The sequence below is a fragment of the Carassius auratus genome, chromosome 48 (genome assembly GCF_003368295.1).
Source record: "Carassius auratus strain Wakin chromosome 48, ASM336829v1, whole genome shotgun sequence".
In the NCBI taxonomy this organism is placed as follows: Eukaryota; Metazoa; Chordata; class Actinopteri; order Cypriniformes; family Cyprinidae; genus Carassius; species Carassius auratus.
This window is the reverse complement of record NC_039290.1, coordinates 11,194,637-11,266,725: the sequence shown is the minus strand read 5'-3', so window position 1 is coordinate 11,266,725 and position 72,089 is coordinate 11,194,637. Positions and strand designations below refer to the sequence as shown.

Below are 72,089 nucleotides of genomic sequence, written 5' to 3'. Positions count from 1 at the left end.
TAAATAAACAGCAGCAAAACAGCATTGAAATGCTGCGCTATTAACATAAAGCAGCACCTCGCTCAGCCTTCCAGCATTAGACTTCCCCGTAAAATTACACACTGCATTTCAGAGCGTAATGGAGCAAAACTGATCTGAGTGTGCACATGTGTTTCCCAGAGTCCTTCTGGTTGTGTAACAGGCCATTATTCGAGTCATTTTTGGGCAGAATTTGAAATGTGGCTGATGGTGGGAGATTTTCAGCGTCTCGGCTGTGTGGGAGTTAAACAGGGCGAATCTCATGTCATGACTGAACAATAACAAACATGCATCATTTAGCCACATCATCGAACATAACCAAGACTGAACTCAAATATATTGCCGGATAATCGAGGCACGGATGAATAAATGTTGTCAGAAAAGATGCAACACAAAAGAATACATCTTGCAAATATATTAATGGAGCCGACACTTTTCAGTCAGTGTAAGTGGATGGCCATTTTACTGTCAGGCTCCAGAAAACACCAAAAAACATGAAAGCAGACAAATGACTCATATCTCGAAGTCTTCTTAAAGGGACAATAAATAACTTTTTAGGTATTTTATTATCTAAAATCAATATTTTTATTCATAAATATGCCCTCAATGGTGTACAAATACCTATGCCAATGTTTAAACTAATCCTTGTAAATGAAGAATTTATTATCTTTATATACATGGGACGGGTAGGTTGACGGAGGCTTCCATGTAGTTCCGCCATCTTGCAAAACTATAATAGCAGAGAGGGACAAAAAGTACTAAGCCAACGCGTTTCCACAGCGCGTTTTCGGTCAGAGCCAGAAACGCAGGTGCAGAGCAGTGAGAGGCGCTTGAAACTGCACCGGCAAGTTTAAAAGTCTGGATTGCATTCTTATTATGGACCATACATATGCCGCGCCACAGGAGAAGAAAACATCGTCGCCAAAACAGTCAAAAATAGAACGTAAAAGGAAACGTGACCGTAGATTACAGAAAACAAGAGTTAATGTCGGGGAAGCTTTTTCTAGGTGGAAAGAGCTAATGCTTGATAAAGATTTCAAAAGAGACGCTGAAGTGGCCAGTTATCTTCTCGACAGGTAAGTCAGTGTTACAATCTATATTATAATATTTTTTTTATATCTAACAATGCATATAATTCAGAAAATATAATGAATAAATTAGACATAACTACTAATTACAATATTTCATGTTTTCCACAGTCAGTAATTCATACTGTAACATTCGTTTGTTAGTTGTCATGTTGCAGTTTGTTTGAAATAACATACCTGTTCACCTGAAGGAAAACTCGACGAAGTGCTATTAGAAGACATCCTGTCAAAGCTTTTTGGTACATATCGCCTACCGTAGATGCAACGCGCATTTGAAAAAGCGAGGCGCTGGAGAGCAAAATTAGTTTGAATGCAAAATACAATTTCACCACTAGATGGGAGTAATTCCTACTTAGTGTCCCTTTAAGTCATACACAGACATATATATTTTAAGAAGAAAATATATATTTTTTACAGAATGCATTTATGGCTGCCTAACTTAACGTGCACTTTATTACAATTATTAGAATATAAAATAGCGGTTTTCTATTTGAATATATTGTAAAATGCCATTTATTCCTGTGATGCGCAGCTGTATTTTCAGCATCATTCCTCCAGTCTTCAGTGTCAGTGATCTTCAGAAATCATTCTAATATGATGATTTGCTGCTCAACTATTCTGTAAACCCAAATGACAAGCCTAAGTGGGTAAAGACTCCCTCATGCAGGGGTGGATCTACCGGGGTGGCATAGGCCAAATGATTCGCGATCCCGCTCCGAACTCCCAAACTGACTCAAATGATTCGCTATCCCCATAACTGACTCAAATGATTCGCGATCCCGCTACGAACTCCCGAAATGATTAAAATGATTCGCGATCCAAAAACTGACTCAAATGATTCGCGAACCCGCTTTGAACTCCCGAAGTTAGAGATCGCTAAGACATGTGACCAACTGGGCGGCAAGGTCATCAGAACTCACTCAAATGATTCGCGAACCCGCTACGAACTCCCGAACTGATTCAAATGATTTGCGATCCTGCTACGAACTCCGACTGATCAATTGGATCCTCGAACTCCCGAACTGATTCAAATGATTTGCGATCCCGCTACGAACTCCCGAACTGATTCAAATGATTCGCGATCCCCAAACTGACTCAAATGATTATTCAATTTTTAAAATGTCTTAAAGACCTATTTTTTAAGTTTTTGTTATTAACGTTTTTTTTTACGCAACTCGGTGATGACGTCATGTTGGGGAGAAGTCGAGGAAAGGTAGCCTCAGTCTAGAATGATGCAGCGTTCCAGGCAACCAGTGTTTTTCCAACCTTAAACCCATGAAAGTGCACTGGAACGGCAATCAAATCCGTGACTTCCCACCCGTGAACTCGTGTCTCATACCAGATCGATCCGAGTTCCGAGGTCACACAGCACGCGAAACAACGATGACAGCCCATACGAATAATACTGCCTATGGATGCAGTGTTTATGCAAGTAGTACATGTTGAAAAACGATTTTAGGTCAATGCAACGTTGCAATAAAATAAATAATCTAGTTACAATTACTTGCGCTCAGAAAGTTTGGCGTAACTTGCCTGGAACGGTACAAAGTCGTTAGTAGTGGTATGAAATAGTGATTACGAGCTCAAAAACCTGCCTGGAACGCAGCATCAGAACTAATGATATATATATATATATATATATATACATACACACACACACACATATATATATATATATATATATATATATACACATATACATACACACACACACACACACACACACACATATATATATACATATATATATATATATATAATTGTATTTCTTTATTACTGTCATTGAATAGCACCGAGTGAAAAATCAATGTTTTCTTTATATCTAGTGGCAGTGATCATGACGTTAGTTCAGAGAAGTACCGGTAACCTTTGTCATAGTGTCCTAGAACTGGTAAATTTTGTCTTTGTCATCTAGAAATAAAAGGCATCATGCTAGCTATATGGACGTTTCTAAGCGTTTATCTCGTCCTCCAGTGAAAATGTTGTTGCAAATGTAGCCGTGTGTCTGTCGCTGTGTTTGACAGGAGCTTGTGTGGGTGCCGTTGTAATATTCGGTTCCCGTGAAAAACTGTTCCCGTGGGTTGAGTTTACATGAATATTCATTAGTTCCCTTATTGTGGGCGTGTCCTTGAAACAACGTGCAAACTAACGTAACTGAAAATATCAGTGCACGCTCTGAAATCACTACTTGGATTAATTTATTTTGAACAGGTAACGAAGTGTCTTTATTACGCACTGAAGTGCTTAAACCACTTCAGTGTCAAAATAATGCAGTTTGTGTAATATTAATCGTCTGTAAGCTGATTTGCTTGATTGATTGCAGGCACACAGAAAAACTATAAGCGAATAACCTATGATAACTGGGATATATCGTTTCTTAATCATATTTTTTTATGTGTTCAGCTTTTTATACATTTCATTTGTGGGGTATTAATTGCTGTTTGAATAGTATGATTAGCTAAGTTAGGCTACTGGTGACTATTACTGCAGTGTATTCACGACAATGCTTGAAACACATATATATGCCGCCTAATAAATATAGCTATAGGCTAGCTATCCTGTGTCATTTATACAAAGTTTGGTTTGTATGTACCAGTGTTTCTGTTACCCAAATAAGTCACATACATAGGCTACTGAAAACAATTTTCTTGCAGTGAAAATGTTAATATTGTAATCAATCTAATTTCTAATTGGTTATATAAAACGGTGCATAAACCTTAAAGTATTTTTCTGATGCACTCTTCTTGGACATAGGCAGGGGTGGTTCTAGGGTGAGTGAAGATCCGGGGCTTAGCCCAGAAAAGTCCATGTATGTCTTTTTATTTTAATAAATCAGAAAGATTTACCTTATTTAAAATATACAAAAACAATAAAAACGAAAACAAATTTAAAACATTTTATTTAAAGTATTGAGGAAAATACATTTGCTTTTTGCAAACAAAAATTAAGAATTGCAAAACAAATGAAACAGTGCGAAAGCAATGATTTTGCAATACATATTTTCCATGGTCATATCTATTAATTTATTTGCAACGCTGCTTTTATTTTGCGTGTCAGTTTGAGCTTGCAATACCATTTTTCCTTTGCGCTTCACTTTTCTGCGGGATCGCAAATCATTTGAGTCAATTTGGGGATCGCGAATCATTTTTAATAAGTTCGGGAGTTGGAGCGGGATCGCGAATCATTTGAGTCAGTTCGGGAGTTCGTAGCGGGTTCGCGAATCATTTGAGTCAGTTTGAGGATCGCGAATCATTTGAGTCAGTTCGGGAGTTCGTAGCGGGTTCGCGAATCATTTGAGTCAGTTTGAGGATCGCGAATCATTTTGATCAGTTCGGGAGTTCATAGCGGGATCGCGAATCATTTGAGTCAGTTTGGGTTCGTAAATCATAGCTGTATATGGATAGGCATTTGTAACTAATTTAGTAGCTAGTTATAATTACATTTTCCACGCTTGTTTAGGTGTGAAATGTGAACTCGTATTTTTGGTTTTAATGATGTGCCTTTTAACAGTATCAAGTATATTCAAAAACTAAACAAATCGTGCCTAAAAAGTGCATGCATCTAGGCTAATATAAAGTTACATGATGAAGTCATACTAGTGCGCATGTGCATTTTGAGTGCGTTCTTTCACTGCATTATTCCGTGTATTCAAATGCATTTATGAATGCATGTGAATGATCACAAAATTCAAGATATGAACCCTTTGTGCCAAAAGGGTTCTTTCTTGTCATTATAGAACCTTTTTAGCATAAAAGGTTATTTGGAGTTGAGTAAAGAACCCTATGGTTCTATATAGAACCCCAATGATCCCTTTCTTCTAACAGTTTGTTGTCATAAGCAGGGTTGGTTCTAGGGTGAGTGGAGATCCACGTATGTGACTTTTTATTTTAATAAATCAGAAAGATTTACCTAGTTTAAAATATACAAAAACAATAAAAACAAATTTAAAACATTTTATTTAAAGTTTATCCCTTGTATCCTGACACATATGCTGATGTTGTGTCTCTATCTCACTTTTTTTTTTTTTTTTTTTGTCTCTATCTCTGTTTTATTTTATTTTCCAATCAAGCCTGACTGGCTACACTCGTCCTGGTAGAACAGGGATAAGAAGCAAACATGAAGCAGTGCACTGACATACTCTTACTCTATAAAGATATACCGGTCAAAGGACTTTATCTCTGTGTTTAAAGCCAAGTATAATTATAAACGCAGGGCTCTATACACTTATATTTTTGAAAGAGGACTTACACAGCACTTACAAATTGCATAAATAATCATAAGAAGGTTAATGTATCAAATATACAATTTGGAATAGGCTACAGAAATATGAAATTATGAAAAAAAAATTGAATGGTACTTTGCCACTAGGTGGCGGCATGTCACTGCCTTAATGAGTGAGTCGGTCAGTCATTTAATCAATGGATTCGTTAGAAACGGATGATTCATTCAGAAAAAAAAGTGTGTGTGTGTGTGTGTGTGTGTGTCCCCTACAGACTGCGCAACAGTTAACTGTTCGATGTTCAAAATGTGACGTTAAATCAGACACAATTTAAAACCGAAAAATAAATATAAAAGTTACAGATACCTGAAGTAAGCTGTTGTATCTTAGCATTCAAATATTTTGGCTGGTGGTTTTTACTTCCTTTTTTTAAGAAGAAGAAGATTAATTTTGAAATATCCATTTTAATTTTCGAATAAATTGATCTAGTAAAATTCTACACGCCAACAAACCGCCTTCCTCCAAAAGATCTCATTTCATTGGCTGGATCGTACAGACGCTCATCGCTGGTTGGCCAGTTTACATGTCAGTCAGAAGCACTAGACTCAGTGGGCGGTTTTCGTCGGATGTGAATGACAACGCGTACTTACTTGGGTAAATTTACAGACACTGTGGACTTGAGTCGAGAGATATTTATTTATTTATTTAAATTCTAATTTAAATTATTTTATTGGGCATGAAAACTCATGGTGATGGCATGGTGGTAATAAAAACATTCGGGGCTTTACTGAAAACATTCGGGGCTCCAGCCCCCTTAGCCCACCCCTAACGCCGCCCCTGGACATAGGTCAGCAGCTACTCCAAGAATATTATTTTTACATTTGGATAAGAAATCATGTGTTTCATCATCACCAATGTTATGATATGGCTTTGATTTGCATTTGTGATGTTTCCACATATTTTGATCATCATGTAAAGTCACTGTCTGTTTCAGACTGGATGAGAGAGATGAAGTCACTGGTACTAGCTGATCATTGTATGAATTGGACATACATGGAGGCTGTTCTCATCCAGAGACAATAAATATCTCAGACACTCACCTCACTTTGCATTGCTTCATTCCTTGCTTACTTTCACACAACTTTCCTTGTCTTTTCAGTTTGAGTTATATTCATAAAGCAATCACTTCTGTACTTGTCATAGTAACATTTAATGAATGTAAAATTTATGTGATCTTCTATATCATTTTATAATTTTAAACTGTAAACATATTTAAAGATAAGATTTTATTTGTTAACCTGCATGCCATATGATACTATTAAAACAAATCAGAGAACTGTCAACATTAAAGAGTGTTGTTAAATGATGCAATATTAATGTATGCAATGTGCTTATTCATTATTATTATTATATTTATTAGTAGTAGTTCTTTCTCAGATTGTCTAAACCGTTAAGCTCTGTATTTGACTGTTAACGCAATGCAATAAAGAAAAATGTGTCCATTTTAAAAAGACTGTTCATTTAAATATAAAAATTAACTCACATGTTGTTTCAATGTTGCATGACTCACTCTGAAGATACTTTAAAATCTTAGTAATAAAATATGTGACCGAAGTAAATGGGCATTTATAATAATAAATACACTGATGGGGCTGCAAAGGCTGGTAAAAACGGGTTTTATATATATATATATATATAAAAAAAAAGGATGCTCAAACCGATTTTATTAAGACACGGATACATTTGTAGTGGTTTGTTTCAAGCATTGTATACAAATTGTACTAGTCTCTCTCCAATGACAACTAGTCTAATCAAAGCAAACTATTAAAAACAAAGCCCCACAAATGAAATATATAAAAAGGGAAATACACCAAACAGTAAAAACTATATTAGGTAAGATAGGTTAAATTAGCTTATTGATTGTTTTTCTGTGTGCCTGTAATCAATCAAGCAAAGCATGAAAGATGATTTATCATATTACACAAACTATCCATTGTTTTGGCATTGTTGCAGTTAATGCTAATTAACACTTAACATTGACACTTCGTTACCTGTTCAAAATAATCCATTAAATCAAATAGAGTTTTGACGAGCGTACACTGATATGGTAAATTCTCTCCCCAACGTGACGTGATGCAATGCATTGTGGGGGAAAGGAAACCGCTGTAAGATAGTACCTATTTTTTCGTATTATATTCCATTTTGTGATACCCAACAACATAAAATCGATGGATAACAGTTTAAATGTTTATCACCAACAAGCAAATTGCACATATTCGTTAAAAAATTAACCTTGCAACACGGCCTTTAACATCGTCTGGCATAGCAGGCTAGTGTTCTGGCATGAAAATAATGAAAAATTATCTTGAAAAACAGAATATTATCCTACAAAATGCAGCGGGCTAAAGAAAACATTCTCGGAGCATACCGCCTAAAACTAAATCGTAATGCAAAGATAGAGATATGACGAGAAAATAAAGAGAATCAAAAGGACTCGATCCTTACGAGCAGAGCGACTGGTCAAGGTAACACCCTCCAGCCCAGAAGAAGGGCATGTGAAAAGGCTGTGTTGTGGTGCTTTTGCAGACAGTCTGAAGAGCTTGATGACATGTTTTCTTGCGATAATCAGAACCAAACAGTGGTTCGATTTAGACTGTGAGACTCAGCAGCACCAGCCAGAGAAGAGTCATGTGTCTGACTTATCACCCACAACCTACCTCATACATTTCCAGTTTCTCATCATTTCTATGGACTCTTTATAATGTTAATGTATTCATCTAAATGTATTTACATGTTAATGTATTCATCTAAATGTATTTACATGTTAAATATGTGAAGAAACTGAAATTAAGTTGGTTGTTATTACTATTTAAGTTATGTAACACTGATTTTGCACAATTCGTCCTTAATACAGATAAAGGAGGCAGAATTTCATTCAATCTTTGTGTATTTTATTTACAGACATGGCTAAAAAAAAAACATTACATGTGAGAAGAGACATTACAATATCTTTTTTTAGAAAACAAACAAACAAAAGAATTACATATTAGATGTGAGCATGGTGTATAATTCTAACATGATGCCTACACAACAATACTTGGACACATATTGGTCAAAGCACAGCACACAACCACAATATTATCCAGCAAAGTCTTCAGCTCAGTCTCATGACCGGTGTGGACAGTGTCCGGCGATGGAGGTGTATTCACAGGACCTTCCTTCTCAGGTGCAGGTGTAGTGTCTGACAGTAACAATATAAAGAAATCGTGTCATATCACAACCTCTTTTCCTAAGGAATCCAGATTAGCTATACACTGGGGGCAATATACACTACCGTTCAAAAGTCTGGGGTCAATAAGATTTTTAAATGTTTTTAAAAGAAGCGTCTTCTGCTCACCAAGGCTGCATTTATTTGATAAAAAAAAAAACATTAATATTGTGAAATATTATGACAATTTAAAATTACTTTACTATTTTAATATATTTTAAACTAATTTATTCCTGTAATCAAAGCAGGATCACACTCCAACATTTCATAGGCAGGTTTGACTGCAAACACAGTCACCAAATAAATTGCAATGTAGCCTAGATGTACAACATTTAAAACTGATTAACGTTACGCTTTAGTACATTGGTAACTTAAGCTCATTTTCTAGCCATTTCATGCTAGTTAACATTTACAGAGAGTAACTGTAACTTACCTTTGTGAAAATGCTTTGAACACACCATCATGTGTGGTGGAGTGTTATCGAAGGTAACCTTGGCCTCCTTACCGCTGCTATCCAAGCCATTCGTCGCCTTTTTGTCACCTCTGAAACATGGCTTGTACTATTACTTTTCCACGCTGGAAAACGATAAAAGGATATTCCATTCTTAAGCTTTATGCCACTTCTATCGTGAGAACGACTATGGTAGTTTATAACACAGCAGGACAGGTAGACAGCATCTTGAACACTGCGTTCTTCCCTCATGCAAAGAAGTCTAGCACCTAATGTTTGTGCCGCGGATTCCCAAAATGCTTTGCGTTCACCACTGGGAAAACGTCATGATGACGACACATTAGCGATCCCGCTCCAAACTGATTCAAATGATTTGCGATCCCCAAACTGACTCAAATGATTCGCGATCCGGCTACGAACTCCCGAACTGATTCAAATGATTCGCAATCCCCAAACTTACTCAAATGATTCGCGAGTCCGCTTTGAACTCCCGAAACTGACTCAAATGATTCGCGATCCCGCTACGAACTCCCGAACTGATTCAAATGATTCGCAATCAACTGACTCAAATGATTCGCGAATCCGCTTTGAACTCCCGAAACTGACTCAAATGATTCGCGATCCCGCTACGAACTCCCGAACTGATTCAAATGATTCGCAATCCCCAAACTGACTCAAATGATTCGCGATCCCGCTACGAACTCCCGAACTGATTCGAATGATTCGCAATCAACTGACTCAAATGATTCGCGAATCCGCTTTGAACTCCCGAACAGACTCAAAAGATTCGCGAATCCGCTTTGAACTCACGAACTGACTCAAATGATTCGCGATACCGCTTCGAACTCCCGAACTGACTCAAATGATTCGCGATTCCGCTACGAACTCCCGAACTGACTCAAATGAGCGAACCCGCTCATAACTCTGACATATATTCAGATATGTAATTTAAAAAATAAATTAATACTTATAAATTTTCAAAAATTGCACCTGTCAAACATAGTCTATTTTGCTGTCAATACTGTTGACGATGTCCTTTAGGCTTTATATTTATGCTCAACATGAAGTATAGATATTGTTGTCATGAAGACATCCTGGGGCCCGATATTGGTATACACTTTTCTAACGTCAGAGCATTTGAGGAGAATGACTTATAGTCATAAAAACAACTGTAATTGTTCATGTAGGTGTCAGCTATAATGCACAATTGAATTAAATGTTTGATATTTATTAAAATAATCTGTAAATCATATGTAAATTATGCTACTCTTTCACATGGGCTCAAACGCAAATTTGAATCTCAATAGCATCTGAGGAGATTGTAATTGTAATGTGTTCATTTAGGTGTCAGCTACAATGCACACCTATACATTTTTAATTAGAGCCCGACCGATATATCGGCTGGTCGATATTATCGGCCGATATGAGCTTATTGCATTTAAATCGGCATCGGCCAAACATGAGAAACAGAGTCTCATGCTTCACTCATGTTATGAGTGTTGAATAGTTTGCCCACCAGAGGGAGCTCCGCAGTTGCAGAGTCTGCAACTCCACTATAGAAGAAAGCGATCAGCCAAGCCACAAGAGATGTACTGTTTATAAGGTGAGTCTGTCATTCGTCATGTGAGATGATTTAGTTCATACACTGTATATAAAAATGGTGTGGTAGTTCTAACTAATGGTCCTATCATTATCACTTCTAAATATTCTGTAACATCACTTACAGCCGCTAATGCATTGCTATATTAGATTAGCCACAAAGCTAATACCATGTTTATCAGTGGAAGAACGCTAACGTTAATAAGAGGTCAAACTATAACTTTAGCGTTTATCTTATTCCAAATATGTCTGCAGTGTTTCCCACATAATGACCGCGTAAGGGGCCGTTCACATATCGCGCCTAAAAACGCGTGTAAAACGCTAGGCGCGCCCACTGATCTATAATATATATATAGATCAGTGGGCGCGCCGCTTTTTCCTTCTCCAAAGCGCTCGGGCACAAGCGCCCCTGAAGCGTCTGCCTTTGCTAAGCAACCATGATGTGCTCTCTCCATGAAGACGTGGAAATTTCAGCAAAAGATAAATGGATTTGCAGAAAAAAATCGCTCGCAGTAGCTCTGCTACTAAATTTATTTCAAAATGGCAATTCATATACAGCTATATGAACTTGAACAGCTGTTCCTTCATCTTGGCTCAGTTTTAAACGTTGTTACGGGAAAGGACGAAGCTGATTGGTTAGTTCTTGTCACATGACCCGCGGTGCGCTTGCTGCATTCTGAAAAGTTTAGATGTTTTTAACTCGTTTTTAATGTGAGCTGAACACGCGCTTTTGTTCTTTTTTTTTTTTTTTTTACAGATTGTTTCAAAGCAGCTTTACAGACATAACAGGAACATGTTGTAATAATATGGTTAAATATAAGTAGGTATAGTCAATGCATACTGTATGCATTAGTGAGTGTGGTGGTGCTTATGGGGTATGGTCACTTATTCCTTATATGAACTGTTTCAAATGCAAGACATTGATTGCATGAGATTAAATTTGTAAATGATAGCCTGTGTCCTTTTGTAGTGTGCACATATATTTATCATCAAACTGTGATAACTGTGACTAAATTCAGTATATATACGTCTGCCATATGTTGCCGCCCCTCAAAAATTCCTGCCCCCTTCTCGCCACCCCATCAATATTTTTCTAGATCTGCCCCTGCCGTCATGGTTCGATTTATAATATACCCAGGTTATGAAAGAGCAGTTTGGGGAAGGGGATTGACACACATCACCAAACACCTTAAAAGAGTATGTGATGTACGTGAAATGGCATGAAAAGGATCATCTAGATAAAACCGAGGGATTGTGTTTAATGAAAAGACGATCCTTTCAGCACCCAGCAACTTTGTAGTCTGAATAAAACCCTTTGACAGCAGCCTGAAACCTGACAGAGGATCCCTGCTGACATGATTAAAGCTGGGAAATAACACAGATTTACATCGATCCTGCTGTAGCCTTGAGTAGGGATGTCGAGGTGTTAAGAGGCTTTAACACTGAACTCAGATGAATGAACTGAACTGAACAGGGCTTCTCATACATCATGCAGCTTTCTACTGATCTCCTGGAAGACGGAGTGAGCTTTGAAGCCCTCTAGACCCAAGGATGAGCTGGTCAACACCGCCTGGATCCATGGAGAGCTGGGAATTAAAGATATATACATACTCAGAAAACATGGTTCGAGGAATAATTCACCTAATAGTTATTTATGTGATCGCAATTATGTGATTTTACCCTTACATTTGACAAAAAATGACCATCATATGATAAACATACAGACAAATATATATATATATATATATATATATCAAGAACAATTGCACGACCTTGGATATTTTCTCATGAACAAATACATTTATAGTATTAAATAAACACTTACTTAGCTGAAACAAATAAATACCATCACTACCAGTAATAATATATTATAGATAGCATTTATATTTATTATGTTAGGTTATATATTTGTACATATATATAGTTTTTTGATAGATATAGATAGCTAGACATTTTTGTTAATGTATAGTAATACAAAATAATATTTTTAAGACATAATCAAATATAATTTATAAAATGACAGTGTATTTCGGATGCTGAATTGGTCTTATTCCTGAAATTTCAGCTCCAGTAAACCATAAACGTCCATCAACAATACTGTAACTTCAATCCATTGTCAACAATCAAAAAACTCAGAATATTTCATATTAGAGAATCAAAAGAAGAAATCCTGTAATAAATAGCACACACACATGTGCATGAGCTGCTGTCATACTCTCAGCTCTCCAAAAGCACTAAACACACACTTTGTGTTTATAAGCCCATAATGGCTGTAAACTCATGTCTGATCATCATCATCCTCACCTCGACACCTGTGGGGCTCGCATTGTTGCAGAAGATGAGCTGCAGACAGATGATCAGTGTATCTGTCTGAACACTACTTCCAGGTTCTCGAGGCAGACCTGAATAATCAAACACTGATGGAGAAGCTGAACAAGTGTGAGGTTCAGGCGAATTCTGTTTCTTCCAATGCACCACACTTTTGCCACACTACTGAAACTCCCAGAATAAAAAAACAACCGTGCACAAAAGACAGAACAATTAGCACCGCGTTTGAGAAATATAAATATTTTATTATTGTTGTCTTATTTAATTACTTATTCTTATTCTTATTCTTAATTTTTTTCTTATGAATAAACCATTTAAAATGCACAAGAACAAGTTCAACTGCATGATTAGCCTAAAAAGTATACAGAAATACATATTTTATTATAATTGCCAATGTTTCATCTCTGATTTATAAAATGAATGTATGATAAATTGACTTAGAATTTAGAAAAGGACACTGATAAAAAACTAAAAGAGATTATATAATGTCTACTGTATTATTATTATTATTATTGAGTCATAGATTTAATAGCACATTATGATCCTATGCTGCCATCTGCTGGTTAGATTGGTTAACTAGTTTCTCACTTTCAAACAATTGTTTGTTTTTCTGTGCTACAATTTCGTGAATCTTGGGTGTAGATTTGATTTTGACTTTATAATTATAGTAAACATGATCATATTTGAGATTGCATACAAACGATATTCTAAATATATTTTTCACACAAGCTCAATAATAATAAAAAAAAAAATCAACAGAATGTAAAATATAAAATGTAATTACATTAGCGTAATAAAGAAAAACTCTAAACATAATGTAACAGTAGGCCTATTTATGTTTCTATCCAGTTGTTTTTATGCATACATTGAAAATGTGCATTAAAACATCTGGAAACACTGCAAATTCACAGGTGGAGGTGTAAAAGCTAAGATATGGCTAAAACCTAAATATAAATGTGACGTAGCAGCTGCCCAGAGAGAGATGTTCCTCTATGTCCAGAAACGCCCTCTCAAAAACATCTGGATAAAACCAGACCTCTGTCTGTCTTTCTGACCCTCACTATTTTGGTGTAATATGACATAAACATTTGTCTTGAAAAAAGTATTACAGGCTCCAAAAAGATATTAAGCTGCACAGCTGTTTCCAGCAATTAATCATTAAATTAGAATGATTTCTGAAGATCATGTGACACTGAAGAATGGAGTAATGATGCTGAAAATACAGCTGTGATCACAGAAATAAAATTTTTATTATATTAAAATGGAAACCCATTATTTGAAATGCTAAAAAATATTTTATATTACTGTTTTTTCTGTATTGTTGGGCAGATAAACTAGCCATGATAAACAGAAGAGACTTAAAAAACAAATTAAACACACTGTTAAACACATTAATATCTTAATGATCCCAAACTTTTGAACAGCAGTATTCATTCATTCATTCATTCATTTTCCAAATGTTGCTTGTGTTCACTATGAAACCAACTTATTGTTATCTTTACACAGAGAAACATAGATTCATCCATAAAACAAAACAAAACGAAGACCTGAACTTACAAATAAATAATTAAAATAAAAAATATTTAGACAATCCGCCAACTCTAAACCATTTTAGCCACACCCCCGAGTGACGTCACGAGAGGGCATGCGCGGTAGAGTCTTAACTTCCTAAACACGACGGATTCAAACTCTTGGTTAAGTTTCGATTCATTCTCTTTATTATTATAGCGTGAGATAAGAATTGCGATTTTTCTTCCGCATACGCACATATTTGCCGCGACTTTTTTTGTATTTAATTCGGTCAATTTATTAATTCAATTTATTAACATTAATTTTATCTATTTATCTATCTATCTATCTATCTATATATATATATATATATACGATTATTAGATTTTATTAGGCCTATATGTTTTTTATTTCTGAATACATTTTTTCTGCAGTTGTAAACAAAAACTGATTTAATATTGCTCATTACTAGAATCTGTCAGCAGATGCTGCTCTACTCAAAAGTATAGTCCAGACCTTCGTGATGTTGGACCTGGTGAAGAAAGTCCTTGCCAGTCACAAAAGCCAGATGGACCGCTGTAGGGAGAAGTGCACACGCAGCATAGTGAGTCAGAACCTGTTTTGGGGTATATCTCCCAATCCAGCCACAGATTTTTATTTTATTCTGTGCTTTTAAATGGAAAAGTAAGTGAACTTTAACTTTTTGCATTTATAGCCCGAGAGCAACAGTGTAACGAGCATCGCAAACGTACCAAAGAGCTGAAGAGCAAATCACAGCACCTCAACACCGTCCTGATGACCTTGACCCCCGTGACCTCGCCTCCCACTCTCAAACGCCCGTCTGAACCGTGCCGTCTCGTGAGAACGGTCAGCGGTGTCAGTATTGTAAACACTGCCACTGAGGAGACTGTTGAGCCACACAGAACAGAGAGATGACCAGAAGGAGTGAAATTGATGTCAATGTGTCGTATAATTTGTTTATAGATGATGAACTCTTTTTGCATTTTTATGATTCATTTAAGAAGTTTTTGCTGAAACAGCCATGGTGTTGTTATGAGTGTCAGTTGTTGCATCGCATTTGATTTAATTGTAATCACACTAAAATTTTAGTTAAATATAGGCTGATATATTTAAAGAAATAATTCACCCAAAAGTTAATCATCATCATCTCCTCACCCTCAAGTTGTTCCAAACCTGTGTGTGTTTCTTTCGTCTGTTGTGCATCAAAGAAGATTTTTTGAAGAATATTAGTAACCAATGAGTTTTTTTAGGTAGCGTTTACTTCCATAGTATTTAATTTTTTTTCTTAATATTGTTGAAGTCAGTGGCTACTGTTAACCGTTTGTTTACCAACATTTAAAAATATATATTCTTTGTTTACCTGAAGAAAGAAATGTATTCATTTGGAACAAGTTGAGGGTGAGATTTTTCATTTTCATTTTGGGTGAACTGTCCCTTTAAGGTGTTTTTTGTTTTTGTTTGTTTGCCTGTTTATTTATTAAGGCATATTTTGTCCTTAAAATTTCATGGTTGAGCAGTGTGTGTGTGTGATTGTAGTTATACTGTTTTTTTTTTTTTTAGATATAATGCTAACTCCATTATTCATACTGTCAACATAACACATTTTCTGTATTAGTCTTTTTCCCATATTTATGTCTTTCATTGTAGTAGCTATTTCTGAAAATGCTTGTTACAAAAAATATGTAATCTGTACTTGACGTAACTGATTATTTACAACACATTCACTTGGACCATAACTGTATTGTCTTTCAAAATAAAAGCGAAATTAGACACTCTTGATGAACAATGTGATATCCAAGATCAAATTTTACGAATAGGTGGTCATTGAAAAAACTGATTCTAAATATACTCAACAGTGGACAGTTTTGCATTTTTACAACACACTTACCATAGTAAAACAAGGTGTTTCAGCTTTTTCAAAGAACAGATGTAAGGTGCTTTTTGTATTTAGCCAAGTCTGTGTTCATCACAGCACTGCTTTTTTTTTTTTTCAAGTGTTGAATTGAATTAGTTTTTATTAGACCAACAGGTGGCGCTATTTAGCTAAACATTATTCTGCACTTTGAGCTTTAACTTTAAAATTCTGAAAGGAACATCTTTTTGGAACAGAGCAAAAATGCTTTGTAAATCGTAAAGTTAAATAGCAGTAAGTCTTTAATTGGTTAGAACTCACAATAACGCGGGAAAACATGGATGTTTAAAGTTGGAAAACAAAAGTCACAAAGCATTTCCCGAACAATTTTAACAGGTGAAGTTCTTGCCCTTTATTGGTCATTCTTAAACAAGCATTATCTGCAGGAGGTATACTGATTGCTTACATGGGGGTAAAGTTAAACAACAAGTGGTCAGTCACTGAAACGTCCTGATTGACAGGTTGATGGTGTCCAGAGGTCAGCAGCCATTTGGGAAGGTAAAACAGCCTCAACACGTGTAAGATCATCACATTTAGGGAGGGACTGAAATGAGTTGGCTTTATGAGTTCTGTTTGGGTTATCTATGATACAATAGCTTATAAAGCATAGTCCTCGTACGATAAGGGCTCTTCGTCAGAGCGCACGGCGATTTTAAAGTGACGCCGTAAAAACCCACCGTATCGCTTTTGTTTGTCCCACCTCAACTTCGGGCGGATTCTTCGCATAAACCCGCCGTATCTCTTCTGCAACACCTGCGGGCTGGTGTTATCCACAAAGTTGCTTATCTTGGGCCCGAATTTGCGGAGAAACCCGCCGTAGCGTTTGGCTTCGTTTAAAGGAACGTCGGTATCATAAACTCCCGTTACGTCTTCGCCCTCGTCGTCTTCCGTGATCGACGGGACGCCTCGCTCGCCAAGTTTCGACAGCGACTCTCCGTGTTTCTTCGCAAACAGTCCTTTAAGTATGGCGTTCTCCTTCCATGGCGAGGCGAAAAACTTATTTTTATTCTTATCGATCCTCTTGATGAAGCCCCCGTATCGTTTGACCAGGTTGGACGACTTCTCTTGGAGATCCTCCGCGTTTAACGCGTTTCGCTCTCCGTTGAGCTCCGCGAATTCGTCTGAGAGCTCCCGTAAAGCCTTCTCACATCTGTCTGATGTACTTGTAGATGGCACGGCTCCTTCACATTCTAAAGTGCAAGTCTGCAGAAAGAAAAGTAGGTTTGGGTTGACTCTGCGCACTTGGAAATAAAAGTTTCAGGATTGTGGATTTCTGACTCCTGACGCGTTTTATTAGTTAGTTCTTTACTAGAGGATGGTTGTTTGAATCTTGTTTGTTTGAAGTTTGCTCTAAATAAACATTAAGAATAGAATTCAGGGTTTTATTGTCTGATGCCATACCTACCGTTTTAAAGTTCTACGAAATAGCATTTTAACAATAAAAACATCAACAAAAAAAAAATTATCTAGTAAAGTTGTATGCCGAAACGGTGATTTGTAATTATACAGCGGAAAGCCATATCTAATAGCCTATGAATATTTAGTTTTCTATGTTAATCTACCGAGCGCGCTATCGTCGCGCTCTCCAAGGTGCTGAATGCGCGCGCCTCAAAAGAGATGCGCCCAGTTTATTTCTAAATGAAAAAGGATGCGAACATTTCTCAGTGCTTCTATTACAGAGGCACCTCTCTGTTTTTCAACTATAAATGTTTGATTTGTATTCGATTTAGTTTAAAGTTTGTCTCTAATTTTTCATTCGATCATTTACATTATAGCCTACTATAGCATTCATGCTTCATTTGTTCAATTTAGTTAATGCTATATACTATTTGCACTTCTGAATACACGCCAACTTTATTGTGCATAGTAAAAGTCGTTTTTGCCGTTTCATCTCCTTCTCATTCATTACATTTATGACAGAAGCTAAGTGCATGTAAACACTGTTTCAAAATAAGGAGGACTGAGAGTAATCTTACCAAGCGGTTCACTGCAGAGTCCAGGTCGGAGATCTGTTGCGCGCATCTCATGCATTGCTCTGAACAATCTGCCTGACTCAAGCTTGGCAAGCTCAGCATCAACACCAAAACATACCACTCCATCATCTACAGCGATTCCTGTGGTACAAGAGAAGAAAGCGAGCTTTAGATCTCAGATAATCTTCTCGGTTGGGAGGTGTTTGTGGTTTTTCAACAAATCATCAATTATGTTTAAAGTATTTGTTTGTCTAGGTAGGCTATGCTTTTTGTTCTTAAGCTTTAGAATACAGTGAGGTACGTGTGCCAACACAAGATTACACAGTTGTTACCTTGAGTAGCCTACCTACAGAGCTTCTTGTTCTCCAAGCGTCAAGGCGATCACTTGGCGAAGCTGACTGAAACTTCTTTGTTCTCGTGTCCTTTGATAGAGTCACTCTTTATCCATCTACGGTTTGCTCTCACTTGGAGTCAGTCTACAGACTTTTATTCACACGGCCACCTGAATGAACCAATGAGAACGACGAGCAGCTGATTGACTTGTGCCACCCACGCGATGATGCAGCGTTTCGGGAATAATAATAAAAAACAATAATGAAATTTGCTAATATTGACGCAATTAAAAAAAGCATTAGTATGTTTAACAGCTAGGCTATACGAACAAGTTATGACTATTTACTTCACATGGGGTAGAATAGTCTTTCATAAAATTAAAAACACACCCACTTTTGAAGAGAAGGATGTGCACGGGTAACTTGTATTACTACTGAGTTGCAGCAGCTCAAGGCTGCAGGTTTGTCTCCTCTTTTCAACGACTACAGCTCCTCTTTTTAATTGCATTCCTATTCAGCAAGTACGGTTCATTTTCGGAGAAAGAAACCACAGTTCTTGAAAAAATATATATATATATATAAAGACGAGAGTAAGGCCCTCATTTCCACGAATGGAGTCTTTCTGCTCCGTTAACCTCCCGTGCTTATAATGGATGTACCGGTCGACACAGTGTTCCGTTCATCAAGCGCGTAACGCTCAGCTTCCGGAAATCCAAAATTAGGGCGATTCAAGGAAAGACAGATGCAGTGGAAATATCCTATTATGACCCATTTCTAATTAATAGATTTTTTACTCAAACGGTCTTAAACAGAACATTGAAGTGTTTTTAAAAATAACTGGACGCAATTCACCAGCTAGCGCAAATAACAAATTATTGTATGTAAAAATAGCATACTAAAACCAAAAACACAAAACTGGTTATAAGTTATAAGTGATGTCAGAATTTGACCAGTCTAATCGGACACCGCGCGATCAACTGTTGCTTTGTTTACCTCCTTCCGTTTATTTTATTTTTTATTCTATTTAATGCATTCTGCTGTAGCATAACCTTTAGTGTTGCTAAAGTGTTATTTGCAAACATGTTAGGTAGGTGTAGGTTTTAGGTATTTTTTCTGTGTTTAGAAAAAAATCAATAGGCCTACTCGAAAATTTCGTAATGTTCACGCTAAAAGTTTAAGCCGGAGAGTTTACTTTCATCTTTAATTTCATAAAAAGTTTAGACTACAAAAAAAGTATATGTTAGTTAGTTTAAACTAAAATAATTTGAATATTGTGTGTTCATACTAAGTTTTAGTTACCAGCTCAGATCTTTACACCTCTACTATGGACACCTCACTCTTGGAACTGGAGCTATGTGATGTGCTGTGCTGTGCTGTGCTGTGCTGTGGTGTGATGCGATGCGATGCGATGTGCTGTGCTGTGGTGTGGTGTGATGCGATGCGATGTGCTGTGATGTGATTTGCTGTGCTGTGATGTGCCTGGATGTGATGTGCTGTGCTGTGCTGGGATGTGCTGTGCAGTGATGCGATGTGATGTGCTGTGATGTGATGTGCTGTGCAGTGATGTGATGTGATGTGCTGTGATGTGATGTGCAGGGATGTGATGTGATGTGATGTGATGTGCTGGGATGTGATGTGCTGTAATGTGATGTGCAGTGATGCGATGTGATGTGCTGTGATGTGATGTGATGTGCTGTAATGTGCTGTGCAGTGATGCGATGTGATGTGCTGTGATGTGATGTGCTGTAATGTGATGTGCTGTGATGTGATGTGCAGGGATGTGATGTGATGTGCTGTGATGTGATGTGCTGTAATGTGATGTGCAGTGATGCGATGTGCAGCGATGTGATGTGATGTGATGTGATGTGCAGGGATGTGATGTGATGTGCTGTGATGTGATGTGCTGTAATGTGATGTGCTGTGATGTGATGTGCAGGGATGTGATGTGATGTGATGTGCTGTGATGTGATGTGCTGTAATGTGCTTTGCAGTGATGCGATGTGATGTGCTGTGATGTGATGTGATGTGCAGGGATGTGATGTGATGTGATGTGCTGTGATGTGATGTGCAGTGATGCGATGTGATGTGATGTGCAGGGATGTGATGTGATGTGCTGTGATGTGCTGTAATGTGATGTGCAGTGATGCAATGTGCAGGGATGTGATGTGATGTGCTGTGATGTGATGTGCAGGGATGTGATGTGCTGTGATGTGATGTGCTGTAATGTGATGTGCTGTGATGTGCAGGGATGTGATGTGATGTGCTGTGATGTGATATGCTTTAATGTGATGTGCAGTGATGCGATGTGATGTGCTGTGATGTGATGTGCTGTAATGTGATGTGCAGGGATGTGATGTGATGTGCGTGATGTGATGTGCTGTTATGTGATGTGCAGGGATGTGATGTGATGTGCTGTGCTGTGCTTTGCAGTGATGCGATGTAATGTGATGTGATGTGTAGTGCTGTGCTGTGCTGTGATGTGCAGGGATGTGCTGTGCTTTGCAGTGATGCGATGTAATGTGATGTGATGTGTAGTGCTGTGCTGTGCTGTGATGTGCAGGGATGTGATGTGATGTGCTGTGATGTGATGTGATGTGCTGTAATGTGCTGTGCAGTGATGCGATGTGATGTGATGTGCTGTAATGTGATGTGATGTGCTGTGATGTGATGTGCAGGGATGTGATGTGATGTGCTGTGATGTGATGTGCTGTAATGTGATGTGCAGTGATGCGATGTGCAGGGATGTGATGTGCAGGGATGTGATGTGATGTGCTGTGATGTGATGTGCTGTAATGTGATGTGCTGTGATGTGATGTGCAGGGATGTGATGTGATGTGCTGTGATGTGATGTGCTGTAATGTGCTGTGCAGTGATGCGATGTGATGTGCTGTGATGTGATGTGCAGGAATGTGATGTGATGTGCTGTGATGTGATGTGCTGTAATGTGATGTGCAGTGATGCGATGTGATGTGCTGTGATGTGATGTGCTGTAATGTGATGTGCAGGGATGTGATGTGATGTGCGTGATGTGATGTGATGTGCTGTGATGTGATGTGCAGGGATGTGATGTGATGTGATGTGCTGTGCAGGGATGTGATGTGATGTGATGTGATGTGCTGTGATGTGATGTGCTGTGCTTTGCAGTGATGCGATGTAATGTGATGTGATGTGTAGTGCTGTGCTGTGCTGTGATGTGCAGGGATGTGATGTGATGTGCGTGATGTGATGTGATGTGCTGTGATGTGATGTGCAGGGATGTGATGTGATGTGATGTGATGTGATGTGCTGTGCAGCGATGTGATGTGATGTGATGTGCTGTGATGTGATGTGCTGTGCTTTGCAGTGATGCGATGTAATGTGATGTGATGTGTAGTGCTGTGCTGTGCTGTGATGTGCAGGGATGTGATGTGATGTGATGTGTAGTGCTGTGCTGTGCTGTGATGTGCAGGGATGTGATGTAATGTGATGTGATGTGTAGTGCTGTGCTGTGCAGGGATGTAATGTGATGTGATGTGATGTGCTGTGCTGTGATGTGCTTTGTCTCGTAGTACAGTGAGAGACACGCTGTCAGTGATCTTCAATAAATAAATGGTAGTTTCTAAGCAACCTCACCTAGCAGTATAATGTTTGTTAGTTTCCTGAGCTCACTTAGACGTGTTGATCTTCCTGCTTGTTGCCAAAGAACCAAAGAAAAAAAATCGATTAATTTAGGTTGTCACGGAGGACGCACAGACTCTACTCCCAGGAGAAGTTCACTTCCGTGGATGAGCCAAAAAATGAAATGTTGGATCTATATGTGTCTTCACAAACTCCATACACATGAGGTTTTCACAGTAATAAAAGGATGACTATAAGATATTATAATTATCTTAAAAAAGATATAAGTAAACCCACACAGCAACTAATATTAATGACACAGAGGATATCAGTATAATAATTTCAGAATGATTACCAGCTGATAAACAATAATAATAAAAAAAGAAATAATAAGAATAAAAGAATAAAACAGAACATTATCGTGAGTTGGTGTAGACACTATATAATTATATAGTTATAGTTATCCATATAGACTAGTTATCGTTCTTGGGCCTTTTACAGTGAAGCAAACACAGAAGAAAATACACTGTTTACAAAGAAACGTTGACCTTTATAGACAGCATTCTTCTACAGTTGGCACATAGGCAATGATGTAAGTCACACAGGAAATGCTGTACGTGTAAACCGGAAGTTGCTGCCAGTCACCTTTATTTGTTTAGCTCTTTATACAATACTGGCCTGCGTTTCCAGGAGCTACAGCTAAATAAAACATTATTATGTGAGGCGACAATTTATAAAATGCATTGTATTCTGCCTGGATTCTGAAGTGCACATTCAAACATCCCATGAGGCCACGGGAAAGGATTTATTAATGGCAGTCAAGTGACGTACCTGATCTTTATTATAATTTACCAAGAAAATGTTTATGTTCAGTAGATTAACTTGTATGCCTTAATTGCAAGATTGCAAGCTGGAACATTCTTCTACACAATCCTGAAAGCGGTTCGGACAGAAGTGTGTCATGTACCAGCTCTGTTGTAAGTCCTGAATAAATCATTAATCTAATGCTGGGTCCTGTTCAAACACAATACTCAATTATCTAAGTGCGCACATCAGCGAACACTGTTTTTATATACTCTGCCTTTCTACTCCCTGTGTGTATCCTTTCCAGTAACCTGGAAACGAAAGCATGTCAATTCTGAGTCATTACAAATGGAAACATCCTGTTTTATATCTAAAATTGACTTATGAAAATGCTTTAAATGTTGTGCACATGAGACATGAACAGTGCTGCAAATTAGCATCAATATAAAATACACACATAAAAACAGTGTGTTCATGGCCCTGTTCCAAATCCTAATGTCATAAATAGATTAATCAATCCCTTGCAATGTTCAGTTAGCTTCATGTGCTAAAGGCAAACAATAAGGCAGCTTACTAGATCTTGGAGTAGAGCCATTATATTGCACTTATAATTATATATAATATCTATCACTATACTGTTGGATCTCAGTGCTGCCTTCGACACAGTTGATCATGATATCCTCATTGATCATCTCAAAGACCAAGTGGGTATAACCTTCCTCATAAAACCATTACAATACATCCTAGAACCATTTCAGTTAGTTTGGACACTGGACACAAACTGTTCTTCTTCTGTTGTAACATTACATTTATATTTTGATTTTTGATTATTATACATTGAGCCACAAGAACACATTAACGTCTGAGGTTCCTCAGGGCTCGATTTTGGGACCCATTTTGTTTTCCCTTTATTTGCTTTCATTAGAAAATATATTTGATAAGCATGGTATAAATTACCATCAGTATGCTCAAATTATAGTATATATATATTTAGAACTCAGCTGCTAGGCTTTTAACTGGTACCAAAAAAAAGAGACCACATTACCCCTGTATTGGTTTCATTGCATTGGTTACCGATTCGATACAGAATCCAGTATAAAGTGCTTTTATATGTTTTTAAATCTCTCTATTGGCTTGACACCAGAGTTTGTTTATGATTTGATTAGTCTACATCAACCTTTGAGCTCTCTTCGCTCCAAGGATCAACTGGGTCTATTTTCATGGACAGTACTTTAGTGCCCATTGTGGTTTGTCAGAGTGCTTTAGAAATAAAGTTGAGTTGAGTTGAGATGAATCATATCACAAATAAAATAGGATCTCCATTAGGATGAACACAGTTTGCAACAAAAAACTAAAACAAAAGCTGCCCCAAATAGCTGCAAATTGATAAACTAAGGTAAGAATATTTAATATATTAGGAGGGCAATATCTTTGAATGTATAATATTACAAAAAAATGGGGATCTCTATTAAGACAAAATCACTTTGCTACAAAACTAAAAACATTAACTGCATCAAAAAAGCACTTCAAATGAACCTTTGAAGTGTTTTTTGATGGTTCACTGAATTCAAAAGAATCTGATTCAAAATAATTCACATGAACATGATTCATTTGTATTAAGTTGAATCAGATCCAACTGAATTCGAATGAATTTGATACAAAAGCATCTGATTCCACTGAATTCAGTTGAATCATTCTCATTTGAATCCAATGAATCAGACTCAATGGAATTCAAACAAATCTGATTCAAAATAATCATAATCACAGATTAATTTGAAGTCAGTGCTTTTAAGTACTACTTCTACTTTCTACTTACCTCTTCTTTTAAGTATCTTCTTAAAGTATTTAAATATTTTCTGAAATATAACTAATAGATAATTATTATAATAATTTATTTGTCACAAAACAATTAGGGTAACAGCACTGAACTTTTAAAACAAACATTTACATACACAAAAAAAACTAATAAAAAAAGTTAGAACCAGGTGGGCATACTCTCTATTTACTGTGATTACGTGCAAACTGTTCCTACTGTCCTTCTCAACTAATTAGATAGTGAGTCTGTAATGAGTTTGGAAAGCAGTGAATCCACGATGTAAAAACAATGAGGTAGAAACATTTATCTCATTTAGATTGAATTGCACCTGAACTTTCTCCTGCATGTGGTGTGTTCGTAACCATAGCAGCTGAGATTATTTCCATAAATAATTACTGTGGGAGTTGCAACTTTTAACTTCTCATTACATCCCAGACTCACCCTCAAGAACTGACGGGCCTGGAGCAGCATTAACAGGTGAAATGAGAAGACGCAAGCTTATTTATTTCACAGCTTGATAGATCGACGAAATCATGTGATGTGCTGATGATGTTTTTCTAGCGCTCAGAGAGATGTGATGACAACGTTTGAAGTGATTCATTTTGATAAAAATACATCTCAGGAAAGGACTTGGAACAAATGAAACATGTTGTAAAGACCTAATGACGTTCTGCTTTTGAATTAGCTGATAAATGTAGCTATTTTAGTCCTTTTTTTTATACTGCATGTTGTAATGTGCGTACTATGCTTTATTTCTTTACACTCATATTAATTTACACAAATACAACAGGAATATGAAGTTATTGTTATTGCATGACTGATTGAGCCCAAAACATTAATGCAGGAAACATGTTTAACACCTGTGACAAAGATTTGATGAAGGTCCAACGTGAGAAGACCTGTTAATGGCAACTATTTGCATGACTGAAAAAAAAAGTTTTTTGCCAAATAACTCAGATATCTTAAGCATCCTGAAAATAATTAATGCATTCTTTATCAAGGACAGTTTGTGGAAAGAAAAATAGTGTTCATAAAATGTGCTTATTGGGCTGATATAAAAAAAAAAAACTGCAGGAAAAATATTCACAGATTCTTCATAGTTTTACCTTTTCTTATTCACAGTATAGCAAAATATCAAGTAATAAATTATATTTATTTTTTAATAACATAAATTATATTATCTGAAAGATGATTCACTTTAAATGTATTTCTTCTTTAAAATTAGTACATACACCAATGTTTATTTTATCACTAACTTGTGATAAAATAAAAGTAGTTTTTCTCGTATATGTTTTTACACATTTTCACACATGGAATTTGGTAAAATCTACTTTAAAACCTACTTTTTGATTTTACATTTACAAAGGCAAATATTTACACAAAATTAATTTGTCTTAATTAAATATACATGTTGGCCAGTCACTTCACTGACAATAGTATATCTCGATCATAAAATGAAGAAACATATATATAACCATCCCACAACCTAACCACAACCATTAGCTTACTATTCACGTTATCTCACTTTTGTCCAACATAAATCAACATTAAACCATAAAAGTTCCTTTCTGTCAGTAAAATCATTAAATGTCTGTTCACACCAGAAAGCATGTAAATCTACCTTTAACACATGGACAGTGATGTTTTGTTATTATGCGTGTGCTGCAGTTCAGTCATCTGTCGCTTTACATGCTCGCGCTCTTTAAAGCAGAGTGAATTCTGATTGCTGTCAATGTTTTTATCTTCAGCTGAAAAAAAAAAAATCATAATTCTCCAAGTTATTTCAGAGATATCGTTTTTTTACGCACTCTCAGAAAAAAAGGTACAAAAGCTGTCACAGTGCCGGTACATTTTCAAAAGGTACACTTTTGGACCTTTTAGATAATATGTTCCTTTAAGGTACCAAGGTGTACCTTTTGAAAATGTACCGGCACTGTGACAGCTTTTGTACCTTTTTTTCTGAGAGTGTGTCATTATCGCTATAGCTGTGGCAAGCACTTCCTTCATTCTCACAGAATTAGGACAATTATTAAAACTTTAGGTCTCCTCTCTGATTCAATTTCAGTGCATCCTACTTTCTCGATTCAGTCCTGTGCAAATCATTCATCCAATGCCGTTTCAGTGAATACAACAAGAAGGATTCATATGGTCTGAAAACAAGTGAACTAAACTTCAATTTGACATATAGAGCTGCGATAAAATGTTCAATAACTGTGTCCCTTTAGCTCGTTTTAGTTAAGTAGGCTACATTAAATAATCAGCAAAAGTTTCATCATCAGCTAGTTTTTAAGTGTTTTCTCCAGCACAAAATGATATTTAGTGAGATCAATCTGAAGATCAGTCTCTGTATTAAGTTCTGATTAGATGACTCGGAAGTCAATCTGTCACAGCGCTTCATTTCTTCTGCTTTGGAGACCAAGGTCATTTCTACTGTGATAATTCTAGAGTGAAAACAAGAGCTATTCACACACAGAAACACGTCATACATCTTTATATTTGTGTTTTTTTCTTCTAGTGTTAGGACAAACTCACTGAAGGATAAGTTTAAGGACGAAAGGACAGCTGTCAGCACGTCAAAGACGCCACATGACAGGATAAAGAGTGGGCTTTGCTTCTTTTACTTTGCTAACATGCAACATTCTTCTAACTAAAGTATTGCAATGAGCTGTAATAACGGCTGCATGTTTTATTTGGCTGTAAGCAGCATAATTGTGTTGCCTCTCTTCATATTTATTTAAACATAAACAGCAGGTCTTTCCTTTCAGTTTGTTTGACTGCTCAGAAATCATTTACATCGGAGTGCGCCGCCTCTCCTCCCACAAGACTGAGCTCAAATCAGATACTGAGACCATGCCGTTGACATGCTAGACATAGGTCTGATCTCAGATCAGCGTTTATAATGGCAAGAGCTCTGTGTGTCTCCTTAGCAGCATGGAGCCGTTTTGTGAGCGTGGAGGCTGAGAGCTTTCCGGTGTTTCCGGAAGGAGGACAAAAGCGTTCCGCTCTGACGCAGCAGGACTGGGCTTCTGCGGTAGAAAGGAGAACATGACGTGGGACAATAACATACACACATCCTTTGGTTCCCAGAAAATTATTCAGGTGTAAAGCCAATCCTAAGGCATATTCTTTATAAAAGTAAAGACTCACTATCACTATGTCACTATTTGGGAAGATTTGCATAACGCCGCCCAAAATGTCCACGCAAAGAATAAAAGGAGTAACTTTGATTCTCTCTGTTGCCGCCGGCTCCATGTCGTGGAGATGCTGTGTGTTTCGTTGTGAAATCAAAACTACTTTGTTTGGTCTTTCAAAAGAGAACTAGAAATCGGTGATTAAGTTGTATTTACAACACTGTTCCAGAACAGAAGCCAAATATTCAGATGTGTGCAGCAAATGCCTCGTTTGTAATGGGTTTTATTGGTTTTGTCTCGTCGCACCTGGATCACAGAATGTTAAGGGGTGTAACATTTCCGTCACACGCTTGAGGTATTCGACCAATCACAATGCACTGGATAGCTGGCCAATCAGAGCACACCTTGTTTTTCAGAACAATGAGCTTTGTAAAAATCGACGCGTTTCAGAAAGGCAGGGCATGGAGGAGAAACAATAACGCACAGTAACCTTAAACCGTATAAACACATTTCATTACACCAAATACACAAAATAATGTTCTTTTTAAACACATCATATAACCCCTTTAAAGGAGAAAATTATATGTAGCCTATATATAATTGTATAATTTACCTGCATTTGTTGTTCATATCTCAAACCTTAGTTGGTAAATAATGTGTTTATCATTTATCCTTTAAAGCTGCCATTTTTGACAAATAATGTTTATATTTAAAATGAACAAAACAAGCACGTCCACAATGCAACAGGCACCGCCCCCATCAGAAGTAGACACGCCCCTTCCTGCTGATTGGCTAAATGTGTTTCAGTGATTGACGAGGTTTCTCAGAAATCACTTTCTGCATTTTTTAAGGTTTTTAGATATAGATATTACAAATTCTGACTTCATGTCACACAATCATGTCCAAAACACAAACTGCGTTTCTCATTGGCTAATAACGCCACTTTATCTTTTGTTGTTGTTTACAGGAGCCTAAGGCTGTCACAGAAACAGCTTTGAGCTCTCAAAATGTCTGATGTCTGTAAGGCATTAGAGACACTCTATGTGTATATTGAAGAATCCTGCGCAAATCTGTCTTTTAATTCAGAGTTGCACAACCATTATTGCCTTTCCCCACCAGAAAGCGAAGCACTGGACACTCCTGTGATGTGGAAAAAAGACTGACGTCATGTGTCTTTTGTTGGGTGAAATGGTCAGCAGTAGCATAGACCTCTTCAATAGATTGCACATCAATCACATCACATCTCTCCGTGGAAGCTCATGTTCGTGTCAGACTCTTAAAGTGCAGTTCTGTGTTCAGACACCGGAGGGCAACAAACAATACCCAAGACGAGACCGAGAAGCCCCACCCACACTCAGATAATCATATTAATATGCAAATTAGCTTGGAATTTAATCTGACGTTTTATTAATCGAGTTATTGTGAAGTCTAGCCTGTTAAATCGATCTATTAATACACACAGTCATTGTTTTTAAGGAAACTTTCCCCCTTCTCTTTCTCTGTTTATCCATTTCTAGTGCTGTTTACAACAAGGAGGACTGTATAATAATAATAATAATAATAATAAAACTAATTTAATATTTAATTACCTTTATTTAATAAGAAAAGTTAATCTAAAACAACAGTATATGTGCATTTCTTGCAACAGCACACATTTATTTATTTATAGGGACATGCAACCCAATAATTAATATGATTTGGGCTAATTAGGTGTCAGGGGTTAATGAGAAATGACTTATGAAGTCAATTTTAGCATGTGTTTATAATGATCTCAATGCACTGACAGATGTGTATGGTAAATAAGAGAGGGATTCTGTGTTTTAAAAAGGGTAATATATATATATATATTTATTCTCTCGTTTGAATCAGCTAGAGTTCAGAGAAGAGCTGCTTGTTTATCAGTGTTCATATGAAAAGCTATGCTCTTTGCAGTGGCGGTTCTACATTGAAATACACCCTGGGCGAGACCCCTTTCGAGCGCCCCCCACCCCCCCCCCCCCCCCCCAACCACACACACACACAAAAAATAGCAAACAAAGTTCTGCACAAACAGCAATATTTTATTATAACAACTGTTTTCATATGATGTGAGATCATTGCATGCATGTTTCCAATTTGCCATTCCTGCACTTGTTAAATTGATGTTCCTCTTGGAAAACAATTTGCACCAGAAGCAAAAGAGGCTGTTGTTCTTAATTGAATAAATCAGCCAACTTCTTGCCATCTTTTCACCACTTACTAATGTTTTCTTAAAATATTAGTGGTGGCAACTTCTCCCATTACTCTCATTCCTACGGAAAACAAAGCCAGGTGGCACTTTACTTGGTCCTCTGTGAACCAGCTCAGTCCGAATCCTGTCAGTCAGATATGAGGGCCAGTGGGGCTCAGTGGGGGTTCAGCTCCAGGCATTTCTATCAGACAGCATATTGGCATATTACTCAAAACACATAGCAGTGAAAAAAACACAGTCCTACTCATAAATATTAAAATTACATTAAATTGCAGTTGTCTTGTAGCCCACACACACACACATACACACACACACACGATATGCACACCTGAAAGCTCATGCTGGGTAGAAGTAGAGGCAAAGAGGTCTTCATCCTCAATATCAGATATTTGTGGAGACATATGTGTAGCGGAGGAGGTGGTTGGCTCATCCTGACCAGTGGCAGAGGATGCTCCAAAATATTTTAGAAGTGCCCATGAAATTGCAATTTAACTGCATTTGAAATCAAAAGACCATAGGATAATGTTTTATAAAGCTAAAACAGCCTAGGGTCAAATTGAATCAAAACATAATAGAAGGGTTACATAAACATGCTCTTACACACTAAATGTCTGTCATTACACGCTATATCCTCCTAGACCCGGAAAAAAAAAAATATATATATTTATTTCATTTTTCCCCCATGTCATCACATTGTTTAGAGCATAGAAACAAATAGTAAAAAAAAAAATACAATGAAAAATCATATTTTATTCACATTATGCTATGGTCACTGGGACTTTAAATTATATAAAACAAAAACTTTTTGGGTTTCAGGATATTTTTCAACCAAAATTTGTATATCAATCTAACTTTCATGGAGGTGCCATTAGGTTACTGCCTCAAATTATACACATGACACACGTTTAGTTATGACTTGTAAAACTATATTTAGGAAACTATACTATGTGTAGCAAATAAAATGCTGTTGGTTATTTACGGGGCCTAATGTTAAACCAACTGATGGAAATGATAACTGAACTTTTAACAGTTTTATTGCAAAGCACAATATTATAAATTAGATCTCATGATTGAGTTGAAACCAAATTATTGTTGTATAAGCATAGCAAGCATCATAGCAAAAAGGCTAACAAAGAGTTATACCCACCACCAATTAACATTAGCCCTTCATTCATGAAATGGATACTGTAATGATACAGAGACAATAGTTGCATACCTTAATCTTTTGCTCGTTTCTCCTCTTCTTCTTTTCTTTTTTTTCGAAATTGGGCACCTGGCTTTGACCTTTTCTTCTCCATCTCTGTTTATTTGGCACTCGACAATCAGCAGATTTCCCACCCCCCCACCTGTCGCTCACGACCAGAAGTCAAGACTAAACCAATTCACCTTGATGACCGCATAATCGTTTTGTATTACCTAGTTTCATTTGCAGGAACTATAGGCCTGTATTATAACATTATGAATGAAATGTGCGTTATTTGGAAGAAAGTCGAGGTGTGTGACTGACTTTAGCCTATTATTAATTATATTACTAGTGTGGATCCCCCGTCCCCGTCCACCCCCGCCCTGTCCGTTCCATTTGAGAGAGACCCAGAGGTGAAATGTCGCACGCGCCTCTCGCCCCACTCCCTTACACTTCTCTCACAACACAAAGCTTCAATGGATATTTTAAGCAAGCAGGGGCGCCGGCAGCTGCAGGGAGCGCCAATTTGCCAATTCCACACACAGTGAAATGATATAAATGACGAAAAATCGCTTCGCGACACAGAGGATTTTTTTGTTTATCTGCTCGTGCTGCCGCCCCCAATGTGTCACGAAAAAATGACGCCCCGGGCGGCTGCCCGGTTCGCCCGTGCCTAAAACCGCTACTGGCTCTTTGGTTGCTCTCATGCCATCTTATAAAAGATTTCCATTGGTAAGTCCACTTTAGCGCTCTCATCCTTCCCTGCACGAAGCTCAGCTGCTATATTTATTAGTTTCAATACCCAAACATCATGTATATAACGTCTCACATTCATGAGTCTCTCCAGCTGTTGCTGAGTGGGCTGTAAAAGTTACCAATGTATAATAACTTGCCTCCCACCCTCATTTCGTCAAATGCATTATAAAATACACAAATTTTTAGCTGCTCAAACTGTACAGCTTAAAATAATGTAATTCCTAAAATCATCATTCATTCACCGTGCCTTTGTAAACAAATATTCACATCATGATTTTTCAAACTTGTGCATTAAACAAAGATTGCTGGAGTATATTTCATTTCAGTTAAAAAATGTCAGACATTTAATATTAAAACTTCAAAATGTAATATTATATTTTAATTTTCATATGATAAAATTAATTTATAATTAATTTAAAATAATGAGTGAAAAATGTTTTCTGCACCAAATTCATAGTCTTTCCAGTGCATTTTTAAACATTAAATATATATAAGGTAAATGTATTTTTATGCACACACATATAAATCTGGTATGTAAATCATTCATACATTTAATTATTAATAAACCAGTCGATAATATTATTATATCAGTGGATAATTAATATATCAGATCAGCTGTTCACCTTTTCACAAGCATGTTATTGTGAAGCTGCTTGCATGCTTTTTCATCCATGCTGGCCTTCATGTTACTGTGGCAACGCGAGACACATGATGCATTGTGCAGTGTGTAAAAGTAAGAGAATCACGGAGAAAGAGAGGCATGTGAGTCATAAATTACACTGACCCTGAAACTTGAGCAAAAACAATATCAGCCTACAGTAAGAAAGAACCGAGGCTGTGGAGGTCAAGAGAAAGTTGTAGTCCAAATGAGGTAAAATACAGACGGTGGCCATTGATCGTGTTCAGTTAACTAGCTGCTGAGTCACAGAGAAGTCTAATCAAATTACTGAAATGCCTGAAGTGTTTCAGTATAATTTCTAAATGTGAGGAGGAGAGGCAGAATTGAATGATATGAAATCAGTACATATGTGATTTGATCTTCAGCCGTCTTGTTATTGTCACGAGGGTTTTTAACCTGAAACTCTGGTGTTGAGTGGGCAGCAATTAACGCTGTAAACTCTTGAGCTGAGCCCTGTGGTGTTTCGCTTCAAACACATGTAGCTGTTTATTGAAAGACATTATATTCTTTCTGAAGGATTTGAGTCCATTCTCCAGCTTTGGAGAGATGGTGAAATCACTGAAATTGATTTATTCTTTTGTCTCACTAAAGAGTTACAATTTTACCCCAAAAAATAAATAAAATAAAATGGTGCTATTTGACTTTCACACTAAAAAGAGCCTCTTTTCCTTAATTCTAAAAACTTAAAACTTAAATCTAAAACGAATCAATATATTTGTTCAAAGGACACCCATTTTCAAAAACTCTTGCATCAGAAACCAAACTTTATTAGACTGAGTAAATCATAAAATGTGCTGTCATTTACATTTGAGACTAAATAATTATTTTTTTAAAAAATCCATTTATGAAAATTGCAATTGTATAAAGATTTTTGTTAGTGGTTTGGAAATAAAACAAAAATAATGATAATAATAATAGTAAAAACATTTAAAATAAAATTAGAGAGTAAAATAAATTAAAAGAAAATCTAATGAAATAACTTTTTTTTCAGAAATAATTACAAAAAAAATAACTTAAATCACATCATAATAAGAATCATGATGACTTAACAAAAAAAAATTATTAAACTGATATGCACAGTCAACTTATCTACGAACATGATTTAATATTAAGAAATTAATTAATTAACATTTCATTTACAAGAACATTTAAAGAACATTAAAGAAATGTTGTGACAGAAAAAAAAATCAAAATAAAACACTGTCTTAAAAATTATGAATTGTGTGAATAATATATAATCAAGTAATCGATTAAAAAAGTACAAAAATGCACATGAATGCAGACTCCCTGATGACGTCACGGTCCGTGGGGAACACGCTGTAGCTCCCGCACCAAATCACACTGATCATATCATAAACATTTCCTTTTAATTATTGTTATTAACACTTTATGTTTGCTGAAGCGCAAATATGTTACTTCATTCCCCCACTTAAAATATTAGAATGAAGCTGGGTGAGGGCTTTTATTATGTAATTAAGATACAGAGTGTACTGAAATGTGTGTGTGTGTGTGTGTGTGTGTGTGTGTGTGTGTGTGTGTGTGTGTATATATATATATATATATATATATATATATATATATATATATATATATATATATTTTTTTTTTTTTTAAGTCCCCTGGGAACTCATTAAAAAAAAAAAAAAATAAATATATTGAAAAATAAGAGACTTGTAAAATGTTTTACTAATTGCTTTTTTATTTAACTTTATATAATTTTATTTACATAATAATCATAATTATTATTAATGTATTTTGTTTATTCTATTGTACTTACTAGCTTCTATTTTTTTTCCTGAATCAATAATAAACACATAAACAACATATAGTATTAATTAGTTTTACTTTATTGTCCTTTTTTCGTCTTTGACATTGGTGACATCAATACATCCACATTAATACTTAAAACACATCACACATTAACAACACAAACATAAAATTAAACATAAAATAATTAGCACTACCCCAATTATCCCTTAATGGCTTTAAAAAGTTAGTTTTACAGCTATTGTTCTTAACACATAAATAAAAGATGACTTTTATTTATTTTTCTTTCTTCTTCTTTTATAAATAAAATTAGGGTATTTATTCCCCATATTTATAAATATATTAATGGATTTTATTGTACATCATATTTTATTTTATCCAGGGGCCTGTACCATGATGGTAGCTGAACAAATTCAGAGTTACAGGGTTAGTTTTGAGTTGACAAAACCAAACCTCTCCAATCTGGCTCTGTTGGTACCATGATGCTGTTCATCAACTTTCTTTGTCAATTCAGGCTTTGATCCTGAGTTTGTGGAGCGCGTGCACATGAATGTGTGACATCACTGGCGAACAGCCAATCACGAGCCTTGCAACACAAAGCAAGTTTGATTTACTTCTCGTGAGAGACCCAGCGAGATTCAAAACTAAAGGTTAAAGGTTTTGCTAAAGGTTAAGAGACTGAAGAATATGACAAATTTAACCAGGACAAATAAAATAAATAATCTTGCTCTATCAGTGAAGTCACAAGTGAAACTTGTTAATTTAGTTCATACATTTGAAAATATATAGTGGTAGAGACTAGAACATGTAAGGTCAGATTTTTTATTTTTTTAAATGGTGCAATCTTTTGATACTACAGCTTATATATATCATATGATCGGTATACATTTATATTTATTTAAAATACACGATTTATAATAACTGTTTAACTTAAATTGATTGTGTGTAAAAGATAAATAATAATAATATGAACCACAATAATTATATTAATCATAAAATGACTGAGTAATTATCATTAAAGCCAGACTTTTTTTTTTTTTTTTTTTTTTTTTAAGCATTAGTGACATTTAATTTGGAGCAAGATAAACTGGAGTGACTTTGTGTCAGACATGTGTCACTTTTCTCACATCTGATTGGTCCAGCTTCAGTTTGAGATCTCTAACCAAGAACATAACCTGCCCCGAGCTTGGAGTGTAAGTTACTATGGAAATGAATGCAGCTAAAAGCCAAGCCACTTACATGGTACCTAAAACCCAGGATTGGTGCAAACTAAACTGAAACTTACCTGGCTAGCCAGCTAATCCAGCTTCATGGTACAGGCCCCAGATGTCATCCCATTTACAATTATACCTGCTCCCCTTATTAAAATTCTATAAATAAAAACAAATTATTGTCAGATTTTGTTGTCAGAAAACACTTCTTGTGCATGATGGAACGATATATTAAATAATAATAAAAAAAAAACATTTAATCTTGAATATTATCCAATTTTTATAGGTATATTGAAATAAACACTGTGCGAATAAATAATGTTTAAAATAGGATTTGTGACACGCCTCCCCCGTCTTATGAATGAAATGGAACGGCCCGCTCATGCCACGCCCCCTCCGCGCTCTCCTGCTGAAGTTGTTATTGTTTATGTCAGACTCTTGATAGAAGAAGTGACAAAAAACACGAGAACGAACCTGTCTATGGAACGAACCTGTCGAGTTTCCACAAAAGCGACAACTGTCAGCCCGCAGCTTTTTTACAGGGACGTTATGAGATATAGGAGTATTGCCCCGACACATATGTTAACACGGGGGGTGCTAAACTCATGGAGCTTCGTAACGGCACACAGGGGAGAATAACGAGCCTCCGGCGGGGCTGCAAGCGAGCCAAGCCGCCCAGCGCACACATGAGGCGGGGTGAAGGGAAGGCTCTGCGGCCGCTGCCCGTGGAGACCAACGAGGATGAGGAGGAGCTCATGGAGGAAGGCAACTGTTTCTCCACGGGCTTCCTCAAGCATGACATTCTCCATCCCGCAATGTTCTTCAAGACACCCAGGTATAGCTTGATCCGGGAGGTGGGTCGCGGGAGCTACGGTGTGGTGTACGAGGCCGTCGCCCGCAGGTCCGGAGCCCGCGTGGCCGTGAAGAAGCTCCGCTGCGACGCGCCCGAGAAAGTGGAGCTAGCGCTGTCCGAGTTCTGGGCCCTGGCGAGCCTGGAGAAGAAGCACGAGAACGTGGTGCAGCTGGAGGAGTGCGTGCTGCAGAGAAACGGGATGGCACAGAAAATGAGCCACGGGAACAAACGAAACAAGCAGTATTTGAGATTAGTGGAAACCTCACTGAAAGGTAAGTCAAGTTGAACAACCACATGGCTGACAGCACAAGTTTAAAAGCATTTGCACTGAATGCATCATGTGACTGATATTGTTTTGATATCTGATTTACTTTTCTAAGTGGTTATATGCATGCTGAGATGCATAAAAGCAATGCAACTTTGTAACCATGTGAAGCTCCACACTGTATAATATGTGTTATTGTGCATCTTAAATGCATGTTATTAAACGTGCACCAAGTAGGAAGAGAAGGTGCACTGTGCGTGAGGGAACATCATGTTCCAGCACCCATCACGCATTAACCCCTTCACTCCCATTCAGGCCAGTTTGGATGTTCCCCTCTACTTTGATGATTGTGTGCAATTTCACTTTTTCCAATGGTTTTCTAGTGGATTTAATAATGTGGTTATTTTCATGTCATTTGTAGGCCTGTTGTCAAAATCATATTAGATTAAAGTCTACTGTCATTGAGCAGAATGCAAAATACTTTTGCAAACATTTACAGTTTTAGCTCATTATGTGTTTTAGACATTTTCATTAGTTGTATTACTTTTAAAGGCCTGGAAATCCTAATTGTTCCTGATATTTGCATGCACATGTGAAACCTGAATATAGTTTTGACATTAATTGCATATGCACTGTGACATGCTGTACTCGATCAACATGCTTTTGAATGGGATTTTTTAAATGGCATTTAGGCGTTTGGTGTGTTGCGTGTTTGTGGTGTCGTGTGAGTGTGTGTTTGTGGTTGTGCTCAGCTGTTGCAGGATCTATTTTGTGCTCACTGCGGTTATGTAAGTGTCACCATTTAGTGGAAATAATCCTCACATTACAGCCCTGTTTAGAAATTATTTCAGTATAAATGATTTCGCTGATGCATTTTGAGTCATCTAATGTTGTTCTACAAATGTGTATTACTACTATTATTTATATTACACAACTTGTTTGTGAATTATTGATATATTTCATGCCAGATGTTTGTGTTTGTGACCTGTGATCATCAGTAGGTCAGTTTGGCCAATAAACACATTTACAGAGTTTAATTTATGACAAGAATTCCCTTTATTTTTCTTCAGAGCCCTTTGACCTAAAATATTTCTTCTCGATCATAGCGTGCAATTTTCAAAATTTTAGTCACTTTTCCATTATTTTTCTAATAGATGTACTATCAGAGTTGATGTACTTTTGCACACATTTACAAGATAAAGATTCATTTGTAAACATTAAATTTTAAATTGCAATCACCCCAACCCCCCCCCCGCCCCAAAAAACGCTTTAGGATGGTGCATCAACTTCCCCAATTTTTTTCCATGAATTTTTCAGATGTTATATTAATTACAGGACATTTACACATTTACGGCTCGTGCCTTGCTTTATAACAGGGATCTTTGACCTTAAATATTTACTTAAAGTAACTCCTGAAATTTTAAGTTAATATTTCAATAATTTTACAACACATTAAGATGTTCACGGTACCGGATACAGATTTATTTTTATTATGAAAAAAAAAAGGAAATAAATTAAGTCGTAAGGATCACAAAAAAACTATTTTTAGCTCATTAAATGTTTTAGAGTGGTGCATAACTTTAGAAGAAGAAAAAAAAATCAGTGTTTTTTTCCATGATTTTTTGAATCCTGGACATTTCGACATAGTTAAAGTTCCCCAATATTTCCATGGTCATGGGAACCCTGAATATAGTTTTGACATGAAGTGTTAAATGTGTTTCTTAAGTTTTTATATTTATTACAGAGCAAACAGCTCCAAGTTTTTAATCATTTTTAATTGTTTTATTTTGATAGCTTGGTTTTAATTTGACATTTATTGATTTATTAGTCATTCATCCATTTATTTCCATTTCTTCAACGTGCAAAACCATTGCAGTTCTCTGGGGCTCTATGTCAATTGCAATTACTGTAAATTAAAAAATTTTTGTTTCAAGTGTAAATGGCGGCAAATTTCAGGATGTTTTGGGAGTTTGGGAGATACAGCTTCATTTGTTTTTTAGGAGACACTCATTCCCAAGTGTTGAAGTCTTACAGTATTAGTATGGATCACAGTCCACCTGTTCTCCATGCATTTCCCAAACCCTTGTTTCCTGAAGTTAAGCTGTGTTATTTATCACAGAACGCTGGCAGATTATCAGTGTTTACTCTCATGCAGTGTTCTTTGGAAGTCCTCCAAACGTGCTGAAGCTGACGTCTGATTGGTTGGTTGTTCGCCTGTCTGAGTCCGCTAAACCAACACTTTAGTTCTAAGGCTTGGGATATAAAGAGTAAAGCCACTGTGGTTTGAACAGAACTGGGTTTAATCAAACACAACATTGTCTGTTTGTTAATGAGACCGAAAGAGTGCGGCTTATCAGTTAGAGACCAGCGACAGTTTCTCCTGACTCAGCACAGATAACTGACTGAAGCACATGAGGAGATTATGAAGAGGCTTTGATTGGCCAACAGTGGTTTACAGTTACCTCAAATGCTAGTTCTAACCAGGGTTATAAGAGTTAATTAAAACTAAAGCAATGAAAAAAACTTGAAATAATCTGCATTAAAAAAAAAAAAAAAACGTGTTTTATTAACATTTTTAAAAATTTTTTTTGGTTTAACTTGATAACTAAATCTGAAACAGAAATAAAAACTAACAAAATAACATGCAAGTACATATATAAAAATGTTAAATAATAATGTTACAAATGTGCAACAAAATTACTAAAACTTCATATATATTTTTTAATTCATTTATATATATATATATATATATATATATATATATATATATATATATATATATAATATTCAAAATATATACAAAGATATAAATAATTATCTCAGTGGTACTGTAATGGCATTGTTGTCTCCAATATGTTTTTACAAATATTTTTAAAAGTACCAAAAAATGTAAAGATTAGATGCTATATGTTACATGCTATCATTTACTTTGTTAATGACCATTTCTGATCTTCTTTTAAATGATTAATCGTTCTACATTATGTAACCACTTTTTTTTTTTTTTTTTTTTGAGCAGAAGTGTTTCTACTCCAGCTGAAGACAGGAGTTATGATGTAAAAAAAAAAATCATCTTTGCATAACAGAAATAAATTACATTTTATAATATATTCAAATAGAAAACAGCGATATACAATTGTAATAATATTTCACAATATTACTGATTTTACTGTATTTTTAAACAAATAAATGCAGTTTTTGTGAGCAGGAGAGTCTTCTCTCAAAAAAGCATGCTAACCGTATTCTCCTATCTTTCCAGGTGAGCGTATCTTGGGCTATCCAGAGGAACCGTGTTATATTTGGTTTGTTATGGAGTTCTGCGACGGCGGGGACCTCAACCAGTTTATCCTCTCCCGGCGGCCCGACCCACGGACCAACCGTATCTTCATGAAGCAGATGACCAGCGCTGTGGCCTTCCTCCATAAGAACAACATCGTCCACCGGGACCTCAAACCAGACAACATTCTCATCTCGCAGAAATCCGGCAGTCCGGTGGTCAAGGTCTCCGACTTCGGCCTCAGCAAGGTTTGCGCGGGACTCAGCTGCATGGAGAACGAAGGCGACAACCAGGTTAACAAAAACATGGTGAACATTAACAAATTCTGGCTGTCGTCAGCATGCGGGTCTGACTTCTACATGGCTCCGGAGGTGTGGGAGGGCCACTACACTGCCAAAGCGGACATTTTTGCGCTCGGGATCATCATTTGGGCCATGATCGAACGGATCACGTTTATCGACGCCGAGTCCAAGCGAGAGCTCCTCGGCACATATGTTCGCCAGGGAACCGAGATCATCCCGGTGGGCGAGGCCCTGCTAGAGAACCCAAAGATGGTCCTGAACATCCCACAGAAGACCCGGAGCATCATGTCTGAAGGCGTCAAGCGACTTCTGCTGGACATGTTGGCGGTCAATCCACAGGACCGACCCGACGCGTCTCAGTTGGAGGTTAGAATGGATCAAGTCACATGTGCGGCGTAAACCAACCCGATTGGCTGAAACAAGCATGCAACTTTTCCAGGTGGGTTGAAGTTTCTCATTGTCCTTTCAGATGTTGTATTCACCGTTTTTGTAAACCTCAGATCAAAATGATCAAGAGCAAATGCAGTTTAAATCCTATAATGCACAAAAACAAGACGACTCTTGAGTTATCAAAGAGGATTTAAGCGTATGCAACTTTCATATTTTTGTATCCCGATCACCTCGGTTCCCTCGACCAAAACCCAACAGGGTCATTCCGTGTCAAATCAACCAAATTTCAGAAACTCCCATGGCTCATAGTTTTTTATTTTATTTTGTTTATGAATATAAATTGACGAAAGCCATAATGTTCAGTGTCATGGATGTATGTTTACTAGAGTAATCCACTGTTTTGTAGAGGGGCGTCAACAATTTTCAGATGTGGAGCCAAATTATATTGGAGAAAAATCATTATTTCATTTTTACACAGAAATTGGTAGGTTTATTAGTAATATGTATTATTTTAGTAATCTTTGTTGCATTATATGCCAAGGATGACCATTCAAATATGGGAAAAAGCATGTTTTTTCCCTCCAAAGTTTGCATGGGTGTAACTCAAGAAGTGTTAAAGTATATTTTTAGATTTTGGGTTTTAATGTGCTATTTACGGTTTAACAGCCCGACATGGTTCAATTCCAGAGATATTGAGATCTCATTTTACACATTTTCAGTGGTCAGAAATCAAACGTGGGTGACTTTGCATTAGGGCTGCACGATATTGGGAAAAAATGACATTGCGATATTATATTTTTCTGCGATATATATTGATATAATTTTGCTGTCTCTCTCTCTCGCGCATGCTAACTCTCTCTCTCGCGCTCTCTCTCTCTATCACTCTCGTGCACTCTCTCTCTCTCTATCTCTCTCTCTTGCGCACGCTCTCTCTCTCGCACACATGCGCGATCTCTCTCTCTCTCTCCCGCGCTCTCTCTCTCTCTCCGCGAATCACATTCGTCAAGGGCCGGGGAGCAGCTGGCCCATACAGTTAATGAATAACGGATCAATTACGACAGCCTACATCACACATCCTGCGATGTGACTATCGTGGATTCGTACATCGCGATATCGATGCTTAAACGACACATCGTGCAGCCCTACTTTGCATATTTTGAATTTAAAGAAGAATTTCTTTATTGAAACTAGAAAGTGTATTCCGGACCCGGTTCTCTCTATCAAAACAATTGCGTAGAAAAATAGGTCTACAATAGTACAGTACGTCATCTCTTCAGCACACCACCAGCAGACTTCACAGTATACAAGTGATAGTTAGGTAAATGTACTTATTTGTTAAAGTAGGTGGCCAAATTGACTTTTATCCAAGCTATAAGCAAATCTTGAGCTTTTCAGAGTTCTTCGTCTATTCATGAATTTCTTTTTGTGTTTCTTTGATCAAACCCATGTATTTGGCCTCAGGGGTTGCATGTACCCTGCGAGACTACCGTGCCCTACCCATCACACAACTCTCAGGCCTGTTTGGTTTTCTGCCGCCCCACCCTGAGCTCCATGAGTGATCTGATTAACAAGATCTGACACCTGTTTAGCAGCAGAATGCACTCAGCCGGAGGCAATAACGTCTCAGTTCAATGCACGACGTGCTTCATGTTACATCACATTATTGCATTCTTTTACAGATTTTTCATCGGATGAAATTCAACTCAGAAGTTCACAGGAAGTTAAATGCATTTTAGAAGCACTTTAGAATTTATATTTAAATTATACTGAACACAGTTTATTCAGGTTTAATGATACTCCTTTTTTTTAAGTAAAAATATTCATACTTTTCATGCCGCAATAATGTAAATGCAATGTGAGTAATATTATGTAAATTATATATATATTAATAATGTAATATCATTGTTTATATTATTTTATTTTGATTAATAAAATTGATTTATTTTTTTGTTTTATGATGTTTATATATTTGCTATCCGTATTAGTAAAATTTACAAAATCAGTAATAAATATATTTTATTAATTATTATAGTCATATGTTTTACTCTACCTTTCTTTTTAAGAAAATTAAGGGCTGTCATATATTTTTTTATCAAATTAAATAATACTCTGATTTATCAAAATATTCAAAATATGAATATGTTCTAAAAACATATTACATGCGTATATATTTATATTTAAATAAAATAAATAAGATTTACTTGCCAAAATATATTGTGGCTTATAAATCACTGAATGCCATTAAAGGACATTAAAGTCTTTATTGACTCCCAATGCCATTATTAGCTTAAAATGCACACTTGAAAAAGTCTTTAATTACATCAAAGTCTCATATGCACAAACAGATGCTTCATGTTTTGGCTAAGAACCAATTGTTATACAAAGTCAGTGTTCGCACAGACTATATTGCATTCTTTTATGGGTTTTGCATTGGATGAGATTCAACTGAAAAGGCCAGAGGAAATTAAATGCGTTTTAGAAGCCGTTTTAATCAAAACTCGCTGGATTGGTGTCCCGAGGCAAGAACGTTCAAAAACAATAACTCTCTGAGTATAGCACGCATCTCCAGAGAAATGCAATGATGATTTGGTTGAGGGTCGTGTGCTATTGTTAGTTACGTGTACATCTTTCAGCAAGCATAAAGAGAAGTTATGTACAGTAACACACCAGGGCCCAAACCCTCCTTCCTCTCCCAGTCGACCTGAATGGAAGAGCCATTCATCAAAACAAGCATGCTGGGAGTGAGCCGCGAGTCTGGCTGGTGTTTTAAGGGGGTAAAAGGGGTATATTTGCTTATAGACACCCCGAGCGCTTTCTGTTCCTTAGACTTTTAGACTGGGACACAGAACTTATTTCAGCTGCGCTCTCCCTAGCCCCATACACCCCTGTTTGACAGATTGAGAGACACACGCTCAGAACATTTTGTTCTTTGCCTGCCAGCCTGTATGCGTCTCAGTTGCTGTGGTGTATAAAGTGCATATACTGTGTGTATTACTGGCTACGGAGGATCTCAAATGTTTTAAATATAGCTATAATGATATTGCTTCTTATTTTTTATTAAAAAATGCATGTTCTTTAGTAATTCACACACCACAAGAATGAAAAGTACAGTTTGTAAGTAAGAGTTTGTCAGTTATATTCTTTCTTAATAATAATAATAATGTTTTAGAATTTTATTTAATGTTTCACATTAATTGTGTAATATTTCATATTTTTATATTTGTTATTTATTTTTTTAAACTTTTATTTTTAGTATTTTACATGTTATTTAATAGGTCTTTTTTAATTCACACTTTCGGTAATTCACACCACAAGAATGAAAAATACAGTTTATATATATATATATATATATATAGATATAAATTATATTCTTTCTTATCAATAATAATGTTTTAGAATTGTATTTATTTTGTTTTATTCTTTTTAAACTTTTATTTTTAATAATTAATATTTTGTAAATATGTATTTATTTTTGGTATTATTTTTAATAATTTTATTTTAAAAATTTGTAAATAATATTTATTAGCTTTTATAATTCACACTTCAATAATGTAATGTGCATGTAAATGTGTAGTGATGTTTTAAATATTTTGTTTATTTATTATTTTATTTCTTTATTCTTTCCATGCGGTGTTATTATTATAGATATACTTTTTATTTTAAATATTATATTTATAATGTTTTATAATATTTCATAAATTTTAATTTACTTATTTAATATTTAATTTGTGTACTCCTGTTTAATGTTTTTATTTATTTATTGTATTTAATTTTTATTGTTGTTTTTTAATTTCATTTTATAAATACAATTTTTTTTTTAATAATTTCTAATACTGCATTTATTTGTTGGGTTTGTTATGTGTATTGTAAGATAACAGTTTAGCTGAATCAGTTATATTTGAATCATAGCTATCACGTTTTCCCCTTTCTCTTTAATTTATTAAAATGTAGGGCTTTCAATGCAATTAAACACTTTAATCTATTAAATAATATGCTGAATAATGTGTGTAATCCAAATTCATTGTCTATATATCAATAATTGCTAAGAAAAGCTTCAACTGAAGGTAATTCAAATACATTATTGTGTGGTTTTATAAATGATCTTTGTGACTTGTTATAATTATTTTCCACAGCACCGTCTCGAGCTGCTCATCTAATGTTGTCTGAGTTGTTTCTGTCATAAGTGGGTCATTGAGTTCAGAGCAGCTGGAATATGATCCTCATCTCTGTTCACGTCATCATAATCTTATATAATAACACTGCAGCTTCTGTGCTGACATACACTACAATAAATGTAAGAAATGCATTAGAATGCACCAATATTAGTCAGATTTTCACATCATTTTTAAGTTAACAGAGCATTTGTCTCTTTTCGGATCACAAAGCTTGCACAAAACTACCTTTGTTTATGTGCGCTGTGGAGAATCAGGCATGTTTTCCAGAGTTGTTGGGGAGGTTTTGCCTGAGCAAGTGTTTTATAGACTGTTATGTAAGCAGGAATAGCTGATAATTGGGCTAAAACATGCTGTTTTTCCAGCTCATGTTTCCAATCAGAGGATGCTTTTTTTATTGTTAATCTTAAACTGTTGAGAAGAGTTATTTTTAATCAGATGAAGTTTGTGTTAAAGAAAAAACCCTTTGCAGAATGCTAAATTATAAGTTAAAGCTATTTTTTCAAAGTTGTAATTAAAACAATGAACATTTTACTATATATATGTCTTAATATTTTTTTGCATAAATGTATTGATTTATTTAATTTTATTATTTTTAATACTCTTTATTTTCACAAATATCTTTCATGTATTTATCATTATTATTATTATTATTATTACTATTGATCATTTATTTATAGCCAGTTGTATTATTTTTAAAACTATTTAAAATACACGTAATGTACTGTAATGGACATGACATGTTACATTATAGAAATTATATTAAGTCATAATGATATTTCATAATTTTATACATTTAATTTATTTATTAATGTGTTATTTTTAATAGTAAAATTATACTTATTAATACTTTGTTAGTTCAGTTATTTATATTTTATTTTAATAATTTTAATATATTTTATTTTTCACATTAAACATTAAATTAAATTAAATTATACATGAGATCAGGTAGAGTAAAAGGATTTTTCTAAAGTATATATTTATGTATATTTTTTCATTGTAGTAAGTTTTGTGTGAAAGTTGTTTCAAAGTAAATCCGACAATTTTTTGTCTATTTTTTTTAAAGGTGTCTATTTATCCAATTTAGTTGATGTAGTCTTTCTGTGAGAAACATCACTGTAAAGTACATTTGATCAGAGTAGAATATCTAGAATATATCATAGAAACCCTCTGTGATCAATAACCAGCGGAGGTGTTTTTAAAGAGGTCTGATGTGCAAAGATGAGTGTGGCTCTCTCTAGTGTGTTGATTCTTCTCTATTCCTGTCACGCACTGACTCACTGAATTATTGTGTTTCCAGATAACTTATTCATGATGCTTTCTAAATATAACTATTGCACTTTCAGTCTTCTGGTCTGTCTCACGCAGTTGAGCGTGCAAGCCTGAGCGTGGATCTCATATCAAGCTGAAATTATGAGACAGAAAAGTCGTAACTATTGCATAAAAGTCCAAATTGAAATATTAAGGGAGATATGTGACCTTTTTGATCATTGTGACTTTAAAGGTAACATTATTACATAAATCTAAACTATGAGATGCTAATTTATAATTGCAACCTAAAAAAAAAATCATTATGACAGAAAGAATTCATAAACATTATAAGATATAAAAGTCATAATTAAGATAAGTAGCAATTATGGGATATAAAAGTCGATTTTGACACAAGTTAAAAGTTTAAGATCAAAACAAGAATTAATGCATAAAAAGTTACAATTATGAGACAAAAAGTCATAATTCTGACATAAAAAGTCAAGTTAATGAGATTCTAAGTGATTACAACCTTAAAAATTACTTAAAAGGTAAAATTATGAGATAAAAAAGTCTGAATTATGAGATACTAAGTAATGTAAATTATGAAAAAAATAAAAAATATTAAATGTCATTATTAAGACAAGTAGCAATTATGAGATGTTAAGTAATAATTATGTGCTTAAAAATAATTTTTTGTCATAAGTATGACTAAAAGATAAAATGTTAAGATTCTACGTAATAATTATAACGTCAAATAATTATGTCAATGAAAGAGTTTCTACTTTTACCATGATGATTTCGAGGATTTTGATTTCTCAAAGCATGATTTAGTTTGATTTCTTCATTGAAGTGTTGTAGAAGATGATCTGTTGGGAATGGCTGAGTAACTGTTTCTCTCGTGTTGCTCTCTCGACAGGTTTGCAGAGCAGGATTGAAAACTGATGGAAATGAAAAAGGGACTTTGGCTCTTGGAACTGTGAATTTCATTTCGTGACTGCTTCCAAAAAAACAGAAGTGAAATCAAATGACTTGACATCTAGATCTAAAACCCCTCACAAGGAAATGCTATGCAAGGTTTTTTATTTTATTGTTATTAATACGCTTTTTCTACTCCGGTGCGTTGGATTCCTCTTGCAAGTCTTCCAAACTGACCATGCGTTTTTCCTGCTCCGATCTCATCAGAATGATTTCCCGTGGACCAGATTTAGACACATGTCCTCAAACAAACATATCCGTTCTGCATCTCTGTGAAAACTACGTAGCGCAGTATACAGTAGGTGCGCAGTACAGTACAGTACAGATGTAAATAGGTTGATATAGACAATGCAGCACTAGGATCCATTGAAAGTTGTTGAAATCTCTAGAATATTCACAGGAAAACTGAGAAGGAAGTTATTATAAAGCTTACGACCTTAAAGACATTCTGTGAATGGTATAATGTGAATGACCGGGTACATAGGCACCTGTCTCTCCTGTAGGTCAAACAACAGAATCACCTCTGTGCCTTATTTTTACAGTTTTAGAAACTGTTACTATTTAAAAAAAAAAAAAAAAAAAGTCATTTTGGTTTAAAATTATAGTTTTCTTAACAAAACATTTGCAAAAATAATATATATATATATATATATATATATATATATATATATATATATATATATATATATATATATATATATATATATTTGTTTGACCGGATCCGTTAAATTCAGTTGCAAGTTTTGTCAAATAATTATATTTTTTTTAATCCAAAATATATATTCTTTGTCAAGATACAGGTCAGGTATAAGCAAAACGCAGACTATTCTTCGTACTAATAGCATTGAACAGGAGCTTATTTGAAGTCTATGCAGACTCCACTGTTGATGTCGTGTAACTAATTTGGTGAGGGATCAAATAACGCTTTGGTTTTCATCTGACAGACTTCACATTGTTGTAGCAAAATGTCTTATTTCCTTTTTGCTCTTCACATAAAAAAAAAAAAAAAAATGGACGTTATTTTCACGTTGTCTGGAATGTGTTGGTTCCGTTGGAATGGAACCGTTTGAATTGTAAGGAAATGTAGCGCCTCGTGTTCCGTACGGAATGTTGCATGATTCTGTTTCTGTGAGTCACTGTAGCTTGAATTCTCTTCACCTGAACACACCACCATATACTTTAGAGATGTGCCAGATTTTCGAAAAAATGTGTTCAGTATTTGGTTTTCATTATAAAGACGGATGTTAACTGGAATTCTTAACACATTCAAGGTTAAAGGAACAGGTCCCCTCAAAATGAAAATTTGCTGATAATCTCACTCACAGGACATCGTAGATGAGTTTGTTTTTTCATCAGATTTGGAGAAATGTAGCATTACACCAGCTGAGAACATTCTCAGCTAATGTCTATTTCTGTTCTATGTTATTGGTTTACACACTCCACGTTTCTACCTCACTTTTCCTTCAGTCTTTTGCTCTTTGTGTCTTTTCAGTGGCAGTACTTTTATTCGTAATGTTTTAAATGTCTCGGACAGACTTTGCATTTCACTTTTTGTTATATTGGGAGTTTTAGAACAAGATGAATCTTTAATCATTTCTTAAGTTCTTTGCATTTCTCCACATGATCTGTTTACGGATGGATATAGTTCCTGATGTTCTCCTCTACCAGTGTTTCAGAGACGTTCTTCAGGTTTCTTCACTTAAGGAACTTTTTTTAGCAAAAGAAAATCCACAAGAAGTTCATTTGAGGTCTGAAGCGGTTAGGATCGTACTTTTAATGCAACTCACCATGAAATACCCCAAAAAAGCAACTCCTAGGCTCGCAGTAAGGTCATGTTTGTTGTCCCTCAGGTGTTCACTGAAAAATGTTTGCAGGTCAAACAAACACGAGGAATATTTAACAGTCCATTTTCTCTCCGTTCTAACAGAGATGTGCACATTGACCAATCACTACAGACACAACTGTTATCTTTCTACTGATTTGTTTTCTTTCTATCGGAGTTTCACCGATTATTTTGAGATTACAGATATTATATTGTACAAATGACGTTTTATTGTTAATATCGAACTGGGTTTGGTTTATGATGCTATGAGCAATTTGATGTTTTTGCAAAGCAGTCTTTCTTAAATGTATGTAACAATGTTGTTTTGAAGAAATAAAGAAATAGAAATAAATATTTCTTGATTGTTATGTATTATTATTTTATGCTTTTTATTTTATAGCTCATAATGACTATAATAATTTGACTATTTTTACTTTAATTGGACTTTCTATTGCATAATTGTTATATCATAATTTACCATAAGTATGACTTTTTATCTACTAATTTCTGTTTATTTCGTAATTTCTATTTTTATATGTCATAAGGACATAACTTTGACTTTTTATCTGATAATTTACTTAGTATGTAGTTTCTGATTTTTATGCCATAATTATGTATTTTATCTCCTAGTTTCTACTTAATTTATAATTTAACTTCTATAATAATTTCTAGTTTTTAAATCTCATATTTATTTTTGTCATAATTCTTATTTTTTATATCATTATAAATTCATGTCCTTATTTCAACTTTTTTATCTCCTAATATTAGCTTTTTGTCATAATTTCTGACTTTAACATTGTTTACATTTTTATGTTTTTATACATTTTTATTAACATTTTAGTTTAGTATCTCATAATTTAGACTTTTTAGTGTCAAAACTATCATTTTTAACTTCTGAAATTTAATTTAGTTTAATATGTATTTTATAATAATATTTGAGCTATTACTATCATTACCAACTTGTCCACATTTGGAGCATTTTTCAGAATTTCTGTTGCATCTAAAGCTGGCTTGACTTCTTGTAAACATGTCAAATGAGATGCATGTCAAACTTCTAGCCTTTGTTTTTCACCATTGGCCTGTATCAACACATCTAACTAGCTACACAAATACTGGCACAGCATGCGTGACTGCGGTGAGCTTCTGTTGAATGCATGAGTGTGCAGTGACAGCATCCTCACGCAACCATCACAGATTGTGAGCTGAGTGAAAGGTCACTGTTGAGGTGCTAAAGGGTCTGTTAAAGAGGACAGTATAGTACACCATGGATCATAATCTGTTGTTTTCCAAACAAATGGAAACAAAGCTCTTTATGCATGCATTTTTCTTCAAATATTTTTCACACAGATATTACATTTATTCTACTCCATTTATTATATGATAAATAAATGCTTCTATTTAAATCATATTTTACAATAAAGTATGCAAACGTTTTATAGAATTGTATATTGTTGTGCATATATTAATATTATTTTTCTCTTTTGTTAATTATAATGTTTCTAATCTCTGTTTAGATCATATTTCACACACACACAATTTCATCAAATCATTTCTGTTTGGAAAATCAAGACTTGACACTGGACACAAACTTTAATAAATAAGTAATAAAATAAAATAAGTTTTATTTCTTATAGCATCTGTTCCTAGCTGGACGCTATTAAAATGTTGTGAAATGTTTAAATGGCAGAGGATCTGTAGACACTGAGCAGGTAAACACAAAACTCTTGTGCACGCTTAAGAGGAAGTGCTGTTTTTACATGTCACATGCTCCAGTCAGCAAGAACAGGAAGTGGAGTTTTTCCTCTGAGAGCTGCTGCGATTGGATGCTATTATTACCATGACGACTGCAGCACATCTGGACAGATGATGACTAGTTAGAGAGAATGTGAATGAAACGCTGTTCACTCTTGTGATGCAGCCCTGAAACTCTCAAAGTGTTATTAATGCTCTTCAGGATTTAATGTTTCTGATGTTCAGGAATTTTTGATTGAGTTACACTAGTTGTTAATGTTTTTAAGTTTACTCTTCTGCTCACCAAGGACAATTTTTTTTTTACTGCATTCAAAAATACAGTAAATTCAGTAAAATTGTGAAATATTATTACGATTCAAAATAACTATTATCTATGTGAATATTTTGTAAAATGTAATTTATTTCTGTGAACAAAACTGTATTTTCAGCATCATTCCTCCAGTCTTCAGTGTCACATGATCTTTTAGAAATCATTCTTATTTGCTGCTCAATAAACATTTCTGATTATAATGTTGAAAACAGTTGTGCATGCTTCAGATTTTTGTGTAAACTTTTTGTTTATAGGATTCTTTGATGAATAGAAAATTCAACAGAAAAGATTTTAGATTTTGATTATTGATCCTTTACAGGAAATAACATTGAAGCATTATTTGAAATGTAAATCTTTTCTAACATTATAAAAGTCTTCACTGATCAATATAGTGCATCCTTGCTGAATTAAAGTATTAATTCACTTCAAAGTTATATTCATTTTTCTCAATTACTTAAGGCAGAAACTGACTTGATGCTCGATTGTTTGATTTTGATAAAGCAGGACTTGATCTGGTGCAAAAAGTCGGTAAAACAGAAGATGAAATGAACATATTAAAGGATAAATGTGTTTCATCAGATGAGCGTGACTCTTTTGTCGTGTTATTGATTACTGAGATCCTCCACGCTCTTCATTGTCCGGCAAATGTCAATTAATTGGTGCTCTTTGAAGATGGAGAAGGTTCATGTGAATCATTATCAGCTTGCACACTTTTTACCTGCATCATAAAGTGGGAGAATCAAACCGTGAATGTAATTAAGCTCATTGAGTTTAATACATACCTCGGGAGACCCTTTGTATTCAGTCTTTTCATTGTGAGTTAAGAACCCCAGGAAGAAAGAGATGGGAAAGGTGGATGATTTGGGAGCGAGAGAGACTTTCTTCTCATGTCACCGTCACAAAAGACTCCATCTGCACATTGAGAACATACAGTTTTGTGCTTCTCTGTGATTAAAAGCTCCAGCATTGATCTCGATTATAGATGGACGTGGCTTGAACTGCACAAAAACAGCCGAGTAAACAAACATCAGACCACCTTCCCTGTTAATGATCTTTTAGCGCAGGACAGACGTCTCGGGTTGAGTCACCGGGACGATCACAAAAGAGCCGAAGCACTGAGAGGAGCGAGAACAACGGAGAGCTGAAAGGTAAAAAACTAATGGATGACACTTTATTGTCTGCAGCCTTTTCAGACTGAGAGACGCTGTGAGTCACTTATAAAGGAGACAGACTTGGGGATCCATTAAAAAGTTTAAATTTCATTTGTACATCTATGTTTGAATATTATGTGTGTGTGTATATATATATATGTGTGTGTGTGTGTGTGTGTGTGTGTGTGTGTGTGTGTTTGGATATATAAAATATGAAAATAAATGCTAATCTAACATGAATTAAAAATTAAATTAAATGCAAGTACCTAAAGATGTTCACACACACACACACACACACACACACACACATATATATATATATATATATATATATATATATATATATATATATGTTTTACAACTAAATCAGATGTGTAAAATATGTGTTTAACAAAGCACCGTGATTTTTAAAGCACCTCTTTTTCCTATTTGTAGTGGAGATGAGTGGTACCCAGTGGGGTCTTCTGCTGTTGTAGCCCATCCAACTCAAGGTTGTGTGTGTTGTGGCTTCACAAATGCTTTGCTGCATACCTCGGTTGTAACGAGTGGTTATTTCAGTCAAAGTTGCTCTTCTATCAGATTGAATCAGTCGACCCATTCTCCTCTGATCTCTAGCATCAACAAGGCATTTCCGCCCACAGGACTGCCGCATACTGGATGTTTTTCCCTTTTCACACCATTCTTTGTAAACCCTAGAAATGGTTGTGCGTGAAAGTCCCAGTAACTGAGCAGATCGTGAAATACTCAGACCGGCCCGTCTGGCTCCAACAACCATGCCACGCTCAAAATTGCTTAAATCACCTTTCTTTCCCATTCTGACATTCAGTTTGGAGTTCAGGAGATTGTCTTGACCAGGACCACACTCCTAATTAAATGCATTGAATCAACTGTCATGTGACTGGTTGATTAGACAATAGTCATGATCTGGTCACTGCCATTAATTCACCACACAGACTTTCACACTACACAGTCCACCCTGGACTACATTTCCAATGATCCATTGCACCAATCACAAGTTCACCTGATAACAATCACACCATGAACCTGAGAACAATCACACACACACACACACACACACAGCACAATCATCAGACACGCTTTATAAGCATTGGACTTCTTCTCACACACTGCTGAGTATTGTTCTGCATATATCCCTCTCCTAGCGATAGATGCGATACCAAGCCATTCCATGTTTGTTTTTATAGTCTTCTCTTAGTTTCTAGTTTTCATAGTCTTGTTTCAGTTTCTAGTTTTCATAGTTTAGTCTTTTTCTTGCCTTGCCCTGTTACTCGTGCTTTGGTCCTTTTGCTCTGGATTGCCCCTCTTGCCCTCTTGATATTGGATGCTCATTAAAGACCCACGCATGTCCCAGGATTACTCTCGTGTCTTGCCCTCTATATAAATGTTTGCCAGTGTTTGACCCATGCCTGTTATGACCACATCTCTGTCCAATTAAAGCTTGCATATGGATCCGCACGTCTCATTGTATTATATACCTAAAATGTTAATTAAATGTAAATTTAATTTATATGCACACATATATAAACTGATTAAAATAGTTTAGTATAATGATGTAAATTATACTATACATTTACACCTGAATGACATAAAAGCATATATACTCCTGGTTTAATGCGTCAGCTGATGCATCATGATGCTTTTTAAATTCAAAACATGTTGCGGAAGTCATATCAGTTGTGTACAGAAATAAAATATGAAATAAACTCAAAATTAAGACAGTATGGAACCCTACAGGAGAACGTTAAAGAAAGCTGTATTTAATAATTAATAACTATTTGATTAGTAGCTAGTAACCCTGATGTACAAGATCACGGTACATAGACCTGGGGTGAACCAACTGACTGCTGCAAACACATCTGCTGCATTAACAAGACCGTAAACGAGCAGAGAAGAGCATGAGAAGGATGCATGGAAATAAGAGATGAAGACAAGAAGAGAGGGATTCAGACAGAAGTGAGACAGTAATGGTCATTTGCAGATACAGACAGAACAGAGACGAGCGGGACACAATGTCCCAGAACAGTGTCGGCTGACAGATCTGACCCACTTCTTCAATCCCAACTCATCTGTCTCAGCTGACACGTGCCACAGCGCCTCCTGACCGCCAGACACCCACGTGACTGAAGCAGCTTCTCAGAAACACTTGATATATTCCCACACCAGACTCTTTAACCATTTCTGGTAATTAAGTCATGACTGTAGGACATTAAACCATTTTTTTTTTTTTTTTTTTTTTTGCATAAACTCTTGACTTTCATATATTATTGATTTTCAAATATTTCATCGTATTTTATATTTAATCTGTATTTTATGCTCTACTATTAGTGTTTTCTGTGTGCACCAAGGGTATGAGAGTAACGCAATTCCTGTTGGAGCATTGACAATAAAGCAGACTTTGACTTTTGGCTTTGAGATTTTCACGCAAGGCCTGAAAGTAGTCAAACAAAATCAAACAAATGAGACAAAAACATGTACTTTTTTATTAAATAATAAATATTTATTAAGGACAATTATCCAATATTACATATCTGTGGGTGGCTAAAGTATCTCTAGGATTAGCTGTTAATTTGAAGGTAATTAGCGTCCATCTGTTTACAGGTGTTTTCAGTCAGAGGCATGACTCTATTGCCCACCCGGTTTTATTTAGAGAAAAGTCTGATCATGTTTGTGGAAGTGAATCATTGCACAGACAAAGGAGACCTTTAAGGAATTTAGAAAAGAGTTGCTGTTGTTCGTCAGGCTTTTAAACCATCTCTAAAGAGTTTGGACTCCACACATCCACAGTCAGACAGACTGAGTACAAAGGGAGCAGGTTCAAGACCACTGTTACCTGCCCAGGCAGAGTCAACCAACCAGATGAGATCAAAATATACATGGTTTAAATATGAAGCGAAATGTTTTAATGAAAGGAAAACCCTGCTTTCCAGAAGGACCTTATGCCATGTGTTAATCATGGTGGTGGTATCGTGGTTTGGGTCAGTACGGCTTGCCATTATTGATGGAACAATACATTCTGAATTATACCAGCAAATATAATTTAAAGGAAAATGTCAGGACATCTGACAGTGAATTGAATCGCAGGAAAATTTGGGCCATGCAGTAAGACAATGACACCAAGCAGTCATTCTACCAAAAAATGGTTGAAGAAGAACAAAGATAATGTTTTGGATTGGCCGAGTAAATGTCCGGACCTTAATCCAATTGAAATGTTGCGGAATGACCTGAAGCAAGCCGTTCATAAGAGGAAACCCACCAACATCACAGAGCTGAAGTGATTCTGTACTGAGGAATTGTTCGGCAGGTATCCAGAGATTTCCTACCAGGGTTTATCGCGCATGCGCACATCAACATTGCATCCTTTTTCGCATTCTGAACAACGATACTCAATGTATCTGCATTCCTGTAAGGTTGGGGTAGGTGTAGACTTTAATAAAAACACAATCTAATTGGTAGGAAAAATATGTATTGTTGGTTTCCTGTAGCTGTATCCCTTCTAGCTACAACCACCAATATAACACTTAACTATTTGCATTACTGTAAGAGTAGTTTTAGGGGTTAATAAACCATGACTTTACAGTGGCATCCTTCGCTGTCTAATTGTACTACCCACTGTTTTAGTGGGAGGTAGGAAAATCTGACAGGGAAGGACAAATCAACAGAACACAGGAGTGATCAGAGGACAATAGTAAACACTTAGTCAGTTCATCATTCATTCAGTGACATCATCATCCAGCTCGGTTTAGTAGACAAATTAATCTATAATAGTGAAAAGTGCCTTTTATTATTATTATTTTATTTTATTTAATAATTTACATAATCAAACTGTATGTATGTGTATATATATATATATATATATATATATATATATATATATATATATATATATATATATATATATATATATATATATATATATATATATATATATATATATATATATATATGTATGTATGTACGTATGTGCTGGTATTGTTGTATTATGTCATAATTCATTTATTTTTATAATTTTTATTGTTTAAAAACATTTTATAATTAAATAGTAGTTTATGCATTGTATTCATGTGTGTGTGTGTGTGTAAAAAAAAAAAAGAAAAAAAAAAAAAATGTCATGTCTACTTGTCATGAGTGTTATGTTGGTTTAGTGTTCATTTAAATGCTGTTGATGGTCAACATTTAGATTTATTGTAGATCTGTGACTCTTTTGATCAGTACAGTTTACAATCCCATGCAGTAAAAGAGCAGATCACTCTCTCACTATTTGATTGCTCTAGTCTTTATCCACTGATCATCATCCTCCACCAATCAGAACACACGAGAACTCTTTGACCACAGCTGCTGTGCTTCAAAAGCTCTTGCAGCAGCTCAACACTGGTTTTCTCTGAGGTGGTCGGATTACATCAGATTGTGGTTAATCTTGCAAATCATGACTTATATCTACTCTTCCTCTCCCTGCAGTTTGGTAATATATAGATTCCTCTTATGTGGGTTTTATTGTTCTGGGTCTGAATTTGGGCTTCTGGGGTCCCAAAAAAGAAACCAAAAATCCCCAAACTGACTCAAATGATTCGCGAACCCGCTCCAAACTCCCGAACTAACTCAAATGATTTGCGATTCCCAAATTGACTCAAAAGATTCGCGAGCCCACTCCGAACTCCCAAACTGACTCAAATGATTCGCGAACCCGATTTGAACTCCCGAAATGATTCATATGAGTTGCGATCCCCAAACTGACTCAAATGATTCGCGAACCCGATTTGAACTCCCGAAATGATTCATATGAGTTGCGATCCCCAAACTGACTCAAATGATTCGCGATCCCGCTCCCAACTCCCGAAATGATTCATGATTCGCGATCCCGCTCCCAACTCCCGAAATGATTCAAATGATTCACAATCCGAAGTTCCCATCCAAATCAAATGACACTGCGCTAATATTGGCTTATTTCTTTAATTTCATAACATTTACTGAAATTAAGGTACGAAAAGTATGTTGTTAACGAATAAAATATCAATATTTCCATTCTGAACTGCTTTCCACATCGAAACATCCACGAACATAACCAGGTGAGCAGATCACTCTCTCACTATTTGATCACACCAGAACTCTTTGGCCACAGCTGCTGTGCTTCAAAAGCTCTTGCAGCAGCTCAACACTGGTTTTCCCTGAGGTGGTCAGATCACATCAGATTGTTTAATCTTGCAGATCATGATTTAAAGTAAATTTTGGATAAAATGCATAAATGTAATTGCTCAGATGTAGAAACACTGGAAGGAAATCCATGATCTATTGCTTTGATATTAATAAATTTTTTAGTATGGCTCCTAAACGTGCTTATAATCGAATACAACTGATGGAGGTGTATGAGCTTTACACAGCTGTATTTCACTTCATTTGGAAGAAAGTTTGACGAACTTCACGGACACTGAAAACTGTTGTAGTGAAAGGTCACAGATATCCTTCAGAGGCCCTTTGCATGCTGACTAATTTTTGTTTTTCGCCTGGATTGATGTGCTTTGTCATCCAGAAATGTATGTAGTTGCTAGTTATATAGAGCATTTAGACCCAGAGGAGTCTGATGTGGGTAAATAAAAGGTGGCACACAGTAACATATCACTGCTGCACGATGACAAAGCGCCTGCAAGGTGTTGTGGTGCGATGTGGGAGTCGTTCCCACTCTGCGCCGGTGGCACGAACACACAGCTGCCCACTAAGAGTCATGACAGAGGCCAGATCTCCATCGCTCTGTGCTCAGTGCTGCGAGGGACATGAGCAGGTTACAGACACTGGAGGAGGAGTGAACGAGGTACAGCAGGGGTGACTGTTGTTAGAAACCTTGGACCCCCAGCAGTGCCTTGTTGGGCACTACGTAGTGGGAATGTGTTTATTTCTGTTTATTCCTCTGAGAGTGTTTTATGACATGGACTGTTGGTTTCAGGTCCCTGTGTATATGTTAAGGAGGATAGCTTGGGTTTTTCTGTCACACTGAATGATAAGACTATTTATTGTTGTATTATATTACATAAAATATTAAATTAAATTAGTTTAAATTCTATGGATTTTTACTGTGTGTGTGTGTGTGTGTGTGTGTGTGTTAGTAAAATGTAAGTTTAAGAAATTTTGGTGACAATAATGGTCCATTAGTTAATGTTAGTTAATTCATTACTTAACATGAACAAACAATGAACAATACGTTATTACTGTATTTATTCATCTTTGTTAATGTAAGTTAAAGAAAATATAGTTATTCATTGTTAGTTCATGTTATTCACAGTGCACTAAAAATGTTTTTATTTGAATAATGCATTGGTAAATGTTGAAATGAACATAAACTAAGACTAATAAATGCTGTAGAAGGATTGTTAACTAACATTAACTAATGGACCATTATCTAAAGTGTTACCTTAATTTATATATATATATATATATATATATATATATATATATATATATATATATATATATATATATATATATATATATTCTTTATTTATATACGTTTACTTTTACAAATTTATATAGAAATTATTGCATTTTAAAAAAATAATATAATTGTTAATATTACATGTGTAACTATATATTTATCTTACTTTTTAAAATAATAAATTATGAAACATTATACTAAAACATTAATATTTTTGAATCATAAACTCTCAACTTGTCAATAACTTGGGGGGGGGGAAAGATGAAAAATGTAAAATAAATGTTGAATATATTAATATTAAATATTGTAGAAATATCATATTACTAATGCTTGTGGATCAAAAACTCGCACCTTGTCAACATCTTGAAAGAAGAAGGTTAAAAACAAAAATGACTTGCAAGAAAACTTTGGCTGTTTTCTCATCTTTTCCTTGATGGTCAAAGAACACGTGCACGATTCGATCCTGAACGCGAGAGGAACGGCCGCGCGCGCCGCCCAGCGGTGGACGCGCTGAAGAGGACCGACATGAGCTGCACAACAGCCGTAAATCTGGCTCTAAACCTCGTTTCTTTATTCAAAGTCGATCTATATAAGTATATGGAAACTATCTAAATGCCTACTAAAGTTATGTTAATACTAGACCAGTCAAAACTGCACCTGTACATTCATCATATGTCCTTTAAAAGGAGTAAATGTACTACTTTTTTTATTTAATTGTATTTAACCTGACAACACAAACGTTACAAAACCTAACAATGGTTTTACTGAAAATAATAATAATAAATATAGCTGCAAGCAGCGATGGCGGGCTCAAGCCACCAATGCCATCGCCACCCCGGTGGCATCAGGTAAACTGTGCCCAGCGGGCACATGCATTCACAATATCCCTCTGGCAGTGAGGTTTTACAGGATACGGCAGTTAAAGGGTTAATCCGAATCATCTACACTTTAGAATCACATTCACAGAACAATATATATAACTTTAGTAACACTTTACAATAAGATTTCATTTATAAGCATTATGTTAACATGAACAATATTTATATAGCATTCATTCATGTCAGTTAATATTCCAAACTTAAACATTAAAACATTGTTTTATTGTGATTTTTTTCCAAGCACATTTTACCAATTCCAAACCATATCAATCTTAATAACTACCATTATTTTTTATTTAATCATTTATGAGTGCTATACAATAGTCCAGGACAGCTAGAAGAGAAAAGCTCCTTATATTCATGTGTGTAGAATTGTTAGGCATGTTTTCTTTTACAGATGAAATGCGCTAAAATAGAGTTTTAACTCAAACTGTAAAGTCGAAAATTATGAAATACCCATGATAAATATCAAACACAAATGCAATACAGAAATGGATAAGTTAAGACTTGACAATTGTACAAAAAATGCTGACTGGGTCATGAGGTCAGAAAAGAAGAAGAAAAAAACAGGTCAAGAAGAACTGACAAAAAGAATTGCAAAGATAATTAGGAATTAATGTGAAGATTATTTTTTTGTCAATTCTGCAAGGCAGACTTTCAGGAAAGGAGGTGGAATAAAAATGAGCTCCTAAATCTCAATCCCGGATTCTGGAAGATATATTCCTCAAACCATCGGACAAGAGGAGGAGGTGCTGGTCCTTCACGAGTCACTCTAATCTGTTCATAAAGCCTATATATAAAGTCTTAATATATAGTATTTCACAATACTTCATGGTATTCTAATTAAATCATTTTTTGGAATCTTAGATCTCTCAGAACCTGACACCGAGTAATTCTGGAGACTCCAGGAAAGTGGCAGTTCTGTAAAATGTTGGCGCTGGAGACTAAATGCTCCCTGATAGTTTCACACCTAATTCACTTAACACACACACACACATTACCCACAGTGACAGAGGGACAGAGTGACATCAGATGTATGATAGTTTTTTAATTTTCTATCATCCATATAGCGTTGTATAGTCATGAAACTATGCATATTTCCTCAGAATGACTTGTCTTCTATGTGTACATTTTTTTGAAGTGTTTAGAAGCTGCACTTTAAAAAAATAAAAGACATTAACTGGTTACTTTTTCACTGCTATTTCAAAAAATCACCACGACAAAACCATTCAAGCTATCCAAAATTCATTCGCATCTGTTCTGTAAGATTAATTCTTTAAACAGTGGTAAAAGAGGATGTGGTGCTGAACCTTCAAGAGTAACTCAAAACGTATCTGTCCATAAAGCCTATAAAGAATAATTCTTAATATACAGTTCACAATACTTCAGCTTGTTATTCTAATTAAGTGAGGGTAATTTTATCAGTAAAATACATAAAATTCATATTATTTTTCTTTGAAAGATTTCTATAAATGATTTAAATCATACTTGTTTCTACAATAATTATTTAAAAGTAATCCTATAGCTCCATCTGGTGGCCATTATTGGTACTAAGAATTGCAAGCTTGATTTATAAATTATGATAGTTTAAATTTTATGCTGGCTCTTGAAAATAATAAAGCTATGAAACTTACTGTGCTTCCTTCAAATGATGACTTCTACGTATATAAAAAATTATGAAGAGTTGGAATGAAAAATTTTAAAGATATAGTAAAATAACTGTTGTATTTTTTTTTTTTGTTACTTTAATAATTCGCTATGGCCACACCATTTAAGGTATCCTAAACCCATTCGCAATTTAACATCTTCAATATATTGGCTTCATGTTAAAAAAGTTTGGTGTGAACTTCTTGTGTCTTCTTGGATGAGTATGAATTAATTTACAGGCTGATTTTATCATATATCCACAATAAAATTTCTGAGTTCTGTATCAATCTGTGTTGTTGTTTGTTTATTTTTATTTTTTTATTTTTCATAGGAAGATAACTGACCCTTTACTCTCCTTTTTAATAAATGTGCTTATAAACCAAGAACAAGCTTTTTATAGCTGTATTTATAAACTGCTTACTACTGACTATTAATATTGGGACTTTAAAGCATGAACTGACTATTTACTTTTTGAGTTTTAAATTATTATTTGCAGCACAAATAAGGTTTTTTAGGATTTTTAAAAATCCCTAAAACTGTCAGAAAAGGATAAGGCCTAAAATTACTATGTATTTGGCAAAATGTATTTGTTTTTATAACTATAATGCATGAACTATGAAATTATACAAAATGTATAAAAAAGTACAACATTTATTGTTTTCCAATGTTTTTTATTTATTATATTTTTGGGGGGGATTTACATTTAAAAAAAAAATAGCTTACAGCAATCATTCTAAACAGCTTGAATAAAACCTGTTAATATTTAATAATAGATGAATGAGTTTCCTTTTTTATATAGATTAAAATTGAAGACAGAAGCAGCTGGTATATGCGGTCACTTAATATTAAAATCCAGTAGATCCACTTCAGATTTATTTCTCAACAGTTTATGTTCATGTTGCTGTTTTCGTTAATATTAGCCAAGCTATTATGTATTTTGAAATAATCTTGTCCATGATGTGTTCGTTCTTACGACGAAAGGCAGAATCCTGCAGCTCAAGAGATATATCCCTGCTGAAAAAAACAATAGAAACCATTACAGAAATTCTAATGGTTTCCATTACAAAACCATTACAAACCATCAGCAATTAACCATTAAAACCATTACCAAATGGTTTCCATTACGTAGTGTGTTTTGGGCATATTCCATTAGGATTTATTGGTTTGTATTGGTTTCCATTACAAGTTTGTATTGGTCACGATTTGCACATAATGGTTTCCATCACAGTTTTGTATTGGTTCTGATGGTTCCATTACAAGTTTGTATTGGTCTTTATTAAAACAAATTTAATGGTTTCTGTTGGTTTTGTAATGGTTCTGATGGTTCCATTACAAGTTTGTATTGGTCTTTATTAAAACAAATGTAATGGTTTCTGTTGGTTTTGTAATGGTTCTGATGGTTCCATTAAAAGTTTGTATTGGTCTTTATTAAAACAAATTTAATGGTTTCTGTTGGTTTTGTAATGGTTCCATTACAAGTTTGTATTGGTCTTTATTAAAACAAATTTAATGGTTTCTGTTGGTTTTGTAATGGTTCTGATGGTTCCATTACAAGTTTGTATTGGTCTTTATTAAAACAAATTCAATGGTTTCTGTTGGTTTTGTAATGGTTCTGATGGTTCCATTACAAGTTTGTATTGGTCTTTATTAAAACAAATTTAATGGTTTCTGTTGGTTTTGTAATGGTTCCATTACAAGTTTGTATTGGTCTTTATTAAAACAAATTCAATGGTTTCTGTTGGTTTTGTAATGGTTCTGATGGTTCCATTACAAGTTTGTATTGGTCTTTATTAAAACAAATTTAATGGTTTCTGTTGGTTTTGTAATGGTTCCATTACAAGTTTGTATTGGTCTTTATTAAAACAAATTTAATGGTTTCTGTTGGTTTTGTAATGGTTCTGATGGTTCCATTACAAGTCTGTATTGGTCTTTATTAAAACAAATTTAATGGTTTCTGTTGGTTTTGTAATGGTTCTGATGGTTCCATTACAAGTTTGTATTGGTCTTTATTAAAACAAATTTAATGGTTTCTGTTGGTTTTGTAATGGTTCTGATGGTTCCATTACAAGTTTGTATTGGTCTTTATTAAAACAAATTTAATGGTTTCCGTTGGTTTTGTAATGGTTCTGATGGTTCCATTGCAAGTTTGTACTGGTCTTTATTTGCATATATTTAATAGTTTTCGTTGCAGTTTTATATTGGTTCTGATTTGAATGTTTAACTGATAGCTGGTAATTAGGCCATTAATTAATATAAGTAAATAATTTAAATTATTAATACAAACTGTACACAGGTATTGTCAAGAATATAATGTTTTTATTTATTTAAACTTCATACCAACCTTTCAATAGCAAACAGTTCAGGTTGTTTTGCAAAGAATTAAGAATATGCACCTAAAATCAAAATTATTCACAGAATACTCAACATTGCTGGAATTAACACAAAACCTTGACATTACATTTTATTTTAATTATTGTTATTCATTAATGCATTATAGAAATGCAGGAACTATGAACTGTTTTTGTGGCTTGTAGCTGTCTCAGACCTGCAAAAAAAAAAAAAGAAAGAAAAAAGGGCAATTCATTAGGACAATGTACCACATTACCAGTATGTGAGATTATCCATACATATATTTATATGGCAGTCTCAAAAAAGTTATTGATTTTTCTTTCATGCCTAAAATCATTAGGATTAAAAAAAAAGAAAATGTTCCATGAATATATTTTGTAAATTCGCTACCATAAATGTATCAACTTAATTTTTTATTAATAAAATGCTTTGCTCTGGATTTGAAATATTTTTCACAATATTTAGATTTTTTAGCACCATCAGATTCCAGATTTTCAAATAGTTGTATCTCAGACAAATATTGTCCTCCTAACAAACCATACATCAATGGAAAACTTATTTAGTATTATTATTGAAATAAAAATCTAAAAAATTAAATAAAAACAATTACTCTTGTAACTGGTTTTGTGGTCCAGTTTCACAAATAGGCTTGAATAATTACATTATCTACTTTTTATGGTACATAGTCTCTATTCACTTCGAGTCATATTAGATAAGAGGTTGTAGCAATTCCATTCGGATATGGATATGTAAACACTTACCACTGACAGTTTTATCTGGTTTATGTCACTGATCTCCTCAGCCAGGTATTTCCGTACACTTAGGAGGCGTTTATTTCCTATAAGGTGTGGCCTTTTTTCTTCAGCTTCTGAGACAGACACTCTTGTTTTGAACACACACACACATACGCACGCACACACACACACACACACACACACACACACACACACACATAAACAAAAATTGAAATTCAAGAACTGATGGACTAATCTCAGACTTTAAATCTGACCAATCTCAAGTGGAAATTAAGTAGCATATGTGACCTGTGCTGGCAAAGTTAGTCACAATGAGCAAAAATCAGTTGAGGTTTTTTTTCCTGATTAAAAAGTGCTTCAAAATGATGTATAACTGTATATATATATATATATATATATAAAAAAGACTGAGCTACACCCGTTTGAAGTTGAAAGAGTTGGCAAAGTCAACTCTTTTCTATTTTCTAAAGGTTCCAAACCAAAATCACTGAGCAACATTGCATCTTTTCCTGCAGTTCTTTTCTTAATAATAATTCACTTTTTTATTTTACATCCGAACAAAAGCATTCAAGTAAGAAAAACTAATAATCAAATGTAAAATCCCTTTATTCATTACAAATAAATTAATTATTAAAACTATAAAAGCAGTTCAATTAGTCATTCTGTGTATACAGGTGCTTGTCATATAATTAGAATATCATAATTTCAATTCAAAAAGTGAAACTTGTATATTATATTCATTCATTACACACAGACTGATATATTTATTTATATCTGACAACTAAGGAAAATCCCAAATTCATTATCTTAGAAAATTAGAGTATAACTTAAGACCAATACAAAGAAAGGATTTTTAGAAATCTTGGCCTGCTGAAAAGTATGAACATGAAAAGTATGAGTATGTACAGCACTCAATACTTAGTTAAGGCTCCTTTCCCCTGAATGACTGCAGCAATGTGGCGTGGCATGGAGTCGATCAGTCTGTGGCACTGCTCAGGTGTTATGAGAGCCCAGGCTGCTCTGATAGTGGCCTTCAGCTCTTCTGCATTCTTGGGTCTGATATATCACTACTCAGCAGCAGTACAGTCCTTTCTGAAGCGAGACACTTCTGGTTCTGTCTGTTGTTCAAGAGTGTCTTGACACAAGGAATGCGAAGCTGAAACCCATGTCTTGCATACGTCTGTGTGTAGTGGTTCTTGAAGCACTGACTCCAGCTGCAGTCCACTCTTTGTGAATCTCCCCCACATTTTTGAATGGGTTTTATTTCACAATCCTCTCCAGGGTGCAGTTATCCCTATTGCTTCTACACTTATTTTCTACTACATCTTTTCCTTCCTTTCTCCTCTCTATTAATGTGCTTGGACACAGAGCTCTGTGAACAGCCAGCCTCTTTTGCAATGACCTTTTGTGTCTTGCCCTCCTTGTGCAAAGTGTCAATGGTCGTCTTTTGGACAACGGTCAAGTCAGCAGTCTTCCCCATGATTGTGTGTCCTACAGAACGAGACTGAGAGACCATTTAAAGGCTTTGCAGATGTTTTGAGTTAATTAGCTGATTAGAGTGTGGCAACAGGTCTCTTCAATATTGAACCTTTTCACAATATTCAAATTTTCTGGGATACTGAATTTGGGATTTTCCTTAGTTGTCAGTTATAAACATCAAAATTAAAAGAAATAAAGATTTGGAATATATCAGTCTGTGTGTAATGAATGAATATAATATACAAGTTTCACTTTTTGAATGGAATTAGTGAAATCAACTTTTTGATGATATTTTAATTATATGACCAGCACCTGTATTTATCAGGATATATATATATATATATATATATAACTGTAATTTGAATGTCGGATTGAAATGAACACTGTTATTAGAGTAGTTAATTGTTAGCATAAGTGCGGCTAATAATAATAATTTAAAAAAATAATAATTAGCATGTTTTTGTGTTTTGCTTTGGTACTGAAATTGGTACTGTGACAACACTAATAGTTAGACCTCGATTAATGTGTTCAGGTGCACTGCAGGTTGGAGCAAAACTCTGCATGTAAGTGGACCTTAAGAGACAATGTTGAGATCTCCTGCAATATGTCCTGAACATGCACTATAAAGAGGGAGAATGACTTACAACACTGGTGTCCAGTCCTGGGCTGGAGGACCACCGTTCTGCAGAGTTTCTGCTGATCCTTGATCAGCTGCTCAGGTCTGCTTAACTGGGGTTGGAGCTAAACTCTGAAACAAGAGAAGACAACCAATATTATGAAGTAAAAAAAAAAAAATGATTCAGAAATATGCACAACGTTTGAAAATGCACAAAGATGAGAAGAAAGCTATGTGTTTAATGAGAACTTTCCACTGAAAAATAAGAAGCAATATTAAGTCACAGATGCATTTTTATTAATTCTTATTAATATTGTTTAAATATGTTACAGTAACCTTGTGCTTTATCAATGATTTTCAGTCTCTGAAATAGAAAAGATCTATCAGTGCTGAATGGCATCATACATACATCATATGTAATGATATTTAACAAGAGTTCTAACACTGTGTCGTCACTGGACAGCACAACAAAATACAACAGAGCCTTTTATAATCAGTGATGTTCTCTACACTGGATGCGGCACGAAACAACAAATCACAGACGGTGATCTGATGCCTTTTCCTATTTATGATGTACTGACACAAAGTTTGAATGATTTTTAACAGTCACTTTGGTGTGAGAGTGTGTAGCTTGGAGATAGAGATCTTTTTATGTTTCTGAAATAAGTCTCATGTACACTAAGAAAACTGCATTTATTTGATCATAAATAAAAATGGTAATGTTGTGAAATATTAGTACAATTTCAAATAACTGCTTTACATGTAAATATTTTGTACAATTTTATTCTTGTTTTCACAAAGCATGATTTCTGAAGGATTGTGTGACACTGGAGACTGATGCTGAAAATTCAGCTTTGATCACTTATTAAAACGAACTTAAATAGAAAATAGTTATTAAAAAAATGTTAATTTCACAATTTAACTGTATTTTAATCAAATAAATGCAGCAGTGGTGAGCATAAAATATGTCTTTGAAATACATGACAAATCTGACCCTTACATTTTTGAATGGTGTATGTTTGACGAATTGCTTACTATTCATGGTTCATAATGTCTAAAAATGTTCTTCGACAGTTGATATGACTCTAGAGCACAGCCATCAGCATGGAAGAACCTAGGAACATAAGCATACTGTTACAGAGACAACAATATTTATGATACAATGCCAGGTATAAGGCATATACTATAGCAGAGGTGAAATGCAGAAAAGAAAAATAATAATTCACAGAATATATAATTTATATAATCATTTACAATAAATATATATATATTTTAGTTTTACTTATTTAGTAATGCTCCTACAGCGTGGACATCAAAATGTGTGTTTTCATCCTCTCTGTCAGCAGCCCCCTTCAGAAATGTTAAAATCAGGAACTTCTCCTGCGTCAGAGGTTTTTTTCTGGCACTTCTGAAATCACAGAACAAGTTTGTATTTATTTGTTTACCATGAAAGATCAAAACCTGAAGGTTTCAGTCCATTTTCACGCTCTATGTAAGTGATGTAACGTTATCCGGTTACGTTAGTGCACATTTTAGGATTAAACAGTGGATACTTTTAGGGTTAAATTAATTCGGTTAAGTTACTTCCATTCATCCATTGATATATATGGAGAGAGAGAGAGAGAGAGAGAGAGAGAGAGAGAGAGAGAGAGAGCTCATCTACACACAAGATGACATTAAAAGCCCAAACTTAATAAACAAGAGCTTATGTCTATCGTTACCTCTTGTATTTAGCCTTACCTTTGAGATGCTAACGGACTTTTTCTGACGACGCTAAACCATTTCTATAAAGTAAATATTAAACGAAAGCGTATAATTTACATGAAATAAAGTGTCAGGAACACTTTAATGTACTATTTGTGTAATTTAATAGACTAAACTTACCTAAAAAAAAAAGTGAAACCACATTGAGTGTCAGCGATCAGCTGCTTGACGGTTGGGCTGCCGCCTCGTTTCCATGGTGACGTCCTCCGCTCCAGTTCTGCGCGCGCGCACATTACAGCACGTGGAAGTCACGCAGAATTTCACTGTTATTTCACATCTATTTTTGGGCTAAATTTGGACCAAATCCGACAGACAAAACAAAGACCAACTTTTCAAGTCAATTTTGAAGGCCATGATGAGTCGAGTTGATTTAAAAAAAAAAAAAAAAAAAAAAAAAAAATTAAATGAATTAAAAATAACCTTTCCAAATGACGTATGGTGGCAATCCAAGACAATACATACCACCAATAGAAAAAAGCAATTTACCAATAGAGACCCACAGGGACCATTACTGTGACCATTACAACCAACATAATTCCCATTATAACCATTAAAACCATTACAAATTTTGTAATAGTTTCTATTGTTTGTGTGTTCATTTTTTTTCAGCAGTAGCCTACCCACTAAGACCATTACAGTTTTCCAAAGAAACCACTAAATTTATTGGAGTCATAATGGTTTCTACTGGTGTCCAGTAGATACCACTAGAAGTTTCTAAAGGTGTTCTATTGGTCCTTAATGGTATCCAATAGACAATACACGCCACCAATAGAAGAAAGCAAATTACCAATAGAGACCCACAGAGACCATTACAGTGTCCATTAAAACCATTAGAATTCCAATAAGAACCATTAAAACCATTACAAATTCTGTAATGGTTTCTATTGTTTTTTTCAGCAGGGATGTTATTCTGCCAGTCGCGCTTTCAGTCTTGCACACTTAAACGGGTCACAAACACCTGCATTTAGTTCTTGTATTGTTATAATGGGTGTATTGGGTTCATTTATGGCAATATTTTATTTTAAAAAGCTCTTAAACAAGAATAAATTCGTTAGTTTTGAACTTGTGACACTGTACGCGCTGATCAGAGGCAGTGATTTCAGATAGGCAGCCGCAAATATTTCATTTTAAAACAAACAGTTCAAAAACATCTTAATTTAGCTCTTGGTGTGTTCTAATTGCTGAATTGTGTGATATCGCTGCAATGCTTTATTTTTAATAGCTATAAAACAAGAATAAACTTGTTTTTTTCTGAGCTCGTCATTCCACACGCTCCTGCTCAGGGCGGTGATTCATCTCTCGTGTTTCTCACGTATCACTGACCACACATCAATTATTAATGAGCCCTGACCTGATAATAATCATATATGTTGGTTTAGCTTGTCATTGTGAATTAAATCCAAGTATTTATTTGTATTTTAACCGATTTAAAAGAGAAACTAAAACTCCGGTAATTGCACCTGTAGGGGCGCAATTTCTCTCAGACAATGAAAGTCTAAGCACACACACTCAAACAGAGGGACAGAGTGAGATGAGATGTCTGACAGTTTTTTAATTTTCTGTTATCCATACAGTGTTGTAAAGTCGTGAAACTATCCATATTTACTCAGAATGACTTTTTTTCTGTAAGAAAAAAGGTTTTGAAGTGTTTGGAATTTAAAAATGCAGGAAAATTAATAATTCCATTTTTACTGTCATTTAAAAAAATCACCACTACAAAACCGTTCAAGCTATCCAAAATCCATTGGCAATTTAAGTTGTTTAAAATGTTTTGGCATCATGTAGACAAAGTTTGGTGTGTATAGTGTTACTCTCCTCTGAGCAGTATGCATTAATTCACAGTTAAATGTAAAAAAAAATCCACATTCAAATCAAAATAGCTGACTTCCTGTTGATCGTAGCTAATGACTGTGAATTAGAAAGTTGTCCGTCTTGATGAGAACAATTTTTGTACCGAGTTTGGTGTCTGTAGCTAAAACTAACCCCCCCACTTTTGACAAAAGGTGGCGCTATAGAGTGCCTCTTCCACGCCCTCTTATGAACTTTTGCCAGTGTCTAGTTATCATAAATACTGATATGTGTTCTGAGTTTGATGAAATTCTAAGCATGTTATAAGCCTCAAAATCACCTGAGAAGTATTGCAGTTTGACATGTTGCCACGGCAACAATATTTTTAGATATCAATATCCCCCCAGCAGATTTATATCGGCTGTGTTTTAACATTATTCTGATGAAGTTTGAAGCAAATCGAGTAAAAATAAGATGCTGAATTCAAAGCATTTTGAAAATGACACACTTCCTGCTGCCAGTTGGTGGCGCTATAACTTTGACTCCTAATAGTCACATATATGCGATCGACATCATACAACGAATAATCTGATGAAGTTTGATTAAAATCAGGAAATGTATGTGGATGGTATTAGACACTTCCTGTTTCTCATTTCTCGCCATAATTTCAACACCTCACCACGAGCAAACCGTTCGAGATATCAAAAATCTCCTGGCAATTTTTCATCCCCAATGTCTTGAGATCATGTTGACCGAATTTGGTGGCAATCGGCAAAAAAACCTATGACAAGTATTTCAAATTCCAGAGCATGCGCTTTTTACATAACTCTAAATAGCTGACTTCCTGATGGGCGGAGCCTATGACATGCAATATGAAAGTTGTTCGGCACGATAAGATCTATATGTGTACTGAGTTTCATATGAATATGTGCAAGTATGTATGAGCTATACATCAACATTTCTGACTGTGATCCAGGGGGCGCTGTAGAGCCCCTGTGCCACGCCCGGGTCCCAGCCTCTGCAGGCTCCTAAAGGCCACAGATTCCAAAGTGGGCGCAAATTTTCAAGAGTTTTTGAGTATGTTAAGGACCCCAAAAGCCCCCACAACTTTGACGAAAAATATGAATACTAAACCCTAAATATCCAACTTCCTGTTGGGCGGAGCCTATGACATGCAGTACGAAAGTTGTTTGGTTTGATGAGATCTACATGTGTACCGAGTTTCGTGTGTCTACGTGCAAGTATGTATGATATATGGCCCTCAGTATTCCAGGGGGCGCTGTAGAGCCCCTGTGCCACGCCCGTGTATCAGTCTCTGCCCGGCCCTAATGGCCGCAGGTTCCAATGTGTGTGCCAATTTTCAAGACTTTTTAAGCATGTTAAGGACCCCAAAAGCCCCCGAAACCTTGGAAAAAAATTAGAGGAATAAATAATAAATATAGCTGCAAGCAGCGATGGCGGGCTCAAGCCACCAGTGCCATCGCCACCCCGGTGGCATCAGGTAAACTGTGCCCAGCGGGCACATGCATTCACAATATCCCTCTGGCAGTGAGGTTTTAAAGGATATGGCAGTTAAAGGGTTAATCCAAATCATCTAGACTTTAAAATCACATTCACAGAACAATATATATGTATAACTTTAGTAACACTTTACAATAAGATTCCATTCATAAACATTATGTTAACATGAACAATATTTATATAGCATTCATTCACGTCAGTTAATATTCCAAACTTAAACATTAAAACATTGTTTTATTGTGATTTTTTTCCAAGCTCATTTTACCAATTCCTAACCATATAAATCTTAATAACTACCATTTTTTATTTATTTAATCATTTATGAGTGCTATACAATAGTCCAGGAAAGCTGGAAGAGAAAAACTCCTTATATTCATGTGTGCAGAATTATTAGGCATGTTTTCTTTTACAGATGAAATGCGCTAAAATAGACTTTTAACT

General features: G+C 35.3%; 3 protein-coding genes and 2 long non-coding RNA genes across 7 annotated transcripts in view; 2 read left to right on the top strand and 3 right to left on the bottom strand.

The window, feature by feature from the left end:
- LOC113065393 (non-specific lipid-transfer protein-like) overlaps nt 1–13,036 on the bottom strand; it is a 21,561-nt gene extending 8,525 nt beyond the window's left edge. The window contains exons 1-2 of the mRNA XM_026236610.1: nt 12,948–13,036; nt 12,130–12,229 (exon numbers count right to left, since the gene is read on the bottom strand). Coding sequence (XP_026092395.1) covers nt 12,130–12,229; nt 12,948–12,970 — 123 coding nt within the window. The 5' untranslated portion in view covers nt 12,971–13,036. The remainder of the gene's footprint in view (nt 1–12,129; nt 12,230–12,947) is intronic.
- Nucleotides 13,037–14,628: 1,592 nt separating this feature from the next.
- Nucleotides 14,629–16,271, top strand: LOC113065392 (uncharacterized). Its single transcript, XR_003279012.1, has 3 exons — nt 14,629–14,665; nt 14,953–15,084; nt 15,196–16,271. It is a non-coding gene; the product is annotated as an uncharacterized LOC113065392 (long non-coding RNA).
- Nucleotides 16,272–16,704: 433 nt separating this feature from the next.
- Nucleotides 16,705–18,897, bottom strand: LOC113065391 (proenkephalin-B-like). 3 transcript variants are annotated; one of them, XM_026236609.1, is made up of 3 exons: nt 18,719–18,897; nt 18,390–18,527; nt 16,705–17,616 (listed from the first exon to the last, which is right to left on the bottom strand). In XM_026236609.1, exons 2-3 carry the CDS (start codon nt 18,513–18,515, stop codon nt 17,011–17,013), a joined length of 732 nt encoding a protein of 243 aa, XP_026092394.1. In that variant the 5' UTR covers nt 18,516–18,527; nt 18,719–18,897; the 3' UTR covers nt 16,705–17,010. The 3 variants fall into 3 exon arrangements, with proteins under 3 accessions (XP_026092394.1, XP_026092393.1, XP_026092392.1); XM_026236608.1 differs by having other exon boundaries at nt 18,737–18,897; XM_026236607.1 differs by having other exon boundaries at nt 16,706–17,616; nt 18,733–18,896.
- Nucleotides 18,898–36,195: 17,298 nt separating this feature from the next.
- On the top strand, nt 36,196–47,973 carry LOC113065876 (serine/threonine-protein kinase 35-like). The gene is made up of 3 exons (XM_026237430.1): nt 36,196–37,017; nt 40,267–41,025; nt 47,316–47,973. The coding sequence occupies exons 1-2, from the start codon at nt 36,498–36,500 to the stop codon at nt 40,983–40,985; spliced, it is 1,239 nt and encodes a 412-aa protein (XP_026093215.1). The 5' UTR covers nt 36,196–36,497; the 3' UTR covers nt 40,986–41,025; nt 47,316–47,973.
- Nucleotides 47,974–63,852: 15,879 nt separating this feature from the next.
- Nucleotides 63,853–66,658, bottom strand: LOC113065390 (uncharacterized). Its single transcript, XR_003279010.1, has 3 exons — nt 66,604–66,658; nt 64,487–64,607; nt 63,853–63,921 (listed from the first exon to the last, which is right to left on the bottom strand). It is a non-coding gene; the product is annotated as an uncharacterized LOC113065390 (long non-coding RNA).
- Nucleotides 66,659–72,089: the final 5,431 nt, after the last annotated feature.

Excerpts from the sequence above, each read along its gene's own strand:
- LOC113065876 (XM_026237430.1), top strand. The coding sequence starts at position 36,498 with ATGGAGCTTCGTAACGGCACACAGGGGAGAATAACGAGCCTCCGGCGG. Across the intron at positions 37,018-40,266 it reads AGTGGAAACCTCACTGAAAG|GTGAGCGTATCTTGGGCTAT; the intron begins GTAAGTCAAGTT and ends CTATCTTTCCAG.
- LOC113065391 (XM_026236609.1), bottom strand. The coding sequence starts at position 18,515 with ATGATGGAGTGGTATGTTTTGGTGTTGATGCTGAGCTTGCCAAGCTTG. Across the intron at positions 17,617-18,389 it reads ACTCTGCAGTGAACCGCTTG|ACTTGCACTTTAGAATGTGA; the intron begins GTAAGATTACTC and ends TTCTTTCTGCAG.